Below are 72,089 nucleotides of genomic sequence, written 5' to 3' on the forward strand. Positions count from 1 at the left end.
ACATGAATATGGATCCCAGGGCCTGAAGGAGAGTTTCCTCTCCTTCAGACCCTGGGAACCATACAGGATCACTTCCGATATTTGTGTCCCATTGACTTGTATTGGTATCGGGTATCAGTATCGGCGATATCCGATATTTTTCGGATATCGGCCGATACTATCCAATACCGATACTTTCAAATATCGGAAGGTATCGCTCAACACTAGTGATCACCGGTTCACAACTACAGTTTTTATATAGTTCACTGTCTGTATCATGCAGATTGCATGAGACAGGGATTGGATTATAACTAAATTGGGTTATGTAACCCATGCTTTACACTACACATCTTCTCTCTGAGGTCAGTGCTATGGTAGGTGACATTGGATTCGTTCCATTGTCTCTTCAGTCTGCATTTCTATATTTCTTTATATTACTGCAGACTGAAGAGATGATGGAGCTAATCCACCTAACATTTTTACTCACTTGCCCGTGTGTCAGAACTAGTGCACTCAGGATGCACAAAACACTGTTGTCTTCTGGCGGCTTACTGATGGTGGCAGTGGGCAGCAGTGCAGGAGCAGGACTCGGCCTGGTGGTGGTGGTGGAGTGGACTGCAGCAGCATGGTGTAGGCAGTGTAGTGGTGTGCGGCAGGACTGGGCGTGGTGGTGGCCGTACAGTGGTATGCAGCAGAACTCGGTATTGATGTTAAGTGTGTAATTGATGGGACTGGTAAAAACACCACCTGTGCCTGGTGGAAGTACTGAGTCTGTTGCATAGCCTGAAGGTAAGCAGCGTTGCAGGCCTGCATGACGTTGAGCTGGAGTTCAGGCGTAAGGTGTTCCGACATGCCCTGCTCTATCTTGTTAAAAAAATGGTGTGCTGGTCTCTGGAGGTCGGCTTCCAGACAGTTAAGTTGTTGGTTGACATCTTGGAAAAGTGTGTTAATATGGGTCAGACCACTTTCCAGTCTTTCTCCCAGCGCATTTAAGCCATTCTGGAAGATAGAGCTCAAGTGACTAAACTCAGGCATGAGTGACCTGTCCGAGGCCTTCTGCCGCTGGCGGGAAGAGCACCCCCAAAAAAGCGTCAGAGGACAGGGAAAGGGGAACACCTGAAGAACCAGCTGCCTGTTTTCCAGCCTGTGACGCCGGCCCACTTGCTGCATCGCTGGTGGATGACTGGGACTGGTCCGTGGCAGTTCGATGAGGGACCAATCCAGAGGACGATCCAGGTTCGAGGGTGCTGCTACAGGTTCTGTGAAAAGAAAAGTAAAACATTACTGCCAAAAAATAACAATTGTAAAAGTGCCAACTCCTGTGGAATACAAAAATTCAGATTAGTGAATACAACACAAAAATACTTACGTTCTCTGAGCAAGGACAGGCCTCAGGAAAGCAGGTGGTACTTGTATTTCCCTATCCTTGCTGCAGCACCACTGCGAACTTGGATCTCCTGTCTCAGGTCCTTGTTGAAGCGATCCTTCATCGAACGCCAACGGGTTTTGACTTTGATCACTGTGAATAGGGAAAAAAAAAATGTTAAACAATGCACTTTAGGCCGGGATCACACAACCGTGTGTGATGCGAGAAACTCAAAGGAGTTTATCTCATCACACACGGTTGTGTGATCCTGGCCTTCAGGTTCACTGCCGCATCCGGCCACACTGCAATACGTACCATAAGCCTTTCTGACATGTCACGTGGCATTGTCCCATCTTGGGCCACCTCATTCCACAGCCGCCGAATCACCACAGCGTCCGAGTGCAACTGCTCCTGTGTGTCCCACAACATAACTCGCTCATGGGTATGAGGGGGTCATTATCAATAAAATCCTCCTCCCGTCGTGGGACCTAGAAATGAAACAAAAAAATTAATGTTGGAAAGATAAAACACTAGGGCAGAGACACACTGCAGTATTTCTCGTGCGAGAATCGCATTGTAAAACTCGTACTGGCTGTCGGCCCTCCTGACCTGAGCTTGACAGCTGCATATTAATTTACATCATGCTGTCATGCTTGGGTCAGGAGAGGTGCCGACCAGTCCGTGCAGTGCGATGCGATTATTTCACGAGAAATACGGCAGTGTCTCTGCCCTTAAAACAAAAAGTCAAAAATAAAAAAATAAAATGTCAAGCGTCTTAAAAAAAGTCAAGAATAAATTAAAAAAGGCAAGAGTATCAACAACAGGCAAGAATAAATAGAACCGGTCAAGAATACCTACACGCCATCTTGCCACCGGAGCTTGGGCCTGAGTCTGCTGCTCCTGTTCATCTGCACTGGAAGGGTTCTGTAACAATAAAAATAAATATTTTGCCACGTGTACCAGTGACGGTGAATACTTACCAATCAGCAGCAAATGTACTCACTTCAGTCTCCTGTCCACTGTGTGAGCTCTGATCTTCAGAGGAGGACATGATGAGCAATGCTGCAAGAGACACAAATGATTACAGACTGCAGGGAGAAAAACAGGCAGACATATAGCTTGTATACTTACATTTTGATAGTCTTCCACACTTGAGGCTGCAATGCTTTTCTCGCTTCCAGAGTCTTGAGAGTAATGGACTTCCACTGCCCACACCTACTTTTATAAGCTTTGTTTGGGGGGTGACTTAAAACAAGTTCCTAGACATGTTTACTCATGCATGCGTATGCAAACGCAAGCCATTGCGTACACATGCGTTGCCATAGACTGTAGTGCGTTTGACACACTCCTTCCGCAAGCGTCCGCATGCGTATGGCGGCGGAAATTTGCCGCCACAAAAATTCTAATAGTGCATCAGCCACGCCCAGCCGCACACCGCCAAAATATGCATGCGTAAGCAAATGCAGGATAACGCATGCAAATGAATGCACCTGCGTCTACAATGTAAAAGATAGGAAATCAAGATGCATGCGGTTGTATGCGTCCGAAATGCTGCGGACACAACCACAAATGTGAAACCAGCCCAAGACCCATGGTGAGAAGGTATGTACCTCCGAGGGATCTTAGTTTACTGTTAATTGTCCTTTGCAGATCTCCCCAAGAGCCCAGAGATGACAAATATTAGCAGACTTATTTTTAAAACATCATTTTTGGTAGCTATTACCTCTGCTAAAAGAATTGGAGAAATTCAGACCCTATCTGCGATCAGTACCTTCAAATTTTGGAAGATCGAATAGTACTCATGTTCCATCTGGTATTCCTTCTTAAGGTGGTATCCACTCCAAATATGAATCAAAGGGTTAGGGTTATAGTGCACTCATTTTGCCAGCATCCAAAGAATCAAAAGAAGTTGTTTCATTCTTTGGATGTCAGGCAGACAGTTCTGTCCTACCTGGAGGCTACCCAAGATTGCAGGCAGGACGCCAACCTTTTCAGTCAATACAGAGGTAGACATATGGGGAAAAAAGCATCAAAAGCTACTATAGCAAGAAGGATAAGGTCCATGATATTTCTACCCTACTCATCAGAGAGGAATTCATCTGAGGTCATAAATGCCCACTTAACAAGAGCAGTTTCCACTCCATGTTTAGAGAAAGCAGGTGCTTCCGCAGGTCAAATGTGCAGGACAGCAACATGGTCCAGCCTGAACACTTAATGTAGGTACAATAAGCTAAACGTATTGTGAAGTCAGCAGACAGCCTTCGGTAGGAAGGTTCTACAGGCAGTTATCCCACCCTAATCCCTGACTCTGGTATTCTCCATGGTTCTGTCAGGAGGGACGTCCTGGAAAAGGGCAATTAGTCCTACCGGTAATCATATATAAAGGAGTCCATCCTAACCGAGCAGTTAGTTTCCCTCCTTTAGAATGTCTAATGCTCATGTGAGTTAACATTTGTATAGAAAGATTCAATAAATTAGCGTCCTGGTGTGGAAAAGACACCACGACCATGTGCTCATGATGGGTAAATAGATGCGGAAATTTGCAGCTGCAAAAAAGCGTGTTTTGATGCGTTTTTTCACGGATTTGAGTGAGGTTTATGGTGAAAAATGCTGGCAAAAATGCACAGAGAATTGACATGCTGCAGATTATTTTCTGCACCAATACTGCAAGGCAAAAATACTCAACGTGGGCATGACATCTCGGGTTTCTCATTCACTTTGCTGGCAAGAACGCACCAAATCTGCAATGTGTACACAAGCCCTTAAGGGTGGGAGGAGCCTTTTAACCCCTTTCTGCCAGCTGACGGAATAGTACATCAGCTGGCAGAACCCCCGCTTTAAGGTGGGCTCCGGCGGCGAGCCCACCTTAAAGCCGCGACATGTCAGCTGCTTTGTACAGCTGACATGAGCGCGCAATGAGCGCGAGCGGAATCGCGATCCGCCCGCGCCCATTAACTAGTTAAATGCCGCTGTCAAACGCAGACAGCGGCATTTAACTACCGCATCCGGCCGGGCGGCCGGATATGACGTCATCGCCGACCCTTGTCACATGATCGGAGGTCGGCGATGCTTCTAAATGGTAACCATAGAGGTCCTTGAGACCTCTATGGTTACTGATCCTCGGCAGCTGTGAGCGCCCCCCTGTGGTCGGCGCTCACAGCACACCTGTAATTCTGCTGTGTAGCAGCGATCTTATGATCGCTGCTACATAGCAGAGCCGATCGGGTTGTGCCTGCTTCTAGCCTCCCATGGAGGCTATAGAAGCATGGCAAAAGTGAAAAAAAAAAGTAAAAAAAAATGTGAAAAAAAAAAAAATATATAAAAGTTTAAATCACCCCTTTCGCCCCAATCAAAATAAATCAATTAAAAAAAAAATCAAACCTACACATATTTGGTATCGCCGCGTTCAGAATCGCCCGATCTATCAATAAAAAAAAAGCATTAACCTGATCGCTAAATGGCGTAATGAGAAAAAAAATCGAAACGCCAGAATTACATTTTTTTGGTCGCCGCGATATTGCATTAAAATGCAATAACGGGCGATCAAAAGAACGTATCTGCACCAAAATGCTATCATTAAAAACGCCAGCTCGGCACGCAAAAAATAAGCCCTCACCTGACCCCAGATCACGAAAAATAAAGACGCTACGAGTATCGGAAAATGGTGCAATTTTTATTTTTTTTTGCAAAGTTTGGAATTTTTTTTTACCACTTAGGTGAAAAATAACCTAGTCAGGTTAGGTGTCTATGAACTCGTACTGACCTGGAGAATCATAATGGCAGGTCAGTTTTAGCATTTAGTGAACCTAGCAAAATAGCGAAGCAAAAAACAAGTGTGGGATTGCACTTTTTTTGCAATTTCACTGCACTTGGAATTTTTTTCCCGTTTTCTAGTACACGACATGGTAAAACCAATGATGTCTTTCAAAAGTACAACTCGTCCCGCAAAAAATAAGCCCTCACATGGCCAAATTGACGGAAAAATAAAAAAGTTATGGCTCTGGGAAGGAGGGGAGCGAAAAACGAAAATGAAAAAACGGAAAAAGCTCCGGGGGTGAAGGGGTTAAAGCTCTCATGTTTCCTATAAGGATGTTAAGGACGAACTCCATGGTACTGTCAGAATGGACTTTTTGAAACATAATTACCGGTAGTATTAATTGCTCTTTTTTACTTTTATTGTTAGCTCCCTTAGGGGACTTGAAGATGCGATTATCTGATCACTTGTGCTCTATACAATGTGACAGTATCGCTACATATAGAGGAAATCACGGTCTCCTTTGAAGCCCAGCGATAGACAGGGTTTCAAAGGAACTATGTAATGACAGGCATGGGGGTCATCAGCTGACCCCCTAGCTGTCAAAACAACCCATCAGCCACCTGCAATCACATCATGTGCAAATCGATGGGCGGAGATACTGACACATGCACACGTTGGCGCATGTTAAATGCTGCTGTCAGAGAATAACAGAAACATTTAACAAGTTAACAATTGCGGGTGGAGTAGTAATACACAGCCATTACCTGCCTGGTATGGGAGCGGTCTTGGCTCTTGAGCTGGCTCCAGACACCTGCTTCCGACATGCGCAATACATTTAAGGTTCTTGATCTAATCGGGTGGAAAGTTCTTCAGCTACTCACTCAGGACGTGCAGCCTATGTGCAGGTTACAGTACCTTCCTCTCCTGCTCTTCATTAATCAGTTAGATAAGTGTGGGGCTGCAGGAGAGCAGTTCTCTTATTGATCAGGAAGGACGCTCTCTGAGTTCTTCTGTCACAGGAAGTTTCCTCCAGTCTAAGAAGCACTCACTTCTTAGCGAGATTTTTTTCTTGTTAGAAGTGTGGCTTTAATTCCAAAAAAATACAGTAAGCTCTAAAGTAATTTCCTCTTCTCATTTAATTATACGACTGTCTTGTTATAGGTTTTGTACAATTTGTCAATAACATATATAGTTTCTCCTCGTCTGAGTTAATTTTTGATGGTTAACAAAATACAACTTTCCAGCAATTCATTTTTCACACTCTATGTATGATGATGACTTCTATGTGAGATTTTTGATGTTTAATAGGGTTGTCCACTACTTGGACAACCCTTTCTCATTCCTCATGTTTGGTCCTATTACAATGACTGCAATTATACAAACCTCCCATGCCGGCGCACATTCAGTGGTGTTGGCACTTGTGTTCCTGGAGCTTATGTGAGGTGGTTAAGTTATGTGAGCCTTGCATGAAATCAGCACTGGTGTCACTGTCCACATCAGACAAATCAAACATCAGAAGGAAATTAGAGAGCAGCTGCGGCTTTCTCTTGATACTCAATACGTCCAAGAGTGGGGACAACTTCACGTGAGCCCCAGGAAGGTGAGTACAGACAACCCTGGAACGGCGCTAGCACGGAATCTGAGTATGATCATTTTTTATTTTAACAAGGCCAAACATGAAGAATGGACAAGGGGTTGTCCTGAGTAGTTGACAACCCCTTTAAGAAGTTACAATTTTTGGTTAAAACATTCCTAACATTCTGAACATGAAAAAAACAGTCCAGTTTGTGACCTCTCTGATGTTTATTAAGAGTTGATTTCGGTGTAAAATATTTCCCACATTAAGAACATGAAAAAAGCTCTTAACCAATGTGGGTTCTCTGGTGGTCATCAAGATGCCCTTTCCGAGTAAAACATTTCCCACATTCTGAACATCTAACTGGCTTCTCCTCTGTGTGGGTTCATTGGTGTTTAACAACATCTAATTTCTGGTCAAAGCGTTTCCCACATGCTCAACAGAAAAATGGCTTTTCCCTTGTATGAATTCTCTCGTGCTTACCAAGATATGCTTTCTGGTTAAAACATTTCCCACATTCTGAACATCTAAAAGGCTTCTCTCCCGTGTGTGTTCTTTGGTGTTTAACAACATCTGCTTTCTGGTTAAAACACTTCCCACATTCTGAACAAGAAAAAGGCTTCTCCCCTGTGTGAATTCTCAGGTGCTTAACAAGATATGCTTTCTGGTAAAAACATTTCCCACATTCTGAACATGAAAAAGGCTTCACCCCTGTGTGACTGTTCAGGTGCCTAACAAGAGATGATTTCCTTACAAAACATTTTCCACATTCTGAACAAGAAAATGGATGCTCCCCTGTGTGACTTCTCTGATGTGTAAAAAGAATTGATTTCTTTGTAAAACATTTCCCACATTCAAAACATGAAAATGGCTTCTCTTCCCCTGTGTGTGTTCTCAGATGTGTAAGAAGATCTGATTTCCACTTAAAACATTTCACACATTCTGAACAGGAAAAAGGCTTCTCCCCTGTGTGAGTTCTCTGGTGACTAACAAGATATGATTTCTGGTAAAAACACTTCCCACATTCGGAACATGAAAAAGGATTCTCCCCTTTGTGAGTTTTCTGGTGACTAACAAGTTCTGATTTCTGGTTAAAACATTTTTCACATTCTGAACAGGAAAAAGGCTTCTCCCCTGTGTGAGTTTTCTGGTGACTAACAAGTTCTGATTTCCGGTTAAAACATTTCCCACAGTCTGAACAGGAAAAAGGCTTCACCCCTGTGTGAGTTCTCTGGTGAATAACAAGATCTGATTTCTGGTTAAAACATTTCCCACATTCTGAACAGGAAAAAGGTTTCTCCCCTGTGTGAGTTCTCTGGTGTCTAAGAAGATGTGATTTCTGGTTAAAACATCTCCCACACTTGGAACAAGAAGATCTATTCTCTGCTGTGTGAATTTTTTGATGTTTAAGAAAAGACTTTTTGAGGGGAAAACATTTCCCACATTCTGAACAGGAAAAAGGCTTCTCCCCTGAGTGGGTTCTCTGGTGACTAACAAGATCTGATTTCCAGGTAAAACATTTCCCACATTCTGAACAGGAAAAAGGCTTCTCCCCTGTGTGAGTTCTCTGGTGATTTACAATATACGATTTCCGGTTAAAAAATTTCCCACATTCTGAACAGGAAAAAGGCTTCTCCCCTGTGTGAGTTCTCTGGTGACTAACAAGATGCAATTTCTGGTTAAAACATTTCCCACACTTGCAACAAGAAAATTTATTCCCTGTTATGTGACTATTTTGATGTTTAAGTAAAGACTTTTTGAGGGAATAACTATTTCCATATTCTGAATGTGAAAATGGCTTCTTTGCTATAGGAGTAGTTAATTTTTGAATGCTTATTTTGTGACTTTGATTTTCCCTAGTAGTCGGTAATGAATCAGAAGACATGATCTGTTTCAAATCAGATGACAGATCTTTGCTGTGAAGGAATGATGATATATCTGGAGTAATGGCATTCAGTTCAATTCTATCCTGTGAGAGCTCAAAATCATTGGATTTAAAAATTGAAGATGTTAGCTGTCCCTCTGATTGCCTGGTACAGTCATCTGTCAAAGAGAAAACCAAATATTATTTTTGAATGCAATATATTTGAGATTTATATTTTTGAACATTTCTACTTAAAACTGTCCCTAAAAATGTCAAGTTATGTAAAAATATTGAATTATTCACCAAGATAATAACAATTCAGAGTCCAATAAAAAACCTCATAGGATGAACCAGTGGAGTGTGTTGTTCAACCCTTTGTTCATTTTGCCTCCCAAACATGGAATAAAAAGCCACTAATGAATGTAGGCGAGAAAAATATCTATAAAAACTTCTACTTATCTCACGAAAAGCCCCCACTCAGTTCCATCATCTACAAGATGAAAACAGAGATTTCCACATTATTAGGCTGCCGTCACACTAGCAGTATTTGGTTAGTATTTTACATCAGCATTTGTAAGCCAAAACCAGGAGTGGAACAATTAGAGGAAAAGTATAATAGAAACATATGCACCACTTCTGCATTTATCACCCGCTCCTGGTTTTGGCTTACTGACCAAATACTGCTAGTGTGACGGCAGCCTTAGTGGCTCATAGGCTCTTGAAGAGCAACATGGCTTACATAAACTGATCCAGCAATATCCACTCTCCCAAATTCAAATCTTCCCCTCGCTTCTGAGCCTTGCAGTGTGCCCAAACCACATTTAGCATCCATTTATTTGGCATTTCTAAACTGAGAAGAACCCACTTAATTTACAATATGTGCATGTCTGCTGGAGCACAATATGGACACTATATGTTGGTTAATAAAATGGCAAATGTGCAATTTTCACTCTCCAACATCCACTGTGTGCTAATTTACAGAATGTGGCTGTGGAGTCAAAATAGTCACTACTCATAAAGACTACTTCAATGATGGTATAATTTCCAAAATGTAGTCACTTTATGGAGATTTCTACTGCACTGGTGGATTTCTGTCATTTTTGTCATTCCGCTGCAATACAGGTAATTGCAAGCGCCACTAGGTGGCTATAGAGTGGAGGGAGGACTGCACACAGAAGGACCAGATCTGCAATGCAGCAGTGAGGCCACCACCAGGAGGCAGCAGAATAGTCAAAACAAACCGGGTCAAATATTAGACTGTGGCACAGTACAAAGGGAATACGCAATCAGTAAATAACAAGCCAAATGGGTCAGTACCAGTCAGGAGCAAATATGCCAAAGACAAGAGACAAAACAACAGGTCAGGGTCCAAGCCGGGTCAAAAACACCATAGAGTCAATACATGAAAGAGGAATACAGTTGGAAAGGGAAGAGGAGATAAACAGACATGGGTTGAATAAGCAAGTAGCAGGACAAATCAAGGCAAACTGGATCAGCTACTCACGCCATAGGCAGAAGCTATAACTGACATGGTCTGCAGGACACAGCGAGGAAAAATATCAAACCGGAGACCAGACTGAGGCTGAGAAAGTTAACCACTGGCATGACCAGACTGGAAAAAGGGGAAGACAGGACTCAAAACCCGGTCTGGATCATGACAATTTTGTTATATTAAGGCTTCTACAAATGGTGTGTACCCGCTTCTCTGTGATCTGCTCCTGCGATGCCTGCTTCTGTCACCAGGAGAGGCCTTATTCATTCTGCAGGCAGCGCTGGTAATGGAGGAAACGTCGGAACCAGAAGCTCTGCGTGTGCAGGCTCTATCCAGCCACTAAGATTAGGGTCCCTATTACCTGTAGTACCATCCAGTCTGGCAGTATTGGTTGAGTGAGCTGTGCGGTTAAAGTAATCTGCTCCCTGTTTCAGCCAATTGGAAAGCACCACACACTACTAAAGCTCAAATAATATTGCCAAAAGCTGCCAGATACAGCCTTGTTCTCTGCAGATTCAGTCATGTGTGCTCAGCTCCAGCTTAGTTGTGACCCTGCTCCATCTACTGACTACTCTTGCATCTTATGATTTTGTATTTTCTCTGCCCTCCTTGTTCTGACAAGGCTACCTGACTATCCACATCACAAATCAGCAGATAACACCATGGCCCAAGTCTAGGGGTCTCTGTGTAAGTTCAGATCTATGTAGGGGGCTTAAAGGGAGATGAGAAAGGCAATCCCTGTGATCTGGAAAATGAAGTAGATAGTGCCAAACCTGTTCGTGGTAGCCAACTTATGAGCTGCCCGGTGACCACAATACATTGTGTTTGTAAACTATTCAAACAAGATCTTCATTCAAATAGCTAAATGGCGCTCTTTCCCTTCTTAACCCTGCTATGTGCCCAGACAGTAGTGTACAGCCATATACAGTGTGTCCGTAAAATCATGGTGCACTTTTGGTGCCCTTTCACTGGCCCAATCATATCAGACCTGTTCATGAGGAGAGATAACAAGAACCAATCAAAAAACACAAACTCATTTAAGCTGTTGCTGAGCCCCCAGTCAGATTAACCCCTGATAAACTGAACTCTGATTAATACACTGCCAGGTCTGTGACATCATGGAACCACAAGCTTATGTCAGCAGTGTGGTTTTCCATGCCAGTTGAGATGTGGACTGTACAGAGGAAAGTTCAGTGTGTTCTGTGGCTCGCTAAATTTGAATCCGTGAACAAAGTGCTACGTGAATATCGGCGCTTTTATAATTAAGCACCACCACATAGGAATAACATTGTTCGGTGGGATAAGCAATTGAAGAAAACCGGCAGTTTGGTGGAGAAACCCCGTTCTGGTAGGCCATCAGTCAGTGACGAGTCTGCAGAGGCTATATGGGATAGCTACCTAAGGAGCCCTAAAAGATCTGTGCCTGCGTGTGCTCGACAATTACACCTAAGCAAGACTACAGTCCATAAGGTGTTAAAGAAACGTCTCTGTTTTATGGGGTACAAATTGAAGCTGTTGCACACTATCAAACCGGCGGATAGACCTAAACGATGCGCGTTTGCTAAAGATATGCTTCATGAGATCAACAATGATGCAAGATTTTTGCAGAAGATTGTGTTTAGCGATGAGGCGAACTTCCATATCTGTGGACATGTTCATCACCATAACGTCCGAATATGGGCTGCCGAACATCCTCATGCCTATGTTGAGTACGAACGTAACACCCCTAAAGTGAACGCGTGGTGTGGCCTGATGCATGATAAGGTGATAGGCCCATTTTTTTTCGCGGAGCAGTCTGTGAGAGCAAACATGTATCTTGACATGTTGGAATTGTATGCAGTGTAACAATTTTCAGAAGGTGTCATCTTTCAACAGGACGGCGCTCCTCCACACTACACCATTGTTCGTGAGTTTCTAGATGGAACATTCCCCCGGCGGTGGATAAGTAGGGGTTCTGTCAAGCCATGGCCACCACGATCCATGGATCTGACACCCTTAGGCTTTTACCTTTGGGGTTATGTGAAGCCACATATGTACAATGAACGTATCAACGACATTAATCACTTAGAACAGAGAATCACAGACGTTATTCACTCTGTTACACCAGATGTCCTTACCAGTGTGTGGCAAGAACTTCATTATCGTTTGGATGTGTGTAGGGCAACAAATGGACCCACATCAAACTGCACTGAATAGGTATGAAACTGGAAGAGGTTTTCTTTTATTTGGAGCAGATTTCACATTTCTATCGTCTTTTGTTGCTTTCCAGTGATTGGTCAAAAGTGCACCATGACTTTACGGACACACTGTATAAGGTATTGTCAGATTCAAGAGATGTTGGAAAATATTTTATAAAGTCAATTTATTTTCTGTTATCATTTGTGAAGAATTCCAAAGTTATCACCACATAAATTGGCTCAAGTCAGATTTGAAAAATGGAGTAATTTGAGTATGGGGCTCTGTGGCTCTTGGTAATCTCAACTATTGCTGGGGCCAATATTTGCTAGAAGATGAGTTTTCAAGAAAAAAATATTACACATTTAAAGAGGAGTTTTTAAAATAGTGCCCACATAGGCGTGATAACATGCTAAGTGGGCCAGCTAGTCTAGGGAGACTAACACTCCATCGACTAGTCAAAGGCCTCACTTACATATTATAAAGGGACTTTAGAAATACGTTTTCCAAGGAACTGTTTATGTGTGTAATATAATAAGGAGACTGTTAAGCAGTGTGTTTATCTATGTAGACACAATTGCTGGTGGTTTCTGGAGATAAAGGGGGCCTAACAGGTTCCTTTTAAATTTAGATCTCGAGCATGTGGTAGAGGTAATAGAGACCTAAGTGAGGCAAGCCAATACCACCAAAATCAAACATACCATACAGAATGAACCTGTAAAAAAAAAAAAAAAAAATAGACATAGAATAAAAATATCTATCCCAAGAACAACATATGGTTAGGCAGAGAATTCCAATATCGACCCCTTTACCACCCGAGGCGTATCCACATGTCCCTCTGACCTAGTACTTACTGACCCGGGATGTATGCATACATACAAAAAAAATGTTTAAAAAAAAAGAAATTGTAAAAATATATTTTTTTAAAATAATTATTTTAAAAAAATCAAAATACATTGTACCCATTAATAAATATTTGTCTGAAAGAAAAAAATCTAAACAATAAAAGTATACATATTTGGTATCGCCATGTCCGGAACGGCCCGACCTATAAAACTGTCCCACTAGTTAACTCCTTTATTGACCACCATAAAAAAAAAAAAATGAAAAACAAGGTAAAAAACAATGCTTTATCATCATGCCCCCGAACAAAAAGTGGAATAAAGCGCAATCAAAAAGACAAATATAAAAAAATGGTACCGCTGAAAACATCATCTGTCCAGCAAAAAACACCATCATCAGCGAAAAAACAAAAAAGTTATAGCTCTCAGAATAAAGTGATGCAAAAATAATAATTTTTTTCTATAAAATAGTTTTTATTGTGTAAAAGCACCAGAACATAAAAAGGGGCATCACTGTAATGATACTGACACAAAGAATATCAATTATCAATTTTACCACATGCGGAACGGTATAAGATAAACCCCCCAACAAAAATTCCTGAATTGCTGCTTTTTGTTCATTCTGGCTCCCAAAAATCGGATCGGAATAGAAAGCAATCAAACAATGCCATGTGTCTGAAAATGGTACCAATGAAAAAGTCAACTCATCCCGCAAAAAACAAGTCCTCACATGACTCTGGGTTGAAATATGGAAAAATTATAGCTATCAAAATATAGGGATGCGAAAACAAGTTTTTGCAATAAAAGTGTCTTTTAATGCGTGATAGCTGCCAAACATAAAAACCCAATATAAATCAGGTATCACTGTAATCGCACTGACCCGAAGAATAAAGTCGCCTAATCACTTACACCGCACGAAGCATGGCGTAAAAAAATATATAAAACCAATTCTTCACTTGCTGTTTTGTTCATTCTGCCTCCCAAAGATCACAGTAAGGCTTTGGCACACATTTATCCTGCGCTCTGCACTGAGCACTTACAACGGGGTTTCTGTGTAAATCTCTGACATACGTGATTCAGACGAACCCCCCGGGGAAGATTCCTTATGTGGCAGATGGCAGCACTATGGACGCCATAGGACCTGTGATTGGGTGGTGTTCGTCTTTTAAGGCGTGCATAAAAGTGCTGTCGACCACAGTTTTGAGCACTTCTGAAAAGAAGGACATCGCTGAACAGAGGCCAGATGGAGTCCAGAGTAACTCTGCTGCCACATTATAGTGAATGGATCCCTCAGGGGTTTCATCTGAATCATGTCACCTGGAGATTTAGATGGAAACCCCATAGTAAGTGCTCAGTGTAGAGAGCTGGATAAATGTCATATCAAACGTTATGTAAAATGTTCCCAATAAAAGTTTCAAATCAATCTACAAAAATAGCAATATTGGAAATATAGGGATCTTCCACGTTACTGGTGTATAATGGCTCTGGAAAAGCTCCTTGCCCCTCAAATGAAATTTAGCAAACTCTGCGCTCCCGAATCCAAATGCCCCACCAAATCCAAATGCCCCCTCTCTTCTGAGCCCCACAGTGTACCCAAACCACATACAGCGTCCACATGTTTGGCAATTCTGAAGCTATGAGAACCCGCCTTACTTATGGGTGCATGTCTCCAGAAGCATCATTTGGTCATAACGTACTAGTGACTGCAATGTACTGGTCACTACAACGTACTTGTCACTGCAATAGCAGTTTGCAATTTTCACATGGCAACCTTCATTGCTGCTGGTTTCTGGAAAACACACATGGAGTCTAAATCGTCACTACCCTGTAGATAAATTCCCAAAGAGGTATAATTTCCAAAATGGGGTCATTTGAGGGGGGGGGGGGGATTCTGCTTTTCTAACACTTAGGGGCACTGTATATGGAGTCTGCAAACCATTCTAGGAAAATCTGTGCTCCAGGAGGCAAATAGTGCTCCGTCCCTCCCGAGTCTCTCCATATGGCTAAGCAGTACTGTACAGCCACATATGAGGTATTGCCTCCTTCACAATTTATGGTGCCATGTTTACCCACTTCTTGTGAAAATGTGGAATCTGGGGCTAAAACAAAATTTTTATGGTAAAAATGTTGTTATTTTTTCTTCACTGCCCAATGGTATAACATTCTGTTACACACCGTGGTGTCAATATGATCACTGCTCCCCTATATGAATTCATTGAGAGGCGTAATTTGTAAAATGGGGTCACTTATGGGAGGTTCTGTTGTTCTAGCAACCCAGAGGCTCTCCCCCGGGAATAATAAAGTGTATTGTATCGTATCATATTGTAAACCATAACAGTAAAATCTGCACTATAGTATGGCGCTCTTTCCCTTCTGAGCTTTGCACTGTGTCTGAAAAATATTTCCCTATTACATGTAGGGTATTAGCGCACTCAGGAAAAAATGGACCTCAGTTTGTTGTAAAAAAAAATTCCTATTAGCCCTTAGAAAAATTAAAAACTTGGGGCTAAAACAACATTTTAGTGATAAAAATGTAATTTATTATTTCTTCACTGCTCAATGGTATAAAATTCTGTGAGGCACATGTAACATAGTTATTAAGGTTGAAGGAAGACTTTAAGTCCATCTAGTTCAACCCATAGACTAACCTAACATGCCCTAACATGTTGATCCAGAGGAAGGCAAAAAAAAACCCATGTGGCAAAGAGTAAGCTTTGGAGAAAAAAATTCCTTCCCGACTCCACATATGGCAATCAGACTAGTTCCCTGGATCAACGCCTTATCAAGGAATCTAGTGTATATACCCTGTAACATTATACTTTTCAAGCAAGGCATCCAGTCCCCTCTTAAATTTAAGTAATGAATCACTCATTACAACATCATACGGCAGAGAGTTCCATAGTCTCACTGCTCTTACAGTAAAGAATCCGCGTCTGTTATTATGCTTAAACCTTCTTTCCTCCAGACGTAGAGGATGCCCCCTTGTCCCTGTCTCGGGTCTATGATTAAAAAGATCATCAGAAAGGTCTTTGTACTGTCCCCTCATATATTTATACATTAACATAAGATCACCCCTTAGTCTTCGTTTTTCCAAACTGAATAACCCCAAGTGTAATAACCTATCTTGGTATTGCAGACCCCCCAGTCCTCTAATAACCTTGGTCGCTCTTCTCTGCACCCGCTCCAGTTCAGCTATGTCTTTCTTATACACCGGAGACCAGAACTGTGCACCGTATTCTAAGTGTGGTCGCAGTATAGAGGTAAAATTATGTTCTCCTCATGAGCATCTATGCCTCTTTTAATGCATCCCATTATTTTATTTGCCTTTGTAGCAGCTGCCTGACACTGGCCACTGAATATGAGTTTGTCATCCACCCATACACCCAGGTCTTTTTCATTGACGGTTTTGCCCAGAGTTTTAGAATTATGCACATAGTTATACATCTTATTACTTCTACCCAAGTGCATGCCAATGGTGTCAATATGATCACTGCACCCCTACATGAATTCACTGGGCAGTGTACATTGCAAAATGACAATGTGACATGGCAATCTCAAACCATTTCAGCAAAATCTGAACTCCAGTATGGCGCCTCTTCCCTTCTGAGCTTTGCAATGTGCCTCAAAAGTAGTATTCCTTCACATATAGTGCAATTTCTCCTGTTACCCTCGGGAAAAAAAATTGGGGCTAAAATAACATTTTCGTGGATAAAATGTGATTTTTATTATTTTCACGGCTCAACGTTATAAACTTCTGTGAAGCACCTGGGGGTTTAAGGTGCTGACTACAAATCTAAATGCATTCCTTGAGGGGTCTGGTTTCTAAAATTGGGTCACTTGTGGGGGTTATTATTATTTAGGAGTATCAAGGACTCTTCAAAAGGGACATGACGTCTGCTAATGATTCCAGCTAATTTTACATTCCAAAAGTCAAATGACGCTCCTTCCCTTCCGAGCTCTGCCGTGCGCCCAATCAGTAGTTTTCTACCACATATGGGGTATCAGCATACTCAGGAGAAATTGTATAACAAATGTTTAGTCTACTTTACCTGTTACCCTTGTTAAAATAAAATTTGCGTCTAAAGTATTTTTTTGTGAAAAAAAAGTCAAATGTTCATTTTTTTTCCACATTCCAAAAATTCCTGTGAAGCACCTGAAGGGTTAATAAACTTCTTGAATGTGGTTTTGAGCACCTTGAGGGATGTAGTTTTTAGACTGGTGTCACTTTTTGACATTTTCTATCATCTAGACAACTCAAAGTCACTTCAAATGTGAAGTAGTCCCTACAAATAATGGTTTGTAAATTTTGTTGGAAAAAGGATGCAAATTGTCTCTTCAGAGAGGAAGAGGACTAGAACTCTAGTGCCACCTATTGGAAGTAGCAATCCTAACAGTCAATGTCGACCCTTTAATGAGCCTTGTCACATGACTAAGGATAAAAGTCAAACCAGAATCTCAATTTGCAGACACTATGTTTCGGGGTACTGGGAGGGGCAGTACCCCAAATTGAGATTCTGGTTTGGCTTTTATCCTAAGTCATGTGACAAGGCTCGTTAAAGGGTCGACATTGACTGTTAGGATTGCTACTTCCAATAGGTGGCACTAGAGTTCTAGTCCTCTTCCTCTCTGAAGATACAATTTGCATATTTCCCAGAGGAGCATTGCGGCTTTATGTCTCCTCACCTCGACATGCTTAACATGTCACTCTCCGCAAGGAGAAACGATATTTCTTGGATCGTTGGAAAAAGGAGAAATTGCTGGACAACTTTAAACCCTTAAACTTCCTACCAAAATAAAATTAGTTTAAAAAATTGTGCTGATGTAAAGTAGACATGCAGGAAATGTTATTTATTAACTATTTTTCCACAAAAAAAATGGAAATAGCAAGTTATATCAAATAAATGTTACCACTATCATGAAGTACAATATGTCGCAAAAAAACACTCAGAATCAGTGGGATCTGTTGAAGCATCCCAGAATTATTACCTCATAAAGTGACAGTGGTCAGAATTGTAAAATATGGCCTGGTCATTAATGTTCAAACCATCTTGGGGGTAAAGGAGTTAGTTAATGTTTTCGATCATAAAAGTGAACTTTGGCCAGAAAGACTGGACCTGGTCTTGTAGGGACCATATGATCACATTCAGCAGCACAGAAGGGAGAGAAGGTAGATTCATCCAATAAGACAGTGATTTCAAATGCAAATACAGAGAGGGCCAAAATAAAAAATTTGGACAAAGTAGCAGGACAACTTTGATATGTATTAACAGCTCTCAACACAGTATAATAGGCACCACATAGTCCTCCATACAGCATAATGGGTCCCACATACTTCTCCGTACAGTATAACGGGTCCCACATAGTGTTCCATACAGTAAAATGGGGGGACGGTGCCTACATAGCGTGCCAAATACAATCACCCTGCGGGCCAGATTTGGCCCTCAAGATGGAGTTTGACATGTGTGCAAAAAGATATCAGGATTCTAGGAAGGCAACATCATCATTACCCTCCGCTTTCTCTTACAGGCCTATCATAATATTTTTCTTCAAGTAGTTTTCTAACTTGTCAGCAAATTCTACGCACGCTGTCATTTGGCTTTGTAGTTTACAGATCTGGGCAGGTAACAGTCAGCGTCTCCTAATCCCAGGCGGTAGGTGGATCCTCCAGGTTGTAAACTCTATAGAAAAGGGTTTTCAATGTCCAAAGTCATTTGAACAGTTTAGGGTGTAGGAGAATGTTGTGGTTTAGAGACAAAATTGTGATCACACGATTGTGATACAACTGGACTACACCACTGATAAAGCAGCCACAGCCGGTGACTGAGAAAAATCTGTGACTTCTCTGTATTTAGTGGTTCCTACTCACCTGGGTAGTCATATGTAGGAATCTCCTCTTTACACCACTCATCACCCCTCACATATGTCTCTGTAGTATTAATATGGGTCAGATCTTCACCCTGAAACAAATATTGTAAAAGTCACAGACAGATGGAGAAGTCACATCTATGATCAGCTCTAATCCTGCCATCTCCACCGTTCTCATTACACAAGTATAAAACATAAAATACTGGGGGATAAAACAAGACTGAGCACAAGACCTTCACAGCCGTCTACACATCATAGGGAAGATCTCATGACACCTTCTCTCCATCTACCTGATGATCCTGAGGAACATTGGGATCTTCTTGTTTGCAGTCCTGTGGAAGAAGAGGACGGGGACATCTCTCTGGTGTTGTCTTCTTACTGGATAGATCTGGAGGAAACACATACAGGCACTGAATTCATTCTTTACATACAGATAATTATAGGCCGTGTGTATTTAGTCCTGTGTATTACCTGGTGATGTGAGGGGCTGGGGAACCTCCATCATGATGTCCTTGTACAGATGTTTGTGTCCTTCTAAATACTCCCACTCCTCCATGGAGAAATAGACGGCGACTTCCTGACATCTTATAGGAACCTGACACATACAATGATACCGTCATCCCCCGATCCCTTCATAGCATTACTGTATAATGTCCCAGCATTCCCAGCAGTGTCACCTCTCCAGTTAGCAGCTCAATCATCTTGTAGGTGAGTTCTAGGATCTTCTGGTCATTGATGTCCTCATGTATCAGGGCGTGAGGTGGAGGTCCAGTGATTGGGCTCAGGGGTCTTCTCCATCCCTCAGACACAGGGTCCTGACAGCGATCACTAGAGGTCTTCTTCACTACTGTGTAATCCTGGTTATGGAGAGACACATTAATAAATCTCACTACAGACATTTCCAGAGTCCTCACCTCTCCAGTTCTGTCCATCTGTTATTCCCATAGATAAGAATGATGTAATGTGACGTCATCAGAATCTCTCACCTCTCCAGTAAGCCGGAAGAGGATCTCTAGGGTGAGGTGTATTATCCTCTCCGCCATCTTGTCTCTGTCCATATCCATCCTTGATGGGTAAATAAGGAAAATTCTCTTATACAGAAGATCTTCACTGAGAGGATCCGATATTGTAGAGACCTGAATGAGAAGAAGATGAGCCGATGTAAGATCATAAAAATCCTGTGTAATAATACAATTACTGGAGATAATAAGGGAAACATATGAGGAGATTTATTATTTTACAGTATTTAGTTTTCTTCTTTACAGAAGAAACAGGCAGAAATGATCTGATCCCAAAGTCTCCATGTACAGTGATTTATGGGGTTTATTTCTGGCCTTTGACTTTCCTATATTACAAGAAAAATATCAGACAAAACAGATATTACAATGTTTTAAAAGAAAATTGGTGCCAACAATTCCTGTAAAAAGAAAAAAAGACATGAAAAAAAAGAAGACGACACCTTTTATTATTTTTTAACACCTTAAATGTGATTTTAAAAATAATTAAATCTGTGGGCACCAGAACATAGATGTACACCGCAGGGACGGCACAGGTCTCCTCCTGTTATTTTGCCTCCCAAGATTTCAATCTACGCATGCCTTCAGATTATGAGAGGCGCCCCTCAAATTTGGGAGAAAAAAGTGCATCTTATAATCCGAATAATACGGTACATCAGATAGCAGGCACAACCCTTTATGAATGCTTCTTCTGCATTGTGCAGTCAGGAACTTTCCGGCTCCATGTGGCGGTACGTAACTTTTGTTACAAGCTACAACAGTCCAGCAAACCTTTATGGGAAGGCCTATCATCCCTTGAGGAGACCATACGGGCTGAGATGTGCCACTACCGCACCTCAGAGCTACTCACAGCTCCCAGGTGATTTGTGCGGACTTCATAGTCCATTCAATGAGGGTCACACACTCCTTGCTGTGGTACTGAATCTTCAGCTCTCAATAGGAGAACTTGTGTCCCAGTTTGGTGACTGTGTCGTTTCCTCTCCAGTTTTTAATCAAGTAGAATATTAAAAATAATTTAAGGTTTGATAATTCCAATTTTAAACACTAGGGGAAGCAGCTGCTGAAGTTTGCCATGAAAACCTAGTGTACAACTAGCTCACACTACGACTGCAGTAAATGTGGGCGGGGTCTGATCACATGTGTGTGATGTCACACCCAGAAGGGGAGGAGAGGAGTAACAGGATAAGAGGATGAGGTTTAGGATCACAGTGAGGAGCCATTTTGTTGGTGACTGCCAGCGATACTAACAAGTGTACAGTGTCAACGAGGACGGCCATCAGCACCGATTCTGTTAGTTGGTGCTGCTCGCTGTATCATAAGCTGGGGTTAAATACGTGGAGTGTATCACGTGCTGTGATTAGATATGCTTATAGTAACATACATTAACCCCTTAAGCCCCGAGGGTGGTTTGCACGTTAATGACCGGGCCAATTTTTACAATTCTGACCACTGTCCCTTTATGAGGTTATAACTCTGGAACGCTTCAACGGATCTTGGCGATTCTGACATTGTTTTCTCGTGACATATTGTACTTCATGTTAGTGGTAAAATTTCTTCGATATAACTTGCGTTTATTTGTGAAAAAAACGAATATTTGGCGAAAATTTTGAAAATTTCGCAATTTTCCAACTTTGAATTTTTATGCCCTTAAATCACAGACATATGTCACACAAAATACTTAATAAATAACATTTCCCACATGTCTACTTTACATCAGCACAATTTTGGAACCAAAATTTTTTTTTGTGACGGAGTTATAAGGGTTAAAAGTTGACCAGCAATTTCTCATTTTTACAACACCATTTTTTTTTAGGGACCACATCTCATTTGAAGTCATTTTGACGGGTCTATATGATAGAAAATACCCAAGTGTGACACCATTCTAAAAACTGCACCCCTCAAGGTACTCAAAACCACTTTCAAGAAGTTTATTAACCCTTCAGGTGTTTCACAGGAATTTTTGGAATGTTTAAATAAAAATGAACATTTAACTTTTTTTCACACAAAATTTATTTCAGCTCCAATTTGTTTTATTTTACCAAGGGTAACAGGAGAAAATAGACCCCAAAAGTTGTTGTACAATTTGTCCTGAGTACGCTGATACCCCATATGTGGGGGTAAACCACAGTTTGGGCGCATGGCAGAGCTTGGAAGCAAAGGAGCGCCATTTGACTTTTCAATGCAAAATTGACTGGAATTGAGATGGGACGCCATGTTGCATTTGGAGAGCCCCTGATGTGCCTAAACATTGAAACCCCTAACAAGTGACACCATTTTGGAAAGTAGACCCCCTAAGGAACTTATCTAGATGTGTGGTGAGCACTTTGACCCAACAAGTGCTTTACAGAAGTTTATAATGCAGAGCCGTAAAAATAAAAAATCATATTTTTTCACAAAAATGATCTTTTCACCCCCAATTTTTTATTTTCCCAAGGGTGAGAGAAGAAATTGGACCCCAAAAATTGTTGTGCAATTTGTCCTGAGTACGCTGATACCCCATATGTGGGTGTAAACCATTGTTTGGGCGCAGGGCAGAGCTCGGAAGGGAAGGAGCGCCATTTGACTTTTCAATGCAAAATTGACTGGAATTGAGATGGGACGCCATGTTGCATTTAGAGAGCCCTTGATGTGCCTAAACATTGAAACCCCTAACAAGTGACACCATTTTGGAAAGTAGACCCCCTAAGGAACTTATCTAGATGTGTGGTGAGCACTTTGACCCAACAAGTGCTTTACAGAAGTTTATAATGCAGAGCCGTAAAAATAAAAAATCATATTTTTTCACAAAAATGATCTTTTCACCCCCAATTTTTTATTTTCCCAAGGGTGAGAGAAGAAATTGGACCCCAAAAATTGTTGTGCAATTTGTCCTGAGTACGCTGATACCCCATATGTGGGTGTAAACCATTGTTTGGGCGCAGGGCAGAGCTCGGAAGGGAAGGAGCGCCATTTGACTTTTCAATGCAAAATTGACTGGAATTGAGATGGGACGCCATGTTGCATTTAGAGAGCCCTTGATGTGCCTAAACATTGAAACCCCTAACAAGTGACACCATTTTGGAAAGTAGACCCCCTAAGGAACTTATCTAGATGTGTGGTGAGCACTTTGACCCAACAAGTGCTTTACAGAAGTTTATAATGCAGAGCCGTAAAAATAAAAAATCATATTTTTTCACAAAAATGATCTTTTCACCCCCAATTTTTTATTTTCCCAAGGGTGAGAGAAGAAATTGGACCCCAAAAATTGTTGTGCAATTTGTCCTGAGTACGCTGATACCCCATATGTGGGTGTAAACCATTGTTTGGGCGCAGGGCAGAGCTCGGAAGGGAAGGAGCGCCATTTGACTTTTCAATGCAAAATTGACTGGAATTGAGATGGGACGCCATGTTGCATTTAGAGAGCCCTTGATGTGCCTAAACATTGAAACCCCTAACAAGTGACACCATTTTGGAAAGTAGACCCCCTGAGGAACTTATCTAGATGTGTGGTGAGCACTTTGACCCAACAAGTGCTTCACAGAAGTTTATAATGCAGAGCCGTAAAAATAAAGAATCATATTTTTTCACAAAAATGATCTTTTCACCCCCATTTTTTTATTTCCCCAAGGGTAAGAGAAGAAATTAGACCACAAAAGTTGTTGTGCAATTTGTCCTGAGTACGACGATACCCCATATGTGGGTGTAAACCATTGTTTGGGCGCATAGCAGAGCTCAGAAGGGAAGAAGCGCTATTTTACTTTTCAATGCAAAATTGACTGGAATTAAGATGGGATGCCATGTTGCGTTTGGAGAGCCCCTGATGTGCCTAAACATTAAACCCCCCCACAAGTGACACCATTTTGGAAAGTAGACCCCCTAAGGAACTTATCTAGATGTGTTTTGAGAGCTTTGAACCCCCAAGTGTTTCACTACAGTTTATAACGCAGAGCCGTGAAAATAATTTTTTTTTTTTTTTCACAAAAATGAAATTTAGCCCCCAGTTTTGTATTTTCACAAGGGTATCAGGATAAATTGGACCCTAAAAGTTGTTGTCCAATTTGTCCTGAGTACGCTGATACCCCCTATGTGGGGGGGAACCACTGTTTGGGCGCATGACAGAGCTCAGAAGGGAAGGAGCGCCATTTGGAATGCAGACTTAAATGGATTGGTCTGCAGGCGTCACGTTGCATTTGCAGAGCCCCTGATGTACCCAAACAGTACAAACCCCCCACAAGTGACCCCATATTGGAAACTAGACCCCCCAAGGAACTTATCTAGATGTGTTGTGAGAACTTTGAACCCCCAAGTGTTTCATTACAGTTTATAACGCAGAGCCGTGAAAATAAAAATTATTTTTTTTTTCACAAAAATGATTTTTTAGCCCCCAGTTTTGTATTTTCACAAGGGTATCAGGATAAATTGGACCCTAAAAGTTGTTTTCCAATTTGTCCTGAGTACGCTGATACCCCCTATGTGGGGGGGAACCACTGTTTGGGCGCATGACAGAGCTCGGAAGGGAAGGAGCGCCATTTGGAATGCAGACTTAAATGGATTGGTCTGCAGGCGTCACGTTGCATTTGCAGAGCCCCTGATGTACCCAAACAGTACAAACCCCACACAAGTGACCCCATATTGGAAACTAGACCTCCCAAGGAACTTATCTAGATGTGTTGTGAGAACTTTGAACCCCCAAGTGTTTCACTACAGTTTACAACGCAGAGCCGTGAAAATAAAACATATTTTTTTTCCCACAAAAATGATTTTGAGCCCCCCAAATTTTTATTTTCCCAAGGATAACAAGAGAACTTGGACCCCAGAAGTTGTTGTTCAATTTGTCCCTAGTACGCTGATACCCCATATGTTGGGGTAAACCCCTTTTTGGACGCACGGGAGAGCTCGGAAGGGAAGGAGCACTGTTTTACTTTTTCAACGCAGAATTGGCTGGAATTGAGATTGGACGCCATGTCGCGTTTGGAGAGCCCCTGATGTGCCTGAACAGTGGAAACTCCCCAATTCTACCTGAAACCCTACCCCTAACCTCACCCCTAACCGTTTACTGAACATTTTCTGACAGTCATAAGTGCCACGTATATAAGTGCCACGTATATAAGTGCCACGTATGTAAGTGCCACGTATGTAAGTGCCACGTATGTAAGTGCCACGTATGTAAGTGCCACGTATATAAGTGCCACGTATTTAAGTGCCACGTATTTAAGTGCCACGTATTTAAGTGCCACGTATTTAAGTGCCACGTATTTAAGTGCCACGTATTTAAGTGCCACGTATTTAAGTGCCACGATATTTCAGTGCCACGTATTTCAGTGCCACGTATTTCAGTGCCACGTATTTCAGTGCCACGTATTTCAGGCACTGAAAAATACGTGGCACGTAAATACGTGGCACGTAAATACGTGGCACGTAAATACGTGGCACGTAAATACGTGGCACTTAAATACGTGGCACTTAAATACGTGGCACGTAAATACGTGGCACGTAAATACGTGGCACGTAAATACGTGGCACGTAAATACGTGGCACGTAAATACGTGGCACGTAAATACGTGGCACTTAAATACGTGGCACTTAAATACGTGGCACTTAAATACGTGGCACTTATATACGTGGCCACTGAAATATCGTGGCACTTATATACGTATATACGTATATAAACGTATATTTCAGTGCCACGTATTTCAGTGCCACGTATTTCAGGTTAGGGGTAGGGTTAGGGTTTTTTGTTTTTTTCTTGTTTTCTTGTGTTTTTCTATAAAAACGCATGCGTTTTACCGCGTTTACATGCATTTTTTCACACATGCGGTTTTTTAAAAAAACGCATGCAGATAAAAACGCAAGTGTGAAACCAGACTAAAAGACGCTTTTTATAGCAAAAAAGTTTTTGCGTCTCCACATTTTGAGACCTATAATTTTTCCACATTTTGGTCCACAGAGTCATGTGAGGTCTTGTTTTTTGCGGGACGAGTTGACGTTTTTATTGGTAACATTTTCGGACACGTGACCATTTTTTATCACTTTTTATTCCGATTTTTGTGAGGCAGAATAACCAAAAACCAGCTATTCATGAATTTCTTTTGGGAGAGGCGTTTATACCGTTCTGCGCTTGGTAAAATTGATAAAGCAGTTTTATTCGTCGGGTCAGTACGATTACAGCGATACCTCATTTATATCATTTTTTTTATGTTTTGACGCTTTTATACGATAAAAACTATTTTATAGAAAAAATAATTATTTTGGTATCGCTTTATTCTCAGGACTATAACTTTTTTATTTTTTTGCTGATGATGCTGTATGGCGGCTCGTTTTTTTGCGGGACAAGATGACGTTTTCAGCGGTAACATGGTTATTTATATCCGTCTTTTTGATCGCGTGTTATTCCACTTTTTGTTCGGCGGTATGGTAATAAAGCGTTGTTTTTTGCCTCGTTTTTTTTTTTTTTTTCTTACGGTGTTTACTGAAGGGGTTAACTAGTGGGCCAGTTTTATAGGTTGGGTCGTTACGGACGCGGCGATACTAAATATGTGTACTTTTATTGTTTTTGTTTGGTTTTTTTAGATAAAGAAATGTATTTATGGGAATAATATTTTTTTTTTTTATTATTATTTATTTAGGAATTTTTTTTATTTTTTTTTACACATGTGGAATTTTTTTTTTTTACTTTTTTACTTTGTCCCAGGGGGGGACATTACAGATCGCTGATCTCACAGTGTGCACAGCACTCTGTGAGATCTCCGATCTCACTTACAGCCGTGCAGGCTGCAGCTTTCATCTGCAGCCTGCTCCGACCCGGAAGTGCTCCCTGCAGGACCCGGATACAGCCCCTCGGCCATTTTGGATCCGGGGCCTGCAGGGAGAAGACGTTCGGTACGAGGTGAGTACATCACCTTGTACCGATCGTCTCAGGGAAGCCCGCAGGGAGCCCCCTCCCTGCGCGATGCTTCCCTGTACCGCCGGTACACCGCGATCATGTTTGATCGCGGTGTGCCGGGGGTTAATGTGCCGGGGGCGGTCCGTGACCGCTCCTGGCACATAGTGCCGGATGTCAGCTGCGATATGCAGCCGACACCCGGCCGCGATCGGCCGCGCTCCCCCCGTGAGCGCGGCCGATCGCGTATGACGTACTATCCCGTCACCGGGAATTAAGGCCCACCTCACCTCGACGGGATAGTACGTCATACGGGCTTAAGGGGTTAAGATTAGATGCAGGGCTAAGTGTAGTGTATCACGTGATGGGATTAGATATTGAACTCAGCAGAGCATATCACACAGCATGGGATTAGATATACTGTATCTAATGTATGTAATGTGTGACCGTCCATATTTATGGGAGCAGTGGTGTAATGTGTGATCCTACTCTGTCCTCTTCTATGGGAGCAGTGGCGTAATGTGTGACCCCGCTCTGTCCACTTCTATGAGCACATTGGTGTAATATGTGACCCACTCCGTCCACTTCTATGGGAGCAGTGATGTAATGTGTGACCATGCTCCATCCATTACTACTCCCACAGAAGTAGACAGAGCAGGGCCACAACTTACACCACTACTCCTATAGCACACATTACATCACTGCTCCCATAGATGTGGACACAGCAGGGTCACACATCACACCACTGCTCCCATAGAAGTGTATGAAGCGGGAGTCAAACATGACATCTCTCCTCCCATAGAAGTGGACAGAGCGGGGTCACACATTACACTATTACTCTCATAGGAGTGCAAGGAGCTGGTTCACACATTACACCACTACTCACATAGAGTGGACGGAGCGGGGGTTAGGCAGCAGTAACGGGGTGTCGACTGGTGCCCAAGTCTGCTAGCCAAAACCATATGGACCAGGGATGGTCCCGCCTAATGCCCGCTCTCCCATTAAACGTGGGCATAACACTACTTAGACAACACAGGGTTAGGGCAAAACAGTGTGGCAATACTTTACTGAACCACAACACACAATAATAGAACAATCCCAGCAATTACCCCCAAGATGGTGCACATTACAGTGTCCCACACTTCCGCTGACTCGCCGGGATAATGGTAGAAGTTGCATCACAGCTCCCAAGGTCGCTATTCTACTTGTGATACACACACAGAGAAGAGATACCGACAAGCATAGGGAGATGACCGAGAACAGTCCATAGAGTCCATATAAGGTCCAAAGCCAGTTGACACAAGAGTCACCACCTGGCTTATCCGACCATCTCCATGGAACCAGGTGACCAGCGGGTCCCAAACCTGGATTTCTCCAAACATATCCATGGTTTAGAGATGGTCACTAGACCAGATCTGTGTCCTTCCAACTGGAGCTGAAAACCCCTAGGCTGTTTCCTATAGAAATAGCTCTGTGTCCCTTGTGATGGAGCCATGATGAATTGGCTGCAGTACTGTCTCTCGTCCGTTGGGTGGTTTGCAGAATGTCCGGCTGGTAGCTCTGTGTGATGAGATCTGCTCTCTGAGTCTTTTTATACCCGAGGCATGTAGGCAATTTTTAGAATTACCCAGTGTCCTTCAGTTCCCCTCACAGCCTTTCCCCATCTACCTTCGAAGTCAACAAACTGCTTCTAGAATACAATACACAATTAGCATATCAGCACACAGTAAACAAAGATAAACACACACCATGTACAAGTCACCATTACAGACTTAAAGGGCCACTGTCACCCCCCTCCAGCCTTTATAAACTAAAAGAGCCACCTTGTGCAGCAGTAATGCTGCATTCTAACAAGGTGGCTCTTTTAGTTTTAGGATCAAGTATACCCCAAATAAAGCGTTTTTATACTTAGCCACAATTCCTGTCTCTAGCCAGGGAGGCAGGTCCTCACTCCCCAGCTTGGCCAGCTCCTCTGCCGTCACTCCAATCTTCAGGGGCTTTCGGCGCCGCCCCCTCAGTGCTGTTATCTTTCAAAACCGGCGCCTGCGCTGTGTACTGGTGTCCTGCGCAGACGCAGTAAGCTCAGAATATTCCGTGTAATGGCTGATACCAGAGAACAAAAGACATCCACAGAACACCAGGATGGATCTGCTGCACAGCAAATAGCTGTAGGACCTGTGATGATGTCACTGCCATGTGACTGCCCTAATCACATCATTCCAACTCCAGACCTCCGTGGGATATTAGTTGTGATTTACGTTGATCATTTTTAGGTTTTATTGTTCTCAACACATTCCACTATGTAATGAATAAAGATTTACAATTGAAATATTTCATTCAGTGATATCTAGAATGTGGGATTTTAGTGTTTTAGTGCTCCACAGTATAATGGCCCCATATTGTGCTCCACAGTATAATGGCCCCATATAGTGCCCTAAAGTATAATGGCCTCATATAGTGCCCAACAGTATAATGGCCCCATATAGTGCTCTACAGTATAATGGCCTCATATAGTGCTCCACAGTATAATGGCCCCATATAGTGCACTAAATTATAATGGCCTTATATAGTGCTCCACAGTATAATGGCTTCATATAGTGTTCCATAGTATAATGGCCCCATATAGTGCCCTAAAGCATATTGGCCTCATATAGTGCTCCACAGTATAATGGCCCCATATAGTGCCCTAAAGTATAATGGCCTCATATAGTGCTCCACAGTATAATGGCCTCATAGTGCTCCACAGTATAAAGGCCTCATATAGACAACATCTGCAAGGAATTTGTATGTTCTCCCCATGTTTGTGTGGGTTTCCTCTGGGTTCTCTGGTTTCCTCCCACATTCCAATGACATACTGATAGGGAATTTAGATTGTGAGCCCCATCGGGAACAGTGATTAAAATATATGCAAAGCACTGTGGAATATGTTGGTGCCAAATAAATAAATAGACTATTATTATAATATAGTGCACCACAGTATAATGGCTCCATATAGTGCTCCACAGTATATTGGCAACATATAATGCCCCACACTATAATAGCCTCTTATAGTACCCCACTGTATAATTGCCCCATATACTGTTTCACAGTATACACAGCCTCTTATACTACCCCACATTATAATAGCTTCATATAATGCCCTAAAGTATTAATGGCCTCATATAGGACTCCACAGTATAAAGGCCTTATATAGTGAACCATAGTATAATGGCCCCATATAATGTTCCACAGTATATTATCCTCATGCAGTGCTCCACAGTATAATGGCCTCATACAGTGCCCCTCAGTGTAATGGCTCCATATAGTGCCCAATAGTATAATGGGCTCATATAGTGCTCCAAAGTATAATGGCCCCATATAGTGCACCCTGGTAAATAGCCGAATCTTGGCATATGTCCTTCAATCCTGGTATATGGCCCCTGGTATATGGCCCCCATCATGGCATATGGACCCATCTTGGCATATGGCCCCCATCCTGGTATATGACCCTCCATTCTTTTACACGGCCCATCTATTCTGGTATACGTCCCTCCATCCTGGTACACAGTCCCTGATCATGGTACGCGGCCTCCATCCTGTTATATGGCCCCTCCATCCTGGTATATATATCACCATCCTCGTATATGGCCCCATATATTCCAATACATAGAAAAAACAAACACTTGTACTTACCTTCCCTGTGCTCCCACACAGCCCTGCATTCTGTTCATTGTGTTAGAGCACAGAAGATGAATGATCTCCCTGCTGTGCTCTGAACAGGTAGGCGGTGAGCGGTGATCAGCAGCCTATAATGTAATACTGATAAAAGGCTGGGATTACCGCTCCCCGACACCTCTGCAGATACTCACCTCACACAGAACCGCCACTCCCCGGCAGCTCCAGTCATCGCACGCACTGAGGAGTCTGTACGCTATGCCCACAGCAAACACTAGGAGCTACACAAATATGGCCGCAATCTCCTCCCACAGATGTGACCTGGATAGCCCAGCGTTCTCAGGTCACAGCTAAGAGGCAGGAGAAGCAGCTTCAACGCAAGAGCTGTGATCAGACGGTGACCACAGTTTCCTATGCCCAGGGGCTGCTGTATTTGAGATGTCTAAGTGTCATTCTCACACACACCCCAAAATGCAAAAGACAGCCCCAAGTGGCTGAAATAAAAATTAAATTTAAAAGAAACTAATAAAGTTGTACATTTAATTTTGCATTTAAACTAATTGATTATATAATAATTATTAAATATAACATTAAAAATCGAGGCACCTTCCCTTTAATCAGGCCTCCTGGCTTGAGCTAAGGACCTCGCCCTGCTGTTTATCTCCGCTGTGCTCCCTGCCTGGATTCCCACTGCCATTATGTCTTTGCTTTCCTTCAGAATGTACTAGCACAGTATGATAGCCCTCATAGACCCCACACAGGATTATGGCCCCCACAGCCACTCATACAGTATTATGGCCACCGCAGTCTGTTACACAAAATAAGTACCCCCACTCAGTATGGAGACCATAATAGTCCACCACATTCCTTTACTCGTTATAATGGCCCCCACAGCCCTACACTTAATTTGATGCCCCCACAATTCCTGATATTTAAAAAAACAAAACACACACACTACTCACCCAACCGTGTTCCCGAGGTGCGCTGCTCCAGTCTGTGCAGTGGGAGTACTGAGGCTCCATACTACAGGTGTGCTGTAGTGACGTCATTGTGCCTGATGTGCGCAGAGTCTCGGACTCACAGGCGAAGGCTGAATGGTGGATCAGGAGCCTTTGACTCCCTACTTCACTAATCTATTCAATGGTATCACCGTCATGGGAGCTTGGATATCGCTCAAATTGTGATGATGGGGAAGGAGAGGGTGACCAGTGCCAAACCGCACAGAGTCCTCTCAATTCATGGACATTATAGCGGCCACATGGGCTGCTGCTAGGGATGATACGCCCCTGACTATCCAACTATTGTGTTTTAAATATCTTATAGCCTCTGGGTTCATTAGTATCTGCACTAAGAATGGGGCTAAGGGAGTATTTATTAATTAGCTGTGGGGTAGCTGGTGGAGTGGATGGTATCATATTGTGTGTGTAGTATTGCTGGGACATTAGAAAGCGATAGGATGTATTGAGGGAACATTATACTGTGTGTGGGGGGATGGCGGTACTGTAGGAACATAATACTGTTAGTTGGGGATGGCAGTCCTCTGGAAACATTATACTGTGGGTGGTGGAATGGCGGTACTGTGGGAACATTATACTGTGTGGAGGGAATGACAGTACTGTGGGAACATTATACAGTGTGTGGTGGAATGGCAGTACTGTGGGAACCTTATACTGTGTGTGGTGGAATGGCGGGACTGTGGGAACATTATACAGTGTGTGGTGGGGATGGCGGTACTGTGGGAGCATTATACTGTGTGTGGTGGAAAGGCGGTACTGTGGGAACATTATACACTGTGTGGAGGGAATGACAGTACTGTGGGAACATTATACTGTGTGGAGGGAATGACAGTACTGTGGGGGCATTATACTGTGTGTAGTGGAATGGTGGTACTGTGGGAACATCATACTCTGTGAGGGGCATCATACATACTGCAGAAGTGGTGTAAGAGTGTGTGCTATTAGAAGTAAGAATCCTCAGCATGGTACAGCATTTATACAAGATGACTGCCAACTGGAGTCCAGGCAAGACCCTGTGGAACCGATGGGAAGTGGGAGATTTTCAGAAAGGAAGAGTCTAGATAGTACCCTGGGGAAAGGTGATTTTGATGACACAAGTACCTGACATAAAAGGCCAACCTGCCAAAGCGGGAGCAGATTTCGCATCAAGCAAAGGAACGGGCAGGATGTGTGCAGTGGAATAATCCGAGGTCAAGTTACTAGACCATGGTAAAGCACCCAAGGCAGCAGGTTGTGGTGCATCGGGAACCAGAACCTGTGCGATGCCACATAAGTCCCAGAGTCCAAGCTACACCAGCCAAGGCCTGAGAACCAGACCTGAACCGGCCAAGACTCATAGGCCAGACTACGCCAGGTAAGAGCCAAGTACCAGCCCTCATTACTTCGAATAAGAGAGACATCTGCTGTTGGTCAAGCACCAACGATTTCTGAGGATATTCCACTTGGAAGCATATGCCTCCAAAGAAGAGCTGGTGTCTCGATTAAGTCAGGCCGTTGCTTCTAGCACTGATGTACGGTACAGAGGTTGGTCCAAGATAGTACAACAAAAAGGAGGGGGGGCCAGTGAAGCAAAGGCGGACCAGCGAGTCTTGATAGACTTTATCAGGAGGACTTGCAGCCTAGCGGAAAAGCCAGAGACCCCCGCTAAGGCCTGTGTTCGCAGTAGAGCTAGTGGTGTTGCCTATATGTGTCGGGACTATCACCCTTGCAGTAGCTAAAAAGTAACATACGGTTAAAGAAGGTTATTAAACTTACAGTGAGCAGGAGAATTCATTGTATACAGTGGCATGTAAAAAGTTTGGGCGCACCTGGTCAGAATAATTGTTATTGTGGACAGTTAAGCATGTTGATGATGAAATGATCTCTAAAAGGCCTAAAGTTAAAGATGACATTCCCTTTGTATTTTAGGCAAAAAATATATATATTTTACATTTAAAATATTACAAAATGGAAAGTGGACCGATGCAAAAGTTTGGGGACAGTGCATGGTTAGTACCTAGTAGCACCCCTTTCTGAAAGGATCACAGCTTGTAATCACTTTTTGCAGCCAGCGTCTTTAAATTTTTGTTTGAGGAATTTTCATCCATTCTTACTTGGAAAATTCTTCCAGTTCTTTGAAATTCCTGGTCATCTTGCTTCCTCTGCTATTTTGAGGTCTTGCCACAGATTTTCAAAGATGTTCAGATCAGGGGACTGTGAGGGCAATTGTAAAACCTTCAGCTTGCGCCTTTTTGAGGTAGTCTATTGTGTTTAGGATCATTATCCATTTGAAGAAGACATTCTTTTTTAACTTCAGCTGTTTTACAGATGATATGTTTGCAAAAAGAATGTGTTGAAATTTCATTGAATCCATTCTTCACTCTATCCGTGAAATGTTGCAACACAGCCCCAAAGAATGATTGACCTACCCCCATGCTTAATGATTGGCTGGATGTTCTTCTGCTGAAATTCTGTATCCTTTTTACTCCACACATACCTTTGATCACTGTGGCTAAACAGTTCTATTTTAACCTCATTGGTCCACAGTACTTGTTTCCAAAATGCACCAGGCTTGTTTAGATATTTTTTTGCATACTTCTGACACTGAATTTTATAGTGAGGATGCAGGAGATGTTTTCTTCTGATGACCCTTCCATGAAGACCATATTTGTGCAGGTATCTCTGAACAGTAGAACAATGTATCAGAACTCCAGAGTCTGCAAAACGTTTCTGAAGGTCTTTTGCAGTCAAGTGGTGGTAGTGGGGGGTCTGATTTGCCTCTCTAACAATCCTACAAGAAGCTCTCAAAGAAATTTTGCTCGGTCTTCCAGACCTTATCTTGCCCTACACTGTTCCTGTTAACTGCCATTTTTTGTTACATTTTGATCTGAGGAAAGGGAGACTTGCATGCGCTTTTCTACCTTCTTATATCCTTCTCCTGCTTTGTGGGCCTCCACCATTTTCAGAGTGCTAGGCAGCTGTTTAGAAGAATCCATGGCTGCTGTTTTTTGGCACAAGGTTAGAGGAGGCTGGGTGTTTATAAAGATGGGAAATTCGCATCACCTGGCCTTTCCTAATGATGATAGTGAACTAGCCATAACCCTAACAAGCTAATTAAGGTCTGAAACCTTGGTAAAAGTTATCTGAGCACTCAAATTTTCAAGGGTGCCCAAACTTTTGCATCAGCCCATTTTCCATTTTGTAATTTTTAAAACGTGAAAGATGACAATTTTTTTTTCCCTAAATACAAAGGAAATGTGTCATCTTTACCTTTAGTGAAATTCTAGGGAAAAGAAAGCGGTCACTAGGGAGCGCTGTGAGGGTCACAGTTAAAATTGAAGGCAAAAGGTCCACCGCAGCTCCAGCCGTTAACCTTCTAGGAGGATACAAAATGCAGTAAAGAATAGTAATAACGGTCCTAGGAGCGCTGGAAATGAGACCAAAACAAGGATTTTAGTGTTGAACCACAACGCGTTTCAACGGTTAAACTGTCTTCATCAGGTGGAAGTTTTTCTACCTGATGAAGACGGTTTAACTGTTGAAACGCGTTGTGGTTCAACACTAAAATCCTTGTTTTGGTCTCATTTCCAGCGCTCCTAGGACCATTATTACTATTCTTTACTGCATCTTTACCTTTAGGTCTTTTAACCCCTTAGTGACAGAGCCAATTTGGTACTTAATGACCGAGCCAATTTTTACAATTATGACCACTGTCACTTTAAGAGGTTATAACTCTGGAACGCTTTATCGGATCCCGCTGATTCTGAGATTGTTTTTTCGTGACATATTGTACTACAAGTTAGTGGTAACATTTCTTCGATATTACTTGCGATTATTTATGAAAAAAACGGAAATATGGCGAAAATTTTTAAAATTTTGCAGTTTTCAAATTTTAATTACCAATAGGACGAACAATACACAGGGTATATCAACACCTGTGTCCGTAAGGAAACAATTATACCTAACGGTCCTGTACAGATAAACGTTATACACCTATAATAAATTGCACAAGAAAGACCTCAAAGTACAGTTAATGAACAACTTTATTAATTAAAACCAACAGCAAAAGGGACAACAATGATGATGATAAGTACCAATAGTCAGGCACCATGCACCTGAGGTAATGTAAATAGTAGGTATCACTGATGCCTCATAAAAAAACCCTCCCATAAATCAATAGACTATAGCGCCCAGTGGCCTGATAGTACACAAAGGGAGACCAAGTTGACATCTAGTGAGGCACAATAATAAATCACATGTAACAATTACCTCAAGTATGGTGGTGCCAGGAACCCCTACGCACGTTTCGGCCGTATAGGCCTTCTTCCGGGGGAGTGGCTACATCAGAACTCAGGCTTGTTTATAAAGTGCCGCCATCCTATCACATACGCTAAAACTACCGCGTCATATGGTCGCCGTCCACAAGCGGCGCATGCGCTGTCCGCCACCAAAAGGCCCCAGTCGCCCAAGGCGTCATCAGATAGCGACGCCCACGTGAACGTCAAGCTGAGCGAGCACGTGAGCGCAGCATCCAATAGAGACGCCAATGAGCGACCTCCAGCCCAATGACGTAGGGCGCGCACAGGAGGAGACCACATACGGGGATACCGCCCTCTCAAACCCTTTACTCAAAGGTATGTATACATCCTACCCAGAATACCATAATGAAAATCGGACAGAAGTACCATCTTCAAAAGAAATAAATAGTGCATTTAAATATACAAGATATATACAAAGAATATAGTGTTAAAAACAGTAAGGTGCACAATAGTCAATATTATAAAACAGAACAAAAGACATATTTTCCATAAATTACACATAAAAAGAATATTAACATAGACATGCATGCAAACCATTATAAAATAAATACATGTCCATATGCAGAAGTACTCAAAAATTACATTTATATATAAAGTGCCATATTATTAAAGTGCATCACATAGAGAAATCTTCTCTTTATACAATTTCCTCCGTAAACATAAAAGAAGGAAAATGTGTATATATAATATGCAGTGCTAAAACAGTGTTATAAAGTGCATGGCTTGAAGAATACGTCTTCTATTTGTCCGAATCACTTCGTTTTCATAAGGGGAACAGTATATAGAGAGGGCTGGAAGATAACAAAATCAAGTTAAAATCAAACTAAAACCACACTTTTAAAATCAAATGAACCACACACATTTAAAAAAGCAATCATATTATAGAAAGGGTGCGAAGCTCAATGTTTCATTCAAACCGTCCGGTTTCAGAGTCCGAAGTTCCCAAATCCAGCGGGATTCTTTCTGGGCCAAAATTTTGCTCACATTCCCACCCCGCGGATTAAGAGGGATACAATCGATCCCCCTAACCCGCAGAAAAGAAGGATCACTTGCATGGAATTGTTTAAAGTGTCTAGGAATGCTTTTCAACACATCCAAATTTTTCTCTTCCTTGCCAGCAATGATGTCCCTCACATGCTCTCTAATACGTATTTTTAAGGCTCTTGTGGTTAGTCCCACATAGATTTTCACACATGTACAGTACGCATAGTACACCACCGCAGTGGTAGTGCACGTTATCGTGTGCGTAATTTTGAAGTTACGTCCATCAGAGGACATAAATTCGGTTGCTGTATCCATATTGGGACACGCCAGGCACTTCCCACAGGGTTTACACCCCCATGGTGGCCTCAACTGTTGCCTTTGTGACCCAAATAGTGGGCGTTCATTTGGGACATACAGACTCCTCACCAGAATATCCCTCAAACTCTTAGATCTTCTTGCAGTGAGTGAGGGTTTCTGCGACAAATATTGTTTGAGCACCGTATCCGCCAGCAAAACAGACCAATGTTTAGCTACACTTTCAGACAGTTTATCCCATTGGGAATTGTAAGTTGTCACAAATCTTACCTGATTTGTTGCAGCTTTTTTAGTCGAAGAGTACAGGAGATGTTCACGTTCCATATTTCTAGCCCGATTGTATGCTCTTTTTATACTTCTTTGACTATAACCCCTCTCCAGGAATCTTTCCTTCATTTCCAGTGCACGGTTTTCGAAATCCTCCATAGTAGAGCAGATTCTTCTAATCCGAAGAAACTGGCCGTATGGTACTGCATTAATTACATGAGACGGATGTGAGGAGCTGGCATGTAGAACTGAATTAACAGCAGTATCCTTACGGAAAGCATCCGAGACCAACAGACCACTGGAATCCTTTTTGACCAAAACGTCAAGGAATTCGACCTGCTCAGAGCTATGCTTGTATGTTAAATGAATATTGTACTTATTCCTGTTTAAATTCTGAAAAAAAGAATCCAACTCAAAATGTGTACCACGCCAGATCAAAAAAATGTCATCGATGTAGCGGGTCCAGAATATGACCCGCTCCATCGATGTACCCTGATCTGACGTGAAAAGCTCCCTCTCCCACAGCCCCAGGAACACATTTGCATACGAGGGCGCACAAGCCGCCCCCATCGCAGTGCCCTGGAGCTGTAGGTAAAGGGACCCATTAAAAATAAAAAAGTTATGCGTCAAAAGAAACTGTAACAAGCAAGCCAAGAACTCGATCTCTTCCCCCGAAAAATTGGTCATATTGAGGAACGTAGTGACCGCCCTCAAGCCATCTTGGTGATGAATATTTGTATAGAGTGGCTCAACGTCGCACGTCACCAACAACATATCCTCATCAATATACACTGAGTCTATTTTCTTCAGAAAATCCGAAGTATCTCTGGTAAATGAAGGGATTGTTTCAACCAATGGCTTGAGGAACATGTCTATGTATCTCCCGATGCCCTCCGTAAGTCCCCCCACCCCGGAGATAATAGGCCTGCCTGGAGGGTTTTTCTGATTTTTGTGCACCTTAGGCAGTAAGTATAGAGTAGGGATACGTGGATCCTTCACCAGAAGACTGTCCCTCACCTCCGTGGTAATTATCCCCCTTTCTTCCGCCTTGCACAAAATTTTGCGTAATTCCTCTTTATTTGAGACAAGAGGATTGAATGTTAGTTTTTTATAACACTCTGAATTCCTCAACATCCGATATGCCTCTGTCTCATATAAATTGGTGGGCCAGACTACCACATTACCGCCCTTGTCCGCAGGTTTTATAAGGACATCCTTCAAATGACTTAGGGCTTTTATAGATTGATGTTCCCTTTTAGTTAGATTATCATGCCAAACAATTGGTGGAATCCCTTCAAGTTCCTTTGTCACTAAGTGAATAAAAATCTCCACATTTGGACAAAGTGACAAAGGCGGGAATTTTTTAGACTTTTGGCGAAGGGACGGTGGTACCTTACCCAAGGATGGGTTGACATGTTCCTCTGCCAGCTCCTCCAACGTTCTCAATGCAGCTTGTTCCTCAGGAAGAGGAAATAATTTCTGAATCTCTTCACTATGGTACCATTTTTTGAACAATAACGATCTCCCAAAAACGTGCAGATCCTTTATCACCGTAAAGGTGTCAAGCCGCGTGCTAGGTGAGAAAGTTAAGCCTTTAGACAAAACAGATAATTCCTCATCACTAAGCTCATAATTAGATAGGTTGATTACCTTTAATGTGTCATTCCTAGAGGTGGATGCCTGCGGACGTTTGTTAGTATCCGCTTTTTGCTCCTTTTTCCTTTTATTGTTCCCAAATCTTGTTTGAACAGAATATTGGGTCACATCAGATCTCCCACCAGAGGAGGCAATAGATGACACTGATGAGGTTCTTCTAATACGGCTTCCAGAACCCTTACGTCTCCACCTATACATAGTACCTTGTTGGAAATCTGCATTGTCACGTGATAATTTCTTAGCCTGCACTGTTTTTATTTGTGCTTCCCATTCATCCGAATTTTTATCCATGTTTAAATTAAAGCTGGACAGAGATTCAGCAGATATCAACTACTTTAAATTGCTATATGATTCATCAATCTCAACCTCAATAGCAATCACGGATTTCTTATTAAGTTCAATTAACAACTCCATAAACTGGAAGGATGATTTAGTACATATGTCCTCCCATTTTGAAATAAAGTTTTCATCCTGCACTGGAAATGAAGGGAATACCTGGATCCTAAGTCCCCTAGGGATCAACTTCTTCTTTAAGTAATTCTCAAGAAATGCTCTGTTCCACCATAGTTTGGTGCGTTTATGTACCAGACGTTTCAACTGAGCTTCCAAATTCTTAACCTCTTCATTATTATTGCTTGCAACATTAGTACCCTCACCATCAAAGACCGAAGCAGCTTGTATCTGCCAGGTCATGTCTCGATTCTTATAGTCCATTGTCTGTCAAAAAATCTGTGAAAAATACACAGCAGAATTATAATTACCAATAGGATGAACAATACACAGGGTATATCAACACTTGTGTCCGTAAGGAAATGTGTTCCTGGGGCTGTGGGAGAGGGAGCTTTTCACGTCAGATCAGGGTACATCGATGGAGCGGGTCATATTCTGGACCCGCTACATCGATGACATTTTTTTGATCTGGCGTGGTACACATTTTGAGTTGGATTCTTTTTTTCAGAATTTAAACAGGAATAAGTACAATATTCATTTAACATACAAGCATAGCTCTGAGCAGGTCGAATTCCTTGACGTTTTGGTCAAAAAGGATTCCAGTGGTCTGTTGGTCTCGGATGCTTTCCGTAAGGATACTGCTGTTAATTCAGTTCTACATGCCAGCTCCTCACATCCGTCTCCTGTAATTAATGCAGTACCATACGGCCAGTTTCTTCGGATTAGAAGAATCTGCTCTACTATGGAGGATTTCGAAAACCGTGCACTGGAAATGAAGGAAAGATTCCTGGAGAGGGGTTATAGTCGAAGAAGTATAAAAAGAGCATACAATCGGGCTAGAAATATGGAACGTGAACATCTCCTGTACTCTTCGACTAAAAAAGCTGCAACAAATCAGGTAAGATTTGTGACAACTTACAATTCCCAATGGGATAAACTGTCTGAAAGTGTAGCTAAACATTGGTCTGTTTTGCTGGCGGATCCGGTGCTCAAACAATATTTGTCGCAGAAACCCTCACTCACTGCAAGAAGATCTAAGAGTTTGAGGGATATTCTGGTGAGGAGTCTGTATGTCCCAAATGAACGCCCACTATTTGGGTCACAAAGGCAACAGTTGAGGCCACCATGGGGGTGTAAACCCTGTGGGAAGTGCGTGGCGTGTCCCAATATGGATACAGCAACCGAATTTATGTCCTCTGATGGACGTAACTTCAAAATTACGCACACGATAACGTGCACTACCACTGCGGTGGTGTACTATGCGTACTGTACATGTGTGAAAATCTATGTGGGACTAACCACAAGAGCCTTAAAAATACGTATTAGAGAGCATGTGAGGGACATCATTGCTGGCAAGGAAGAGAAAAATTTGGATGTGTTGAAAAGCATTCCTAGACACTTTAAACAATTCCATGCAAGTGATCCTTCTTTTCTGCGGGTTAGGGGGATCGATTGTATAACTCTTAATCCGCGGGGTGGGAATGTGAGCAAAATTTTGGCCCAGAAAGAATCCCGCTGGATTTGGGAACTTCGGACTCTGAAACCGGACGGTTTGAATGAAACATTGAGCTTCGCACCCTTTCTATAATATGATTGCTTTTTTAAATGTGTGTGGTTCATTTGATTTTTAAAAGTGTGGTTTTAGTTTGATTTTAACTTGATTTTGTTATCTTCCAGCCCTCTCTATATACTGTTCCCCTTATGAAAACGAAGTGATTCGGACGAATAGAAGACGTATTCTTCAAGCCATGCACTTTATAACACTGTTTTAGCACTGCATATTATATATACACATTTTCCTTCTTTTATGTTTACGGAGGAAATTGTATAAAGAGAAGATTTCTCTATGTGATGCACTTTAATAATATGGCACTTTATATATAAATGTAATTTTTGAGTACTTCTGCATATGGACATGTATTTATTTTATAATGGTTTGCATGCATGTCTATGTTAATATTCTTTTTATGTGTAATTTATGGAAAATATGTCTTTTGTTCTGTTTTATAATATTGACTATTGTGCACCTTACTGTTTTTAACACTATATTCTTTGTATATATCTTGTATATTTAAATGCACTATTTATTTCTTTTGAAGATGGTACTTCTGTCCGATTTTCATTATGGTATTCTGGGTAGGATGTATACATACCTTTGAGTAAAGGGTTTGAGAGGGCGGTATCCCCGTATGTGGTCTCCTCCTGTGCGCGTGCGCGCCCTACGTCATTGGGCTGGAGGTCGCTCATTGGCGTCTTTATCGGATGCTGCGCTCACGTGCTCGCTCAGCTGGACGTTCACGTGGGCGTCGCTATCTGATGACGCCTTGGGCGACTGGGGCCTTTTGGTGGCAGACAGCGCATGCGCCGCTTGTGGACGGCGACCATATGACGCGGTAGTTTTAGCGTATGTGATAGGATGGCGGCACTTTATAAACAAGCCTGAGTTCTGATGTAGCCACTCCCCCGGAAGAAGGCCTATACGGCCGAAATGTGCATAGGGGTTCCTGGCACCACCATACTTGAGGTAATTGTTACATGTGATTTATTATTGTGCCTCACTAGATGTCAACTTGGTCTCCCTTTGTGTACTATCAGGCCACTGGGCGCTATAGTCTATTGATTTATGGGAGGGTTTTTTTATGAGGCATCAGTGATACCTACTATTTACACTACCTCAGGTGCATGGTGCCTGACTATTGGTACTTATCATCATCATTGTTGTCCCTTTTGCTGTTGGTTTTAATTAATAAAGTTGTTCATTAACTGTACTTTGAGGTCTTTCTTGTGCAATTTATTACAGGTGTATAAAGTTTTCAAATTTTGTATTTTTATGCCCTTAAATCAGAGAAATATGTCAGGAAAAATAGTTAATAAATAACATTTCCCACATGTCTACTTTACATCAGCACAATTTTGGAAACAACATTTTTTTTTGGTAGGGAGTTATAAGGGTTAAAAGTTGACCAGCAATTTCTCATTTTTACAACACCATGTTTTTTTAGGGACCACATCCCCTTTGAAGTCATTTTGAGGGGTCTATATGATAGAAAATAACCAAGTGTGACACCATTCTAAAAACTGCACCCCTCAAGCTGCTCAAAATCACATTCAAGAAGTTTATTAACCCTTTACGTACTTCACAGGAACTGAAACACTGTGGAAGAAAAAAATGAACATTTAACTTTTTTTTGCAAACATTTTACTTCAGAACCATTTTTTTTAATTTTCACAAGTGTAAAAACAGAAATTTAACCACAAATTTTGTTGTGCAATTTCTCCTGAGTACGCCGATACCCCATATGTGGAGGTAAACCACTGTTTGGGCGCACCGCAGAGCTTGGAAGTGAAGGAGCACCGTTTGACTTTTTCAATGCAGAATTGGCTGGAATTGAGATCGGATGCCATGTCGGGTTTGGAGAGCCCCTGATGTGCCTAAACAGTGGAAACCCCCACAAGTGATACCATTTTGGAAACTAGAACCCTTAAGGAACTTATCTAGATGTGTGGTGAGCACTTTGAACCCCCAAGTGCTTCACAGAAGTTTATAACGTAGAGCCGTGAAAATAAAAAATCACATTTTTTCTACAAAAATGATCTTTTTGCCCCCAAATTTTTATTTTCACAAGGGTACCAGGAGAAATTGGACCACAAAAGTTGTGCAATTTCTCCTGAGTACGTAGATACCCCATATGTGGGGGTAAACCACTGTTTGGGCGCACCGCAGAGCTTGGAAGAGAAGGAGTGACGTTTTACTTTTTCAATGTAGAATTGGCTGGAATTGAGATCGGACGCCATGTCACGTTTGGAGAGCCCCTGATGTGCCTAAATAGTGGAAACCCCCCACAAATGAAACCATTTTGGAAACTAGACCCCTTAAGGAACTTATCTAGATGTGTGGTGAGCACTTTAAACCCCCAGGTGCTTCACAGAAGTTTATAACGTAGAGCCGTGAAAATAAAAAAAAAAAAAAATAAAAAAAAAATAAAAAAAAAAAAAAAAAAAAAATCGCATTTTTTCTACAAAAATGATCTTTTTGCCTCCTTTTATTTTATTTAACAAGGGTAACAGGAGAAATTGGACCCCAGAAGTTGTTGTACAATTTGTCCTGTGTACACCGACACCCCATATGTGGGGGTAAACCACTGTTTGGGCGCATGGCTGAGCTCGGAAGCAAAGGAGCGCCATTTGACTTTTCAATGCAAAATTGACTGGAATTGAGATCAGACGCCATGTCGCGTTTGGAGAGCCCCTGATGTGCCTAAACAGTAGAAACCCCCCAAAAGTGACCCCATTTTGGAAACTAGACCCCCCATGGAACTTATCTAGATGTGTAGTGAGAACTTTGAATGCCCAAGTGCATCACAGAAGTTTATAATGCAGAGTCGTGAAAATAGAAAATATTTTTTTTTCCCACAAAAAAGATTTTTTAGCCCCCAAGTTTTAATTTTCACAAGGGTAACAAGAGAAATTGGATGCCAATATTTGTTCTCCAATTTGTCCTGAGTATGCTGGTACCCCATATGTGGGGGTAAACCACTGTTTGGGCACACGGCAGAGCTCGGAAGAGAAGGAGCGCCATTTTGGAATTCAGACTTTGATAGAATTGTCTGTGGGTGTTATGTTGCGTTTGCAGAGCCCCTGATGTACCTAAACAGTAGAAACCCCCCACAAGTGACCACATTTTGGAAACTAGACCCCCTAAGGAACTTATCTAGATATGTGGTGAGAACTTTGAATGCTCAAGTGCTTCACAGAAGTTTATAATGCAGAGTAGTGAAAATAAAAAAATATTTTTTTTCCCACAAAAGATTTTTAGCCCCCAAGTTTTTATTTTCACAAGGGTAACAGGAGAAATTGGACCCCAAAAGTTGTTGTCCAATTTATCCTGAGTACGCTGATGCCCCATATGTGGGGGTAAACCACTGTTTGGGCGCACGGCAGAGCTCAGAAGGGAGGGAGCACCATTTGACTTTTTTAGCGCAAAATTGGCTGTCGTGTTTGGAGACTCCCTGATGTACCTAAACAGTGGAAACCCCCCAATTCTAACTCCAACCCTAACTCCAACACACCCCTAACCCTAATCTCAACCCGATCCATAATCCTAATCAAAACCCTAAATCCAACACACCCCTAACCCTATTCTCAACCCTAACCTCAAACCTAACCCTAATCCCAATACACCCCTAACCCTAATCCCAACCCTAACCTTAACCCTAATCCCAACCCTAACCCTAACCCCAACCCTAATCCCAAACGTAACCCTAATCCCAACCCTAATCCCAAACGTAACCCTAATACCAACCCTAATCCAAACCCTAACCCTAATCCCAACTCTAACCAACTTTAGCCCCAACCCTAACCCTAACTTTAGCCCCAACCCTAACCATAATTTTAGCCCCAACCCTAACCCTAATTTTAGCCCCAACCCTAGCCCTAACCCTAACTTTAGCCCCAACCCTAACCCTAAATTTAACCCTAACCCTAGCCCTAACTTTAGCCCCAACCCTAACCCTAAGGCTACTTTCACACTTGCGTCGTGTGGCATCCGTCGCAAGCCGTCATTTTGGACAAAAAACGGATCCTGCAAATGTGCCCACAGGATGCCTTTTTTGCCCATAGACTTGTATTACCGACGGATGGCCACACGTCGCGTCCATCGTGCACTGGATCCGTTGTGTTTTGGCGGACCGTCAATGTTCAATGTAACCTTTTTTTTTGTACGTCGCGTCCGCAATTTCCGCGCATGCTTGGCCGTAACTCTGCCCCCTCCTCCCCAGGACATAGACTGGGCAGCGGATGCATTGAAAAACTGCATCCACTGCCCACGTTGTGCACAATTTTCACAACGTGCGTCGGTACGTCGGGCCGACGCATTGCGACCGCCCTGTACCGATGCAAGTGTGAAAGAAGCCTAAGGCTACTTTCACACTAGCGTCGTACTCTGCCCATCGCAGTGTGTCGGGCCGACATACCGACGCTAGCGTTGTAAGCGCCGCACAACGGGTGCAGCGGATGCTGTTTTTACAACGCATCCGCTGCCCCATTGTGAGGTGCGGGGAGGCGGGGGCGGAGTTCCGGCCGCGCATGCGCGGTCGGAAATGGCGGACACGTCGCACAAAAAAAAGGTACATGTAGCGTTTTTTTGTGCCGACGGTCCGCCAAAGCACAACGCATCCGTCGCACGACGGATGCGACGTGTGGCAATCCGTCGCAATGTGTCGCTAATGCAAGTCAATGGAGAAAAAACGCATCCTGCAAGCACTTTTGCAGGATGCGTTGTTTCTCCAACGACGCATTGCGACGGAAGCCAAAAAACGCTAGTGTGAAAGTAGCCTAACCCTAACCCTAGCCCTAACCCTAACCCTAAATTTAGCCCCAACCCTAGCCCTAACCCTAGCCCTAACCCTAACCCTAATTTTAGCCCCAACTCGTCTCTCCTGCCGGCCGGCAGATGGCAGCAGATGGCGGGCGCACTGCGCATGCGCCCGCCATTTTCTTTCCCGAGGAAGAAGCCGGCCGGCAGGAGGAGACGCAGGAGGACCCAGGGACACTGGGTGAGTATGATAGGGTCCCCGAATCCCCCTATTTCTCTGTCCTCTGATGTTCGATCACATCAGAGGACAGAGAATTACAGATAGCTTTTTTTTTTTTTTTTTTTTGCGGTCGCCGGTAAACAGTTAATTACCGGTGATCGCAAAACAGGGGTCGGTAAAAACTGACCCCGATCATGTTCTTTGGGGCAGCCGAGACCCCAAACATCTTCCGGGTGCCGGGCGCACTGCGCATGCGCCCGCCATTTTTTCCCCGGAAAAAAGATGGCGGCGCCCATCAGGAGCCACGAGGAGCACCGGGGGAGATAGGTGAGTATTGGGGGGCTATTGGGGGCAATCGGGGACCCTATTTCTCTGTCCTCCGATGTGCGATCACATCGGAGGACAGAGAAATTAAATGGCAAATCGCGTTTTTTTTATTTTTGTTGCGACCGCCAGTAAACGGTTAATTACCGGCGATCGCAACTCGGGGGTCGGTAAAAACCCCCCGAATCATGTTCTCTTGGGTCTCGGCTACCCTCGGCAACCAAGACCCCAGAGAAAATCCGACTCTGGGGGGCGCTATTCACTTTTTCCACAGCGCCGTTAATTAACGGCGCTGTGGTTTAAGTACCCTTAGCGGCCGCCGTTAAAAGGCGTATCGGCGGTCGTTAAGGGGTTAAAGATCATTTAATCTTCAACTTGCTTAACTGTTCACAATAACATTAATTTTGACCAGGGGTTTCCAAACTTTTACATGCCACTGTATAAAACATAGAATAATGGTGGATAAAACAAGACTGAGCACAAGACCTTCACAGCCATCTACACATCATAGGAGAGATCTCATTACACCTTCTCTCCATCTACCTGAAGATCCTGAGGAACATTGGGATCTTCTTGTTTATAGTCCTGTGGAAGAAGAGGACGGGGACATCTCTCTGGTGTTGTCCTCTTACTGGATAGATCTGGAGGAAACACATACAGGGACTGAATTCATTCTTTACATACAGATAACTATAGGCCGTGTGTTTAGTCCTGTCTATTACCTGGTGATGTGAGGGGCTGGGGAACCTCCATCATGATGTCCTTGTACAGATCTCTGTGTCCTTCTAAATACTCCCACTCCTCCATGGAGAAATAGACAGCGACATCCTGACACCTTATAGGAACCTGACACACACAATGATACCGTCATCCCCCTGATCCTTTCTTACTGTATAATGTCCCAGCATTCCCAGCGGTGTCACCTCTCCAGTCAGCAGCTCAATCATCTTGTAGATGAGTTCTAGGATCTTCTGGTCATTGATGTCCTCATGTATCAGGGGGTGAGGTGGAGGCCCCGTGATTGGGCTTAGGGGTCTTCCCCATCCCTCAGACACAGGGTCCTGACAGCGCTCACTAGAGGTCTTCTTCACCACTGTGTAATCCTGGTTATGGAGAGACACATTAATAAATCTCACTACAGACATTTCCAGAGTCCTCACCTCTCCAGTTCTGTCCATCTGTTATTCCCATAGATAAGAATGATGTAATGTGACGTCATCAGAATCTCTCACCTCTCCAGTAAGCCGGAAGAGGATCTCTAGGGTGAAGTGTAATATCCTCTCCGCCATCTTGTCTCTGTCCATATCCATCCTTGATGGGTAAATCAGGAAAATTCTTTTATATAGAAGATCTTCACTGAGAGGATCCGATATTGTAGAGACCTGAATGAGAAGAAGATGAGCCGATGTAACATCATAAGAATCCTGTGTAATAATACAATTACTGGAGATAATAAGGGAAACATATGAGGAGATTTATTATTTTACAGTATTTAGTTTCCTTCTTTACATCTACTAATAAAACCTATATATTTAGGCCACAGACAACAAGCAGTTTCTCCCTCGGAGTCGGCAGCTGAATACGTTCCTCATAGACTCATCTTCCATAACGCTAATTCTCGTCTCATTTACCGACCCTGGAATCGGCATTAGTAATACTGCAGGAGATATTCATTACACGGGACAGGAGAAATAACGACTTCATGATGAGGACGACATCTCCATCTCCTACTGCGGCTCTAGGAACAGATCTGTCCAGAGTCGGTCACTGACTCCATCCCCACCGGCCTCTATATGGAGGTTTCCCGTCTTCCCCGCACTGGAATCTTCCATCACGTTAGATCTCAGCTCTGAGTCACACACAGAAGTTTGAGGCTTTTAAAAAAGATTTCCTCAAACACCATGGATAGAAATGATCTGATATCAAAGTCTCCATGTACAGGGTTTTTCTTCTCTAGGCATGATGGTTTTTTTTAGCATTTTCCTGCAGGCTTCCATGTATTACATGAAAAACACCCCCCAAAAAATTGGGAATGGCAGTACTGTGGGAACATTATACTGTGTAGAGGCCCCGTACTATGAGAGTAATACATGTTTCCTTGGTTCCCGTCTTTCATAGTTGGGTCGTTTGTATCTATCAGCGGAAAAGGAACAAAACCATTGTGATTCTTATAAGGAGACAACACAAACCCCCTAAATATAACATTATATAACAACCCCACAATCTGTGACTCTTCAGGGTAAATCGCTCTCTCACCATTGGATTAGAGCTGATACTATGGAGCTAAAGGGACTAAACAGACTTTCTGTCACCTCCATAAAGGGGCACTTTTCCGTGTTTGTCAGAACTGTCCGAGGATTATTAGAGATGATAGTTTCCCCCAAATAGAAGGGACACCTGTGGATATTGGGGTCTTTACCTGCTACAGTTCTGGTGTGTGGACCCTCCACAAGCAGAGCCGCACACCACACAGAGAATAATGGAGCCTCCAGCACCGACCTCCACCGGCAGAGCCGCACTCCACATATATAGCAGTTCTGTGGGAACAGGACCTGTGATGAGGTCACAGGAGGGGAGGAGTCAGGGGTCACATGATCAGGGGCCTCAGTGTATGCAGGACTCTGCTGTGCTGGTTGTCATGGTGCTGGATGAGGGGAAGTTTATGTGTGGGGTCAGGAGGGGTTAAGGCCGGGGTCACACATGCGTGTTTTACGTACGTAAGAGCGCAAAAACTACGTCCGTAAAACTCGCATTACATACGGCACAATTATTCTCAATGGGGCTGCTCCTATTAGCCGTATATTACGGTTCAGTATTATACGGCGTTCTACGGCCGTACAAAATCGCAGCATGCTGCGTTTGTCAGCGTATTGCGCAAATAATACGCCAATGAAAGTCTATGGGGGCGAGAAAAATACGGATTCCACACGGACCAGCAGTGTGACTTGCGAGAAATACGCAGCGCTGTTAGTGAAAAGTCGGTAATTCAATTGCCGGCTTTTCATTTCTCCTGCACAAACCCGACAGGATATGAGACGTGGTTTACATACAGTAAACCATCTCATATCCCCTTTTGTTTTGCATATTCCACACTACTAAGGTTAGTAGTGTGTATGTGCAAAATTTCAGCGCTGTAGCTGCTGAAATAAAGGGTTAAATGGCGGAAAAAATTGGCGTGGGCTCCCGCGCAATTTTCTCCGCCAGAATGGTAAAGCCAGTGACTGAGGGCAGATATTAATAGCCAGGAGAGGGTCCATGGTTATTGGCCCCCCCCCCCGTGGCTAAAAACATCTGCCCCCAGCCACCCCAGAAAAGGCACATCTGGAAGATGCGCCTATTCTGGCACTTGGCCACTCTCTTCCCACTCCCTGTAGCGGTGGGCTATGGGGTAATGAAGGGTTAATGCCACCTTGCTTTTGGAAGGTGACATTAAGCCAGATTAATAGTAGAGAGGCGTCAATTATGACACCTATCCATTATTAATCCAATTGTATGAAAGGGTTAAAAAACACACACACATGATTTAAAAGTAGTTTAATGAAATAAACACAGCGGTTGTTGTAATAATTTATTGTTCTCGCAATCCATCAGGAACACCCTCGCTTGGAAAAATAATAAACGCACAAGATACATACCTTCTGGTGAACCGTCTCGTCCCACGAAGTAATCCATCTGAAGGGGTTAACTAATATTACAGGCAGGAGCCCTGCTAATGCAGCTGTGCTCCGTGCTTGTAATTCCCCAGCGAATGAATGAAATGTAGGTCATTGACCTACATTTCCTTCAGTCGCGGTGATGCGCCCCCTGCTGGATGTCCTCATATGACCTGGAGCGTGGGAAAAAGTTCCCAGGCTGCAGTTCATGAGAAGATCCACCAGAGGGCGCCTCACCGCGACTCAATGTAAGTACAGATCACTGCTTTCCTTTCAGCACCCGGGGATTACAGGCACGAGCGAGTGGTTTATCGCAGCTCTGCCTGTAATATTAGTTAACCCCTTCAGATGGATTACTTCGTGGGACGTGATCTGACATCAGAAGGTATGTATCTTGTGTGTTTATTATTTTGCCAAGCGAGGGCCTGGAAATGGATTGCGAGAACAATAAATTATTACAACAACCGCTGTGTTTATTTCATTAAAATCCTTTTTAATCATGTGTGTGTGTGTTTTTTAACACTTTCCAACAATTGGATTAATAATGGATAGGTGTCATAATTGACGCCACTCCATTATTAATCTGGCTTAATGTCACCTTCCAATAGCAAGGTGGCATTAACCCTTCATTACCCCATATCCCACCGCTACAGGGAGTGGGAAGAGAGTGGCCAAGTGCCAGAATAGGGGCATCTTCCAGATGTGCCTTTTCTGGGGTGGCTGGGGGCAGATGTTTTTAGCCACGGGGGGGGCAATAACCATGGACCCTCTCCTGGCTATTAATATCTGCCCTCAGTCACTGGCTTTACCGCTCTGGCGGAGAAAATTGCGCGGGAGCCCACGCCAATTTTTTCCGCCATTTAACCCTTTACTTCAGCAGCTACAGCACTGAAATTTTGCACATACACACTACTAACGTTAGTAGTGTGGAATATGCAAAAAAAAAGGGGATATGAGATGGTTTACTGTATGTAAACCATGTCTCATATCCTGTCGGGTTTGTGCAGGAGAAATGAAAAGCCGGCAATTGAATTACCGGCTGTTCACAGATATCGCGCTGAATGAAATCTAAATACAGAATATATATATATGTGTCACAATGACATATATATATATATATACTGTATATATGTTTTCCCGAACATTTGAGCACATAAATCCATTAGATGTCGGTTTTGCAAGCCTGCGCGAAAATCTCGCAGTACGGATGCCATACGGATTACATACGGAGGATGCCATGCGCAAAATACGCTGACACACCCTGACTACGGATCACTATTTTGGGAACATTTCTCCGTATTACGGCCGTAGTACGGACGTATAATACGTGGCGTATTGTCTTACGCCATGTGTGACTCCAGCCTTACAGTGTGGATGTAGCAGAGCCGTGTGTGTACGAGGTGTACGGAGCAGAGCCGTGTGTGTACGAGGTGTACGGAGCAGAGCCGTGTGTGTACGAGGTGTACGGAGCAGAGCTGTGTATGTATGAGGTGTACGGAGCAGAGCCATGTGTACGATTTGTATGGAGCGGCGCGGTATGTACGAGGTGTATGGAGCAGATCCGTGTGGTTACGAGGTGTATGTAGTGGAGCTTTGTCCATGTTTTAGTTCATTTAATAAGTAGATTTTGTATAAAACAGTGATTGGATCCATCTGAATATCCCATGTTTTGTTCCCCAATATTTCCTCTCTATTTTTCCCATCTGAGTATTATCGTCTTGTGTCTTTTCCCTTCCTCCTAATATTACAGTCTACTCCGCACTAGGCGTCTTGTTAAAGACCTTGGACTACAAAGCCCAGGAACAGTCTTGGCTCGGTCACGTAAATCCGGTTTCTAATGAGGCTGCCGTCACACTAGCAGTATTTGGTCAGTATTTTACATCAGTATTTGTAAGCCAAAACCAGGGGTGGGTGATAAATGCAGAAGTGGTGCATATGTTTCTATTATACTTTTCCTCTAATTGTTCCCCTCCTGGTTTTGGCTTACAAATACTGATGTAAAATACTGACCAAATACTGCTAGTGTGACGGCAGCCTAACAAACCAACTGGCGGCTCTGGGGCTCAGAGTATGGCTGGGATCATACATACGCGAGATACGGCCGAGTCTCGCAGGTGAAAACCCTGCTCTGGCACCGGAACTCCAGAGCGCAGCATGTGGCTCCATGTATTGCTGTGCAGCTGCACGCTCCGCTCTGGAGTGCCGGCTCCAGAGCTGGGTTTTCACCTGCGAGACTCGGCCGTATCTCACGTATGTGTGATCCTGGCCTATGAAGGATTTTAATGTTTTGATAAAACAATCTACTCTTTAAATTAAGCAGAATCTGGTAGAACAAAGCTTTCCTGGAAATGATCTTCCCCAAAAATTAATCCTGAGAGGATTGCGGATACGTGTCAGACCTTCTTCTCTTATTGAGGACCAGGAGTTCATCAATAACTGGGAAATATTTGCAGTAGCAGCTCAAAGAAATTCATGGACCTTTGATTACGTTTTATAGCAAAACCCTATTAAATATTGAACACCAACTGGATGAAGCATTTACAGTGGCATGTAAAAGTTTGGGCACCCCTGGTCAAAATTACTGTTATTGTGAACAGATAGGCAAGTTGAAGATGGAAAGGGACCTGAAGAAGGAATCAGCGATTCCAAAACGCGTAGGAAAGTGTGGTTCAATGTGCGCCCTGTAGCCGGTCACGTGATTAATCACGTGTTAGTGACGTCACGCAAGGTCCTGCAGCTATGCTGAGCCTTGCCGGCTCCATCTTAGGATCCAGCCTTTACTGCCAGTGCACGGCAGATCTGTTTTTCCCGGGAGGTACGCCTGTCACCGGCCGGGATGGCGCCACCCGGATAATTGTATTCATCCTTTTTTCCACTACTGATTGTCTTCCGGCATCTGGCTTAACTGGGACAAAGAAATCGCATGGACGCTATCTGAAGGACCTTTCAAGATACAAGGGATATCACACATATGCAGTCCATGGTATTGAGGTACAATATCCTTGCACCCATGTTATCATCAGTCAGAGGTTAACACGGTGTTAAGTTTATATTTATGTTTTTATTGGAATTTTTAGTGCAATATATATTTTTAATATACCCTTGAAGATTTGTCTACTCAGATAACTATGATCAAGGTTTCAGACCTTAATTAGCCTGTTTGGGTTATGACTTGTTAACTATCATTGTTAGGACTTGGAAAGGCCACGTGATGCAAATTTCCCAGCCTTAAAAAACCCAGCCTCCTCTAACCTTGTGCCAAAAAAACGCAGCCTTGGGTTCTTCTAAGCAGCAGTCTAGCACTTTAAAAATTAAAATGGTGGTGGCTCACAAAGCAGGAGAAGGCTGTAAGAAGATAGCAAAGTGTTTTCTTCAAGTTGCCATTTCCTCAGTTCGAAATGTAATTAAGAAATGGTATTTAACAGGAACAATGGAGGACAAGGTATGGTCTGGAAAATCAAGCAAAATTTCAGTGAGAGCTGTTTGTAGGATTGCTAGAAAAGCAAATCTGCACCTCACTTGACTGTAAGGGTATGTGCATACATTGTGGATTTGGCTGCGAATCCGCAGTGGAGTTGACAGTGTGGATTCACAGCAGTTTTCCATCCGGTTTACAGTACCATGTAAACCTATGGAAAACAAAATCAGAAGTGTACATGCTGCGGAAAATATAGCGTGGAAACGCTGCATTGTATTTTCCGCAGCATGTCAATTCTTTGTGCGGATTCCGCAGTGTTTTACACCTGCTCCTCAATAGGAATCCGCAGGTGTAAAACCGCAGGTGAAATCCGCACAAAAAATGCTGGAAATCCGCAGGTAAAATGCAGTGTGTTTTACCTGCGGATTTTTTAAAAATGGTGTGGAAAAATCCGCACACGAATCCGCAACGTGGGCACATAGCCTAAAAGACCTCCAGAAAGATTTAGCAGACTCTGAAGTTGTGGTACATTGTTTTACTGTTCAGAGACACCTGCACAAATATGTTCTTCATGGAACAGTCATCAGAAAAAAACCTCTTCTGTTTCCTCACCATAAACTTCAGCATCAGAAGTATGTAATAGAACATCTAAGCAAGCCTGATGCATTTTGGATACAAGTTCTTCGGACTGTTGAGGTTAAAATAGAACTATTTGGCATCAATGATCAAAAGTATGTGTGGAGAAAAAGGGCACAGATTTTCAGGAAAAGAACATCTACACAACCATTATGTATGGGGGTGGATCAATCATGCTTTGGGTTGTGTTGCAGCCAATAGCATGAGGAACATTTCCTTGGTAGAGAAATGAATGGATTCAATGAAATTTCAACAAATTATTGATGCAAACATAACACCATCTGTAAAAAAGCTGAAGGTGAAAAGAGGATGGCTTCTACAAATGGATAATGATCCTAAACACAAGTCACAATCCACAATAGACGACCTCAAAAGTTTTTACAGTGGCCCTCACAGTCCCCCGATCCGAACATTGAAAATCTGTGGCTAGACCTCAAAATAGCAGAGGATGCAGATCGACCCAGGACTCTCACGGAACTCGAAATGGATGAAAATACCTTAAAAAAAAGGAAGACTCTTGTCTGGCAACAAAATGCATTTACAACCTGTGATTCTTGCAAAGGAGGGTGTTACCAGGGCTGTGGAGTCGGTAAGCCAAACCTCAGATTCCTCAATTCCCATAACACAGAAACCAACACCGACTCCTTCATACATGGCTCATGTTTAAGTGATAAATTTACTGTAGTAAAACGGTAACATCAGGCTTTAAATCTTTATTATGATACAATAATCAAACCATTTAGATAGAATATAAAATATGTTTATTGGAATACAACTTTAGAACAAAAAAACTTTGCATATTCACAATTTATTATACACTCTGCAGTAAGTGGGAAAAAAAAGTTTAAAAAAAAAACGTACTTGTACTAAATAACATTTTCGAAGTCTATGAATTGGTTCTGAGAACAAATTCATATATAGATTACCTCAAATCTGACCTAATCATTTTAAGGCTAGAGAACAACCTCTCTACACTAACTTGGGTTGGTGGCAAAGCAGTAACCACATGGGCAACATCTCTAACAATTTCAGGGTATAACGGAATTGCCTTGTGCACTGTCAGTTTGAATGACTGAACTCTTTCACTTCTTTGAGAGCAAGTGAAAAATTTTGCTAAAATATGGTCAATCTGTTTTCTATGGGAGTGGAATCTTTTTCCCTGCAGCAACGCTTTGCCTGCTCCATGTTGTCCAAATAGTTGTCGAAATCAAACTCCTCATCTGATGAGGATGAAGGAACAGCAACAGTGTCATGTCGGACGCTGTTCAGACCAGGTCGTCCGACAGACAGCGGTAATTCCGCTTTTGACCACTATTTACTCATTGGCGTCTGCTAGATTTTGTCTAGCTGTTCCGGGGTTAATTTACCTGATCCTCGGATTGGAAGCTGGGCCATTTTCATGGCCTTTAAATAGTTCTCCTGATCATTTGTCTGGAGTGGAGAGCTGGTGGTTGGAGATTCGTTGCTGGTGGTGTATATTCCTTCGTCTTATTTACTCCTTCCTATATTTGTGTTTATTTTGCCCTGCACATTTATAGTGTATTCCTGAGTGTCTGCGGTGTGGTGTATATTTTTCTTTATCCTTGTCTGTGCTAACTGTGGGTATTTAAGTATTACCTCTTCACTGGGTGGTGGGTGGAGGTTTCAGCCTAGGGCTGAGCTCAGGAGTTAGGGTGAGATTTGAGGCCTGAACATGCACACCATCAGTGTAAACTTCAGGTAGAGGGTCAGTCAGGATTTCCCTAGTCTTAGGGAAATTGCAGGGGCCTGGGTTATTAGCTCTCGCTCACCTAGTCTCTCCCTGACATTATAATCGGCCCAACAACAGCAAAAAAAAAAAAGGGGTTTTCTTTTTTTTGTTTTGTCATGGATCCCATGACTTCCATAACCTGCCAGTTGGAGGCGCTGTCCCTACAGGTCACTGAGAGGAGGGGGCAGTGCAGCATTAGGGACTAGCAGTGTCCAATGTGCAAGCTGGAGCGACAGGAAGAGTTGATGAGCCTAAATTTCCGTTGCCTGAAAAATTGCTGGGGAATGCAGTAATTTTGTTTCTTTTCGTGAAGCTTGCAAACTATATTTCCGTATCCGTCCGATATCTTCGGGTAGTGAGGCTCAGCGTGTTGGCCTGGTGTTGTCATTGTTAAGTGGGGATCCCCAAGCATGGGCGTTTTCTTTGCCATCTGATTCTGCTGCATTTGTCTCTGTGGAGAGTTTTTTTTCTTCTCTTGGGAAAATCTACGATGAACCTGACAGAATGGCTCTGGCAGAATCTAAGATACGCTCTATTTGCCAGGAGGAGCGAGTTGCAGAGGATTACTGTTCTGAATTTCCCAATGGAATGATGCAGCATTGCGGAGTCAGTTTATACATGGGATTTCTGGAAGGGTTAAAAAAGCCCTTCTGATGTACGAGACTCCTACTACTCTAGATTCCGCTATGAGTCTGGTTGTCCGCATTGATCGCCGTTTGCGTCAGGGGGAGCATGAGACACCGCCTATGGGAGAGGGTTTAGGTTCACGTGAGGTTACTGCAGGTGAGCCCACGGAGCCTATGCAAATCGCAGGGGTGTCACATGTCAAGCATCGAGCCCCTGAGCTCAGGAAGCAGGGAGCCTGTTTTTACTATGGTAAAACTGGTCATTTTATTAACATCTGTCCTCTGCTTCCTAAGAAAAACGCAACGGCGGAAAACTTCTGAGCTCAGAGGGTGGTTTCTCAGTGCATGCTCCCTGCTAAGGTATTTGTTGCCGGCAGTGAGCTGCCAATTACTGTTTTTGTGGATAGTGGTTCAGCCACAAATCTCATTGATGAGGGGTTTGCGCGCACAGCAGGTTTTAGGATTGAAAAACTGTCTCATCCTATCCGCGTGGTCACCATCAATGCTGCTCCTCTCTCTCAGAGGGAGATTACTGAATTTGTGGATGAGGTGAAACTCCACATTGGAGTTCTACATTCTGAGCGGGTTACATGTAAGGTGCTCAGGAATCTTCCTGCTCAGGTGGTTTTGGGTTTTCCTTGGTTGTCTATGCACAACCCGGTAATTGACTGGAAAACTCAGGACATAATTCGGTGGAGCGAGTTCTGCCAGGAGAATTGCCTGGCCACATGTGTGGCTGCGGTGACTTCAAGCGTTCCGGAGTCACTTCAGGATTTTGTGGATGTGTTCTCTGAGACGGGTTGTTCAGAGTTGCTGCCACATCGTCCTTATGACTGTTCTATCAGGTTTAAACCAGGGGCCAAATTACCTAAAGCAAGGATGTTTAACATCTCCGGTCCGGAGAGACAAGCGTTAAAAGATTACATTGCTGAAAGCTTGAGCAAAGGGCACATCAGGCCGTCATCCTCGCCGGTGGCAGCAGGGTTCTTCTTCGTGAAGAAGAAAGATGGCGATTACGCCCGTGTTTGGATTTCAGGGAGTTGAACCAGATTACGGTTCATGATTAGTGTTGAGCATTCCGATACCGCAAGTATCGGGTATCGGCCGATACTTGCGGTATCGGAATTCCGATACCGAGATCCGATACTTTTGTGGTGTCGGGAATCGGTATCGGGATCGATATTAATGTGTAAAATAAAGAATAAAAATTAAAAATATGGATCCCAGGGCCTGAAGGGGAGTTTCCTCTCCTTCAGACCCTGGGAACCATCAGGATACCTTCCGATACTTGGTGTCCCATTGACTTGTATTGGTATCGGGTATCGGTATCGGCGATATCCGATACTTTTTGGGTATCGGCCGATACTATCCGATACCGATACTTTCAAGTATCGGACGGTATCGCTCAACACTATTCGTGATCCATACCCTATGACTCTGATACCAGATTTGTTCAACCAGGTGGCAGGTGCTAAGTGGTTCACCAAGCTTGACCTCAGGGGGGCGTACAACCTCATAAGAGTCCGTCAAGGTGATGAGTGGAAGACAGCTTTTAATACCCCTGAGGGTCATTTTGAAAATTTGGTGATGCCGTTTGGGTTGACTAACGCACCTGCAGTGTTCCAACATTTCATCAATGATGTGTTCTCGCATGTTTTTGGGAAATTCGTTATCGTGTACCTAGATGACATTCTCATATATTCTTGCGACCATGAGGCTCATTTAGATCATGTCAGGCAGGTGTTACAGCTTCTCAGAGAGAATAAGCTGTATGCTAAACTTGAGAAATGTGTATTTTCTGTCCAAGAGTTGCCTTTCTTGGGTTATATTGTGTCTGCTTCTGGTTTTAAAATGGACGCCGCTAAGGTGCAGGAGGTGCTGCATTGGGAATGTCCTGATAACCTGAAAGCACTTCAGCGGTTCCTTGGGTTTTCTAACTACTATAGGAAATTTATCAAGGATTTTTCAATCATTGCTAAACCGCTAACTGACATGACTAAAAAGGGTACCAATTTCTCTGTTTGGCTTGAGGCTGCTGTGCGCGCATTTGAATTTCTTAAGAACAGTTTTGTTTCAGCCCCCATTATTGTGCAGCCAGATGTATCTAAACCATTTTTTGTGGAAGTCGATGCATCTGAGGTTGGTGTGGGGGCGGTACTATCTCAAGGCTCATCTTTGAGTGCTTTACGTCCGTGCGCCTATTTCTCCAAGAAACTGTCGTCCGCCGAACGTAACTATGATATCAGCAACAGGGAGTTGTTGGCAATTAAGTTGGCCTTTGAGGAATGGCGACACTTCTTGGAGGGGTTGGTCCATCAGGTAACTGTCATTACCGATCATAAGAATCTGCTGTATTTGGAGTCAGCCAAGCATCTGTCCCCCAGGCAGGCTCGCTGGGCATTGTTTTTCACGTGGTTCAATTTTGTGGTCACTTACAGACCGGGGTCTAAAAACACTAAGGCGGATGCTCTGTCCAGGTGTTTTCCAGGGGGGGAACCTCGGGAGGATCCAGTACCCATCCTCCAAAAGGGTGTTGTGGTTTCGGCTCTCAATACCGAGGTTGAGGCTGAGATTGCCGAGGCTCAGGAGGAGGTACCATCTGAGCTTCCCGTCAACAAATCTTTTGCTCCGCTTCATCTCCGCCTTAAGGTTTTGGCGGAGCATCATGATGCCGTCCTGGCTGGTCACCCAGGGGTTAGAGGTACCTTGGAGTTGGTGTCACGTCGGATTTGGTGGCCCAAGATCCGACAGGACGTGGTCTCATATGTGTCAGCTTGTACCACGTGCGCTAGGGCTAAGACGCCCCGCTCCCGTCCTGTTGGCACACTACTTCCTCTTGAGGTACCTAGTAAGCCATGGACGGAAATCTCCATGGATTTCATCACTGATTTGCCCTCATCAGCTGGAAACACGGTCATCTTGGTGATTGTTGATCGTTTTTCAAAAATGTCTCACTTTGTGTCTTTGCCTGCGTTGCCTAACGCTAAGACTCTGGCTCAGGTATTTGTGCAGGAGGTGGTCAGACTTCATGGGGTTCCATCTGACATCGTGTCTGATATGGGGTCTCAGTTTGTGGCAAAATTTTGGAGAGCGTTTTGCTCACGGCTGGGAATCAAGTTATCTCATTCTTCGGCGTTTCATCCTCAGTCAAATGGTCAGACTGAGCGTATGAACCAAAATTTGGAACAGTACTTACACTGCTTTGTCTCTGATAACCAGGAGGAGTGGTCTACCTTTCTTCCTTTGGCTGAGTTTGCCATCAATAATCACTGCCAGGAGTCGTCTGGGGAGTCTCCGTTTTTTTGTGTTTACGGGCTACATCCTCAATTTTGTACCTTGAGTCAGAGGGGCTCTTCTGGCGTTCCGGAGGAGGACCAGTTAGGAACACAATTGTCATCAGTCTGGAGGAGAGTTAAACAGCACCTGTTGAGTGTGAGTACTAGGTACAAACGTGTGGCTGACAGTAGGCGTGTGCCAGGTCTGGACCTGAGTGTGGATGACTGGGTGTGGTTATCCACAAAAAACATAAGACTCAAGATACCGTCCCTTAAATTGGGTCCACGGTTTATTGGTCCATTTAGGGTCACCGCCGTCATTAACCCAGTTGCGTACCGATTGGAGCTCCCTACGGTGTATAAGATACACAACGTGTTCCACAGGTCTCTTCTAAAGAAGGTGGTGGGTTCTGTGGATGCGGCGCCTATGCCACCTCCAGTCTTGGTGGATGGTAATTTGGAGTTTGAAGTCTCCAAGGTGGTTGACTCTCGTGTAGTGCGTCGCACTTTACAGTACTTGGTACACTGGCGTGATTATGGGCCTGAGGAGAGGTCCTGGGTACCAGCCTCGGAAGTTCATGCTGACCGGCTGGTCAGGTTGTTTCACCGCCATCATCCGGACAAGCCGGGTCCTATAAGCCGTGAGGGCCCTGGGGTCCCTCGTAGAAGGCGGGGTACTGTCATCTCGGACGCTGTTCAGACCAGATCGTCCGACAGACAGCGGTAATTCCACTTTTGACCACTATTTACTCATTGGCGTCTGCTAGATTTTGTCTAGCTGTTCCGGGGTTAATTTACCTGATCCTCGGATTGGAAGCTGGGCCATTTTCATGGCCTTTAAATAGTTCTCCTGATCATTGGGCATCGCCGATTATAGCTTCTGTCTTGCGTTGTTATCTTGGTCTGGAGTGGAGAGCTGGTGGTTGGAGATTCGTTGCTGGTGGTGTATATTCCTTCGTCTTATTTACTCCTTCCTATATTTGTGTTTATTTTGCCCTGCACATTTATAGAGTATTCCTGAGTGTCAGCGTGGTGTATATTTTCCTTTATCCTTGTCTGTGCTAACTGTGGGTATTTAAGTATTACCTCTTCACTGGGTGGTGGGTGGAGGTTTCAGCCTAGGGCTGAGCTCAGGAGTTAGGGTGAGGTTCGAGGCCTGAACATGCACACCATCAGTGTAAACTTCAGGTAGAGGGTCAGTCAGGATTTCCCTAGTCTTAGTGAAATTGCAGGGGCCTGGGTTATTAGCTCTCGCTCACCTAGTCTCTCCCTGACAAACAGCAGCAGTGGCAGGACTTGAGTCCTCTTGCTCTTGGTCTTCCTGTAGCCCACTCATCCTAACTGCTATCTCAAAGCTTTTCCTTTAGTAGCTGTTGATCATCCAGCAATATACAGTGACTCTGGTCCACATAAACAGCTGCCAGAAGAATTTTATTTTCTAATAGCAGTGTCTGTCTCAGTTTCATTGAAGCAGCTATGCCATCTGCGATTAAACCTCCTCTTTGGGACAGGCAAAACAACAAGTTCTTCCACTCCTTTATAAAAATGCCACAAGGTAAATCCTCAGCTTGTAACTTTTTAGTCACTGTAAATGGGTGATGAATCAATTCCTTCAATTCAGCCACCTGTGTTCATTGACCTACATATAGTGTTATCTGAGGTTGGCCATATCTACAAGGAAGGGTTTCAGCTCAAGCAATCGCTCTATCATTAAATAGGTGCTGCCCCACTGAGTGGCTTGATCCACAATTGCCCCTTTTCCAGCACGTCTCTTCAAGATGGAATCAATTTTAGGGGTTCTGGCAGCAATAGCCAATTTCTTCACTTTTTGCTAATCAGAGTTCCAGCATGTCCCTCTGTAAAATATTATTATATCAATAATAAAAATATAGAAGATTACTTAACGTGTACATACTCTAACTAGAGAGCAGAGATTCTGATTAGTTTGTGGCTGAGTTATTGTGAGAACCTTGCTAGATACATCTGTGCTCTGTATGTCATAGTTAAAGGACACTTGTCAGAACTGCCAAAATGTGGCTATATGGAGATAATAAATGGTTCTTTTAAAAGTCACACAGGCTATATGCCTAAGCATTTGAAAATGAGGTAAGGTACAGAACTAATATGCATATTCTGCAAGTTACTAGTGTTCTTCTAATATGGTAAAAGCTATGAACATAGCGATAGGTCACCATATGTGGTTATCAGATAGAAAAATAGAAACCAATGTACCGTATTTTTCGGACTATAAGACGCACCGGATGATAAGACGCACCCCAAATTTTCATAATAAAAATAAGGGAAAAAAAAAATGTTTCAAATGGGGGTACGTCTTACAGTCCGAATTCAGCTTACCAGTGAAGGGCTCGCCACAGGTGGAGAAGTGGTCACAGGGGCCTTTCGGTGGTCCAGGCTGGTGCGTTGGCCTCCAGGAAATCCCATCCTAGGCTGGTGCTCTGTGCTTGGGCAGGGGTGGAGGCTCTGTGTCCGGGGCAGGGGCTGGGCTCCGGGGCACAGGCTGGGCTCTGGGGCACAAGCTGTGCTGCGGGCAGTGGCTGGGCTCTGGGGCACAGGCTGGGCTCTGGGGCACAGGCTGGGCTGCGGGCAGTGGCTGGGCTCTGGGGCACAGGCTGTGCTGCGGGCAGTGGCTGGGCTCTGGGGCACAGGCTGGGCTCTGGGGCACAAGCTGTGCTGCCGGCAGTGGCTGGGCTCTGGGGCACAGGCTGTGCTGTGGGGCTGTGGCAGCGGCTCTCTGGGCTCAGTGGGGGCTCCGATGGCATTTCTTCAAGCTCATCCGGCATGTTGCGGTGGCCTCCGAGAACATGGGCGCCAGGAAAATGGCCGCCGGGCTGGTGCACGCTCAGATTCAGATCTTGTTGCCGAGATCTCGCCCCGAGATCTCGGGAGACGAGATCTCGTTGACGAGATTTGAATTTGAGCGTGCGCCGGCCCGGCAGCCATTTTCCTGGCGCCTATGTTCTCGGAGGCCACCCCAACATGTCGGATGAGCGGGGGGCTAGTGTTAGAAAAAATAACTTTCTTACTTTTATAAGTAAGAGCACAGTGAGGATATAAAGGAAAGCAATATTGAATTGTGTGTATAAAACAAATCTTGTTTAAAGCTCATTCTAAAAATTTATTTAAAAAAAATGGAGAAAAGTAAGTTCATAGCACCCAAAAATAAATATTAGATTAAGGAAGAGAAATCAAGCATTCATTGGTTCTTACATATGGTAAAAAAATGATTTTCCAGTAATTCAGTTTTCACACTAAGCATGATAATGGCTTCTCCCTGGGTGGGATTTTTGATCATTAAAAGGGGTTGTCAACTACTTGGACAAACTCTTCTTATTCCTTATGTTTGGTGCAGTTAAAATAAAAACACTTACTCACATCTTCCATACTGGTGTTGTTCCAGTGGTCTCAGCACTTGCATTCAGTGAATCACTATCCCCACATTTGGACACATGGAACAATAAGAAAAAGTCAGAAAGCATACGTCCGGAGGTGGGGACGTTGAATGGGTGCTGACTGGGTGCTGCAAAGGCACTGGCACTTTATTTTAACAAGACCAAACATGAGGCATGACAAGGAGCTGTCAAACTAGTGGACAACCCCTTTAAAAAGATAACGTTTTTGGTTAAATAATTAACAACATTCTGATCATGAAAAAGGCTTCTCCCCTGTGTGACTTCTCTGATGTTTATTTAGAGTTGATTTACTTGTAAATCATTTCCCACATTAAGAACATGAAAAAGGCTTCTACCCTGTGTGACTGCTATGGTGACTAAGAAGAGATGATTTCTTCACAAAACATTTTCCACATTCTGAACATGAAAAAGGCTTCTCACCTGTGTGGGTTCTCTGATGTTTAACAAGCAGTGATTTAAGGCTAAAACATTTCCCGCATTCTGAACACGAAAAAGGCTTCTCCCCATGTGTGAGATTTCTGGTGACTGACCAGATTTGATTTCTGGTTAAAACATTTCCCACATTCTGAACATGGAAATGGCTTCTCTCCTGAGTGAGGTCTCTGGTGCTTAACAAAATATGATTTATAGTTAAAACATTTTCCACATTATGAACATGAAAATGGCTTCACCCCTGTGTGGGTTCTCTGGTGGCTAACAAGATGCACTTTCCGGTTAAAACATTTTCCACATTGTGAACAGGAAAAAGACTTCTCCCCTGTGTGAATTCTCTGGTGCATAACCAAAGCTGATTTCTGGATGAAACATTTCCCACATTCTGGACATGACATTCTGCTGCACGAATTTTTTGATGTTTAAGAAAATTCTTTTCGAGCAGAAAACTATTCCCATATTCTGAACATGAAAATGGCTTATTTGCTTTAGGATCAGCTTGTTTTTTAATGCTTATTTTTGAAACTCTGATTTCCCTTTGTAGTCAGTAATGAATCAGAAAACAGGACCTGTTTCAAAGGATCAGATGACAGGTCTTTGCTGTGAAGGAATGATGGTATAGCCGAAGTAATGGCATTCACTTCAGTTTTATCCTGTGGGATCTCAAAATCATCTGATTTAAAAATTGAGGATGTCACCTGTCCCTCTGATCTGGTACAGTCATCTGCCAAAATACAAACCAATTATTATTTTTTAATAAAATATTCTTGAATCTGTTATTTTTCAATATTTCTGCTTAAACTGTCAGTAAAAATGGCAAGTTATGTAAAAAAAAATTTAATTATTCTTCAAGACAATGAAAGTTCACTGTCTAATAAAAAACTGCCTAGCATGAACCAATGGAGCATGGTGTTCAACTGCTTGTCCATTCTGTCTCCCAAATATGGAATAAAAAGCCACCAATGTTATGTAGGTGAAAATGATATCACTAAAAACTTCTCATTTAAAAAAAAAAAAAACAAGTCCCCAATCAGGTCCATCATCTGTCAGTGAAAAAACAGAGTGTAACACAATTCCTAGGGACTTTGGATGCAAACCGGGTCCCTAGAGCTAGGGGTGACCTGTCCCCAGGATTACTCCTGAAGGTGGAGATGCCAGGTTCACATATCTTAATAAGCACCTAAATTAACCCTTTTCTGTCCCTTCTTCCTCCCCCCCAGGGAGGGTGGAAATTTAACTGTAGAGTGCACTAAACAGAGAAACAAGGGGAAGACGTAAAGGGATAAGTGAAAATAATCATACAAAATACACTCACAAAACAACACAGTGGAACACGGGATTTCAAGGATGGAGAAATCAAATAGACGATGGGGATGTGAATGCAAACAAAACTCAAAGGCTCTTGAAAAGCAACATGGCTTCCATAAACCAATCCAGCAATATCAGCTTTCCCAAAGTCAAATCTTCCCCTCACTCCTGAGCCTTGCAGTGTGCCAAACCACATTTAGAATCCATGTATTTTGCATTACTATAGTGAGAAGAAGCCACTTATTTTATGGTGGAGTTCAATCTAGTCACTATGTTAGGGGTAATAAAATGGTATATTTGCAATTTTTTCTCTTCCAACATCCACTGCGTGCTAATTTCTGGAAAGGTCCTGTGGAGTCTAAATAGTCACTACTCCAATAGATTAATTCACTGAGGGTTATAATTTCCAAAATGGAGTCACTTTATGGGGATTCCTACTGCTCTGGTTTTCTGCCATTTTGTCATATTAAGGCTTGTAACAATGGTATATCCCATCTCTTCTGGGATCTACTCCTGTGCAGTCTGTTTCTGTCACCATGCACGGCCTTATTCATTCTGCAGGCAGTGCTGGTGAGGAGATGTCGCAACCAGAAGCTCTGGGCGGTCTAGGCTCTGTCTGGCCACTAAGATTAGGGTGCTTGGGATGTGTAATACCAACAAGTCTGGCAGTATGGGTTTGTGTCCTGTCCAGCTGCAGTAATTTGCTCCTTGCTTCAGCCAATTGGAAAGCATCACACCCTACTAAAGCTTGACCATATTGCCGGAAGCTACCAAATACAGCCTTGTTCGCCTCTGGTTTCTCCCAGCTTGTGTATCATTTCCTGTTGTGAAGACAACCCATTTACAGACTACTCTTGAGTATTCTGATTTTGTATTTTCTCTGTCTTGCTGGTTGTGACCTGGCTACCTATTCTTCCCATTTCACGCCACAGAACAACAAGTATCACCATGGCCCAAGCCTAGGTGTCTCTGTGTAAGTCCAGTTCCATGTAGAGTGGTTAAAGGATGATGAGCAAAACTGACTATTTTAGTGAAAGCTCTCTAAGGTGGGACGATACATATGATTGGAATACAAGGCTAGAAGGATACAACTTATTTGCAAGAAACAGACTTGATAAACAAGAAGGAGATGTCTCATTGTATGTTAGAAAAGCATATATCTGCACAGAGATTGACGCTTCAGAGACTGGGAGTTCTGTGGAAACTGTTTGGGTAAGAATACAAGGACAGAACAATAAAAAGGACACAATTGTAGGCTTTTATTATATTCTAGTATGGTGGGTGCCAAAAAAGAAATGAAGTGAAGAGAAGATGTAATTAAAAACTGTATATTTATTTACAATATTTAAAGTTTAAAATTTTAATTGATACATATAGACAACAAAGGGGGAACGGAAAACCTCCAAATACCAGGGGAGACTTATCCAGCACAAGTCCAAAGAGATGCTGTAATCTATAATTATTCGGGTCTTAGTACAATTAAGATTAGTAATTACAGCAAAAGAGTAAAAATAAAAATGCCCAGTGACAGTGTATATCAGCGCAGAGGACCATGTGTATGTTGGTATATATAAGAGTGCTATGTTCGCCACATGCAACAAGGTAGATAGAGATATACCCAATAAAGCAAAATTAGTTGCTAATATAACTGAGAAGTGGTAAGACCACTATACTACTTGTATACCGACAACTGAAGATGCAAGGCACAAAATGTAATCAATTACCTGCAAATGCAGTTGTAAAGTGTCCAAAGTCTATGCGCTGTGGTAAGAGTGCTGTTGAGGCTCCCCCTCGCCCAGGGGTATAGTGGTCTTACCAAAGGTATAGAATAAAAAAGTTACATCCCAACAACAACGTATCTATGAGGTTAAAACTTCAACACTAAACCGGAGTAGCACTCATTTATGGTGGAATATTGGAGCTACCATGAGTCCTGACCAGAACAGTAGAGAAAGTATTAGTGCTCCTCATTTCAGGAGAGATTCTGAAGTAATCTGAATTCCTTATGAGCGAAGACATAATGTAATTTATTACGTGTAATGAATCCATGAAACCAGGGCTTGAGCCATGCCAGCACATCTCTTGCACAAGTGAATTAACTTATATTACATCCATCAGTCACGCACAGCTTAGAGATGTATCTTGATACAGGTGTTATTTTTTTTCTAGTGTATCACAATGCTGTGTAAAGTTAATACATTGGAAAAGAAATTGAAAAGTCTGGATAGAGGGAAACTTTGTTGTTATTGTACAGAAAGTCACACTTGGCCCTCACTGCATATTCAATGTTGTCGATCATAAAACTGAAGTGTGGTCAGAAAGACTGGAACTGGTCTTGTAAGGACCATATGAGCAAATTCAGCAGCACAGAAGGGAGAGAAGGTAGATTAATCCAATAAGATACCAGGGTTCTAGGAAGCCAACAGCATCATTACTCTCCGTTTTCCCTAGGAGGCCCATCATAATATTTTTCTTCAAGTGATTTTCTAACCTGTCAACACATTCTATGTATGCTGTCATTTGGCTTTGTAGTTTACAGATCTGGGCAGGTAAAGGTCAGCATCTTCTAATCTCACGGGACAGATGGATTGTCTAGGTTGTAAGTTCCATAGAAAAGGTCTTTCAATGCCCAAAGTGATTTCAACAGTTTTGGGTGGATGAGAATGTTGTGGTCTAGAGGCAAAATGGTGATCACTTGATTGTGATATGGACTACATCATCGATAAAGCAGCCAGAGTCGGTGACTGAGAAGAATCTGTGACTACTCTACATTTAGTGGCAACGACTTACCTGGGCAGTTATCTGCAGGAATCTCCTCTTTACACCGTTCATCACTACTCACAGATGTCTCTGTAGTATTAATATGGGTCAGATCTTAACCCTGAAACAAATATTGTAAAAGTCACAGACAGATGGAGAAGTCACATCTATGATGATCAGCTCTAATCCTGCCGTCTCCACTGTTCTCATTACACAAATATAAAACATAATACTGGTGGATAAAATGAGACAACACAAGACATTCACAGCCGTCTACACATCATAGGGGAGATCTCATGACACCTTCTCTCTATCTACCTGATGATTCTGAGGAACATTGGGATCTTCTTGTTTACAGTCCTGTGGAAGAAGCGGATGGGGACATCTCTCTTGTGTTGTCCTCTTACTGGCTAGGTCTGGAGGAAACACATACAGGGACTGAATTAGTTCTTTACATACAGATAATTATAGGCCTTGTGTATTTAGTCCTATTACCTGGTGATGTGAGGGGCTGGAGAACCTCCATCATGACGTCCTTGTACACAGGTTTGTGTCCTTCTATGTACTCCCACTCCTCCATGGAGAAATAGACGACATCTTGACACCTTATGGGAACCTGACACATACAATGATACCGTCATACCCCCAATCCCTTCAAAGCTTTAGTATATAATGTCCCAGCATTTCCAGCAGGGTCACCTCTTCAGTCAGCAGCTCAATCATCTTGTAGGTGAGTTCTAGAATCTTCTGGTCATTGATGTCCTCATTTACCATTACTATTGCTATGAGATCAATATGTTTATATTTAATTTTCAGCAGCGACTGTTTAAGTAGGCACAGAAGCAGGATCGTTGCACGGACTATGGCATCATCACAGCTCACCATCTTTGTGGACTCCTCAAAGTCTTTGAGAACCACACAAATGTCAGACATCCATGCCCACTCTTTAGTGGTTACATGCAGAGTCTGACTACAGTACCGAAGGGCGTGTTGGAGCCGGTATTGCACAGCTATCCTCTGCTGCTCACAAACCTTACCAGTATGTGCCGCTTGGAGTTCCTGCACGTGGTCATGTCGTATACCAGTTGGTGAGCTGGCAGTTGCATTCACTCCTGCAGCACTGCCAGAGTGGTAGCAACTGTAGCAGGCTTGCGGAAATGGGCACTGATGCAGCATACCTTAATCAGGGGCTCTGCCAAACCTGGCTGAACGCTGTGCTGGGACAATGATTTGGAATTACCTAATGATGGTGCATCATAATGTGCAAAGACAGGTGCAGGGCAGGAGGCATCTGCACCAATGTCATGAACAGGAGATTGGAAAGCACCTAGCACAGGAGAAGAGGCAGTGGTGTCACCTGATTTCACCAATCATGGACCCAGGCGTCGGGTGCTTAGATGACATGTGCTTGATTATGCCAATAGTGGTTAGGCTTTTAGTGGTCAGGTCTCAGAACTCTCTTTAAAAAAGTCCCAGACTGGGGATCTTCTAACTGTTTGATGGAGAAATTCACGAGTGTTGGTACTCTAAATTTCTAGAATTCGCCCTTTTCTTACTTTTGACTCTGCAAAAACTCTTACTGTTTCACTTACTCATTCTCGTCTGGACTATTGTAACTCTCTACTAATCGGCCTCCCTCTTACCAAACTCTCCCCACTCCAATCTGTCCTGAATGCTGCAGCCAGGATCATATTCCTCACCAACCGTTACACCGATGCCTCTACCTTGTTCCAGTCATTACACTGGCTACCCACCCACTCCAGAATCCAGTGCAAAACTACTACCCTCATCCACAAAGCACTCCATGGCTCAGCACCACCCTACATCTCCTCTCTGGTCTCAGTCTACCACCCTACCCGTGCCTTCCGCTCCGCTAATGACCTCAGGTTAGCATCCTCAATAATCAGAACCTCCCACTCTCGTCTCCAAGACTTTACACGTGCTGCGCCGATTCTTTGGAATGCCCTACCTAGGTTAATACGATCCCCAATCCCCACAGTTTTAAGCATGCCCTAAAAACTCATTTGTTCAGATTGGCCTACCGCCTTAACGCATTAACCTAAGGCTGGGTTCACACTGCGTTAGTGTGACCCGTTTAACGGACTATGTTACACCGCAGCATAACGCGGTGTAACGTAGTCCGTTAACACCGCCATTACTTCCTATGGCAGATGCATCGCTAGCATACGCCCACAATGGGCGTGCGCTAGGCGATGTGCCGTCATTGAATGACAGACCTGAGACGCGGGCTGCAGCGTTTCCGGGTCCGTCACTGCTAGCACAGATGGAGCTAGCGGATGCTCCATCTGCGCTAGCGCTGTGCCAAAGTCGACACTTGCGTTAGCGCAGTCCATTAGCGTATGTACTGAACGAACTGCACTAACGCAATGTGAACCTAGCCTAACTATCCCCGTGTGGTCCATTAAATGAAAGAAAAAAAAACCATAATCAGGTTCCTCGCATCATGTTCTCATACACTTTATGCAGGTAATAGCACTCTGTGTCTGTACTGCTACATACTTAGGCAGTTAACTGGTTCATGCAGCTTTACATGAACACCTGAGCCTTACACTATGGCTGGTCCGAATAACTAAAGCAATTGTTACCATCCACCTCTCGTGTCTCCCCTTTTCCTCATAGTTTGTAAGCTTGCGAGCAGGGCCCTCATTCCTCCTGGTATCTATTTTGAACTGTGATTTCTGTTATGCTGTAATGTCTATTGTCTGTACAAGTCACCTCTATAATTTGTATAGCGCTGCGGAATATGTTGGCGCTATGTAAATAAAATTATTATTATTATTATTATTACTCTACGGAACAGTTGCCTGCATTCTCCCTCTGGTCACCCCACTGCCTCTTTCTGCCTGTTTCGGTGCTGCCGATCCATCCACCTCAGCGCTTCTGGCCTCGCTCTGCATCTTGGGTCAGTGACTTCGTCATCCACCACCTCGTCTTCCACCGCTGTATCTTCATCCTCCTAACTTGTTGACTTAACAACAACCTGACTTGTGCATCATTAAACAGACTGTCCTCTTGGACTATGCAGGTTGAGAGGTTACAATCAAGAAATTATGCTCCAATGAAATGTTTTTGCTCCAATGAAATAAACTTCATTGAACAAGCCAGCATTCTTTCCTCCAGATTTCAGGAAAGGGGATACTCAAAGAGGAGCATCAAAAAGGGTCTAAAGAGAGCTAAAAAAGATAATCGGTTGGAGCTGCTAAAACCCCATACTAAGTCCACCTCCAACTCCAAAATACGATTTATTACTACATATAGTAATAATTGGCATAATATGAAAAAGGCCTTGGAGAAGTACTGGCCACTATTAAAAATAGATCGCACTCTTTCCAAGCATTTACCTGATTATTAGTGTTGAGCATTCCGATACCGCAAGTATCGGGTTTCGGCCGATACTTAGCGGTATCGGAATTCCGATACCGAGATCCGATACTTGCCGCGTATCGGATACCGGAATCGGAAGTTCCCAGGATTCAAACTGCACAAATTTGCACGAAATCAGCCAATGAGAATGATTCCAAGTGTGGGCACATCCTGTTCAGCATGGAGGGCATGAAACTACTGGCAAGGCTGTGATTGGCTGCTGAAATGATGTCATGAGGCAGTTTAAAAGTCGTTGGAGCCATTTTGCGCTCACTCTGCTGTGAATTCAGTTAGTGACAGGACGCTGTTTGCTGACTGAGGGCCAGTTTAGAGATAGCGATTTGCTTCTTTGTGCTTTTCCAAGGCTAATTTAGCAACCGCTGTGTTCACCTACTAATCACCTTGCTTTTGCCTTGCAGTGCTGTTTTCACAGCGATCTGCAAGGTCTGTGTGTGTGTGTGTGAGTGCAGCCCACTCTCTAGTCTGTGTGCAGCCATAGGCCATCCATAGCTGGTTGTATTCAGTTCAGGGAGGGTGGTTCATTGCCTCATACTGTTCTTTTTTTTTTTTTTCAAGTAGTGTAGTCTGCTGCTCATTTTTTCTAATAATTCCTATTAGTGACTTTCCACCCGTATCCAGCTAACTTGTGGAAAAACACTACATAGGATAAAGTAGAGGAGGTTTTTTTGGGCCTTGCAGCGCCGATTACAGCTGTCTGCACGGTCTCCGTGTGACTGCAGCTCACCCTGTAGTCTGTGAGCAGCCATAGCCTGGTTGTATCCAGCTCAGGGTTGTTCACTGCGTCATACCGTAAAATCAATTTTCCTTTTGTTTCAAGTAGTGCAGGCTGCTGCACATTTTTTCAAAAAATTCCTATTAGTGTCTTTCCACCCGTATCCAGCTAACTTGTGGAAAAACACTACATAGGATAAAGTAGAGGAGGTTTTTTGGGCCTTGCAGCGCCGTTAACGGCTGTCTGCACGGTCTCCGTGTGACTGCAGCTCACCCTGTAGTCTGTGAGCAGCCATAGCCTGGTTGTATCCAGCTCAGGGTTGTTCACTGCGTCATACCGTAAAATCAATTTTCCTTTTGTTTTAAGTAGTGCAGGCTGCTGCACATTTTTTCAAA

General features: G+C 43.2%; 1 protein-coding gene across 1 annotated transcript; it reads right to left on the reverse strand.

Annotated features, from left to right (window-relative positions):
• Positions 1-4,403: 4,403 nt before the first annotated feature.
• On the reverse strand, positions 4,404-48,829 carry LOC143766585 (uncharacterized). Its single transcript, XM_077254371.1, has 11 exons — positions 48,708-48,829; positions 47,521-47,670; positions 47,212-47,391; positions 47,011-47,134; positions 46,832-46,929; positions 19,903-20,052; positions 19,594-19,773; positions 19,388-19,511; positions 19,207-19,304; positions 18,918-19,008; positions 4,404-8,721 (listed from the first exon to the last, which is right to left on the reverse strand). The coding sequence occupies exons 2-11, from the start codon at positions 47,596-47,598 to the stop codon at positions 7,115-7,117; spliced, it is 2,730 nt and encodes a 909-aa protein (XP_077110486.1). The 5' UTR covers positions 47,599-47,670; positions 48,708-48,829; the 3' UTR covers positions 4,404-7,114.
• Positions 48,830-72,089: the final 23,260 nt, after the last annotated feature.

The sequence above is a fragment of the Ranitomeya variabilis genome, chromosome 4, assembly GCF_051348905.1.
Source record: "Ranitomeya variabilis isolate aRanVar5 chromosome 4, aRanVar5.hap1, whole genome shotgun sequence".
NCBI classification, from domain to species: Eukaryota; Metazoa; Chordata; class Amphibia; order Anura; family Dendrobatidae; genus Ranitomeya; species Ranitomeya variabilis.

Bases quoted from the DNA above. Each gene is read 5' to 3' on its own strand.
- LOC143766585 (XM_077254371.1), bottom strand. From the start codon at position 47,598: ATGGATATGGACAGAGACAAGATGGCGGAGAGGATATTACACTTCACC. The intron at 47,135-47,211 runs GTGACACCGCTG...TGTGTGTGTCAG, and splicing joins TTGAGCTGCTGACTGGAGAG to GTTCCTATAAGGTGTCAGGA. The intron at 19,305-19,387 runs GTAATACACAGG...TGTTTCCTCCAG, and splicing joins CCAGCCCCTCACATCACCAG to ATCTATCCAGTAAGAAGACA.